Below are 71868 nucleotides of genomic sequence, written 5' to 3'. Positions count from 1 at the left end.
CTCTATGTTAGGCCTGGGTTGGTACATCCCTTCACGGGGGACACCTGCTGTGCTCTAGGCCAGGAGCCAGCAGCCCCGCCCGGCCCCTCTCCCTTCCCTCCCGGCAGGCAACTAGCATGAAAAGTTTTCTTTCAGGCACTGAACATTTCCCTTCTTGGGTCTCCGCCCAGCAGGGATGGGAAACTGGAGCCAGATGGATTCAGCAGGAGGCTTTCGTGTAAAGGGGAGAGAGATAGAAAAACCCTCTGGTAACACCAAGAAAATCCCTCTCTGGGGCTCCCTGGTCATTCTAAACCAGCCAGACACCACGCAGGCCTGCTTGGCGCTCTCTGCCTCCAAGTGTAGCCAGCTGTCTGTCTATGAGGAAGAGTCTGGGGGTGAGCTGAGACAGAGCTTCAAGAAACTAAACTGAAGAGAGAGAGTAGGAAAAGAGCACTGTACAGAGGGATTTCCTAGATTAGCAAAGACGATGTATGCAGGGTACTTTGCAAACTTTGAAGTAATGTGTAACAGGGAATTAGTATTAGTAGTGTAGGTTGTGAATTTTCAAGTTGGGGTTTTCTGTTTGTTTGGGGGTTGGTTTTTTTAACTGTGGATCCCTCTGGCAGTCTGGAGGAAAAGCCTATAGACCCTTCTCAGAGTAATGTTTTTAAGGGTGTAAAATAAAATATCCAATATTACAAAGGAAACCAATTATATTGAAATGCAGTCATCACAATTAAAAAGAGCAAAAACTCAAGTTCATGGAGTCTAGGTTAAGAAACACTGTTATAGAGACTGTAGAGCATCATGGGTAAATGGCCAGCCTTGAAGGCAGAAAGCCCAGAGTTGAAGTGCAACCTTTGACACATGCTGGCTGTGTGACCCTAGCACGTTAAGTCATTTAACTTCCTAGTATTCTAGACTACTTTCTGAAACCATATATTGCAGAGAAGGTAAATTGGTAGATGGAGTTTCTTCACTTGGGTGTTACCACCACCAATCAAATTATCAGTCCTGTCCCTATCCTTGTCATTATTACTACCACTACCACTACTACTACTTACTACTACTACTACTACTGCTACTACCACTACCACTACTACTACTACTACTCTTACCACTTTTACTACTACTACCACTACCACATCTACTTCTACTCATACTACTGCTACTACTACTACCATTACTACTACCACTTCTACTACCACTACTACCACTTCTTCTTCTACTAACTACCACTTCTACTTCTACTACTACTACTATTTGTGAAGGCCTAAGTGGGTCAGTATTATCTGTGTCTGTGCCACATCTCTTGCCACCCTTACTTTCCAAAATACATTTCCGGGATCTTGAGGGAAGAATCATCCCATCTCTCTCAGTGTTTCGTGCTACTACATCTGAATGGTCCTGGTAGAATAGAGGACTGTGCACACCTCTGGTCAACCTCTGCCCTCTGAAACTTCCTGGCCTCTCACCTGGGAAATCAGACCTTACATGAGCTGCTGAAACTGCATTTACACTGAAAGAGAGAGGAAAAGGGAAATCATTGTCTCTTTCTGCTGCCAGGACAGTCATTTTTGCTTAACCCAGATGTTCCCCTTTGACCCTGGCCAGAAAAAAAGCTATCACCAGCTCAATGTGAACTGGAGAAGGGGCCTGGGGACAGTTCTGAATGTTCCTTTTTTGATTGTAGGGGCCACTTTTAGAAGAAAATATGCTCTAGGACAACAGGCAGTGTCCTTTATCTTCCTTTAGCCACTGTTATCTTTTTTTTTTTTTAAATATTATTTATGTTTTCAGTTCAATGAGATTAAATGCTCAGAATAACATCAATATGCCATGAGGGCTTCAGACTAAACATGGAGCTCATGAAGTTAAAATGTTAACTGCTATTCCCTGTCTCTGTGCTGCAAAGGCAGCCTCCAGGCTGCCCTTTCTCTCCACCAAGGCTCTTATAGGTTTTGGGTCATGTCAAGGGTCCACAGCTCCATCTCCTTGGTCAGAGAGGAGCCTTGCCTTACCCCTACCCCCACCTTTCCACCCTGCTGATGCTGAGAGCTTTGGTTGGGCATTTGGAAGGCAGAGCCAGGGATAGCCAATCTACTCTCCCTCTCTGACCCTCAGCTCAGCCCTTGAGTGTGACTGATACCCAGATAAGCATTAATATAGTGGCTCTGCAGAGGCTGTCTAGGCCACGTGGATAGCTGTGTCCGGGGTATTTTCCATGGACTCTCCTCCTTTCCCAATGACCTCTGCTTGGACCAAGGTTTATTTTTCCTCAGGGATTACCCCAAGACCTGTGCCATCATCTGCTCAGTGAAATGGACTCTGGCCCCTTCCATTGTCTCAGAAAAGCAAGCAAGCAAAGGAGAGGTGTTGGCTGGGTGAGGGGGTAGGGGCAGAGAAAGGAGACTTCAGCAGGAGGTGAGGCATTGGGGACTCCCAGTTACCCAGATGCAGTCCTCTGTTCGCCAGCACCCCAGGGGGATGTCCAAAGTGGGTATGACCACCATTGGGTATGATGGGTCAAATAGATGTTTCCCTCCTTGCATTCCTAAGACTAGTCTGATCCTAGTTCATAGAATGTAACAGAATTTAGAGAGCTAGAAGGAACCTTCAAGGTTATCTAATCCAGGGGTGGAACCTTTGAGGTCATCTAATCCAGGGGTGGAACCTTAGAGGTCATCTAATCCAGGGGTGGAACCTTAGAGGTCATCTAATTCAGGGGTGGAACCTTAGAGGTCATCTAATCCAGGGGTTCTTGATCTTTTGTGTGTCAGGGATCCTTTGGCAATCCGGTGAAGCCTATGGACTCGTTCTCAGATTTGTATTTCATTGCCCACATTAATAATTTTATTTTGGAGGCAATATTAAGCTCAGGGTCACATAGCTAGTAAGTGTCTGAAGTTGGATTTGAACTCAGGTCCTCCTGACTCCAGGGCCGATGCTCTGTCCACTGCACCACCTAGCTGCCCCTGCCTATGTTAACAGTTGAAGGAAATGGTAAATTTCAGTTAGAGGTTAGTGGAAATAAAGATATACATATTTAGATATATATAATATATGCATATATAAAAACACATACATATTATACACACACACACACACACACACACACACACACACACACACACACATACAGATGTTTTTTTCCATCCAAGTTTAGAGACTCCCTGAAATCTATCCAAAGATCCCTTGGGGGCTTATGGACCCCAAATCTAGGTCAATCCCCTCATTTTAGAGGAGGAAATTCAGGTCTAGAGAGATCCGATGACTTGTCCATTTGGGTAATGGCAGAACTGAGCCTAGAAGTCAGACTTACTGACTCTCAAATGAGAGTGAGCTCATCTATACCATATTGATTTTCTGGTTGGGCCTAGGTTTGGTGGTGTTATAAATTATTTCAAAGGCATCTGGGTGTTCTGGGTCCCTGGAGATTGTCAATGGCTCTTCACTGAGGAACAGGCTAGCCTAGGGATCCCAAGGCTGATTATTCATTTTACAAACATGGGAGAGGATATAGAAGAAAGTATAAAACTTCATTCCAACCCCTAAAGAGATTACAAACTAGAGAACTTACAAGTATAGGACTGGAAGAGGGCTTAAATTCTTATCCAACCCCTTTGTTGTACTGATTGGGAAACTGAGGCTGAGATAGCTGAAATAAGAACTGGGTACTCAGTAAAAGACAAAATATGTACCTGTGTTGCTAGCACACATGGGGATCCTCTTCCATGTAAGGAGTCAGCATGATACAAGGGAAAAATACTGGCTCTGCAGTCTGAGGAGCTGTGTTCCAATTTTTCTGACACTTGCTACCTTTGTGACCTTGAGCAAGTCACATAACTTCCTCTGGCCTCAGGTTCCCTCATCTGTAAGATGAGAGGGTTGAGCTAGGTGGACTCTGAGGTCCCTTCTCGCTCCATATCTATCAGAGAATTATCATTTGGAGAATCAAGATTCTGGCCAAAGTACATCTTGCTTTGGGCCTGACTTATCTCCCCTCTTCCCTACCCAGGAAAAAGATATGACTTGCTGAGGGTCGCCCAGGTAGTAAGCAGAACTGACTTCAAATCCAGCAAACTTTAAACTGTACCAGCATGTCTATCCTAAAGGTGACATGTCCTGTCTTATAATGTTCACTATTATTTCATGCATATGAATGACGTATTCTCAATAGATGATAAGCATTTGCGGAGCTGAGAGAAGAGTATCCACTCCCAGAGAATTCACTGGGTTGAGAGTTCAAGAAAGGCTTAATGGAGGAAATGGAGGAAGCTGAACTGGATTTTGGAGGATGGTGAGATTTGGCATGATGAAGGAAACCACATAGAGAACAGGATAATGGTATAGATTATATAGAACATAGTGTGTTTGTGTGATGGCAAGAAGGATGACCTGGCTAGACCGCAGAGTTTATGTTGGCTACGGAGGACAGGACCAGAATCTGAAGAGCCTTGACAGACAGACAAAGAAATCCAGACTTCATTCATTAGGAAATAGCTGTTGAAGGTCTTTGAGCTGGGGAATGACATGATTCTGAGAAGTTATGTCACCAGCTCCCAGGGACACCTGAGACCTACTCTCTCAAGCTCTTCAGGACTAGGCTTTCCAACTAGGCTTCTCTCAGCTGAACCTTATAGCATTTATTCCAGACCAGATGGAGGCTAGAAAATCCGCAGAGTTCATTAGCCATTATTTTAAAAATAAATTTTACTGATGCTTTTTGTTTTTCCATCAGTCATTTTTTCTATACCCACACTCCCAGTAAATGAGCTCTCACTTGTAATAAAGAAAAACATTTAAACAAAATCAACCCAGACGGTGACCGCATTTGACAGTGAAAACTATACTCTTCGCTCATAGTCACCTACCTCTCTGCCAAAAGGAAGATGTTTACTTATCTCGTCTTCAGAGCCAGCATTAGTCACTGTCGCTACTCAGTGTTCCAATTCATTTTGGTGTTCTTATGGTTTCTGTTATTGTAGCTGTGATGTATCTTGTTCTAATTAGTTCTGCTTCCCTTGACTCTCATTACATTATTGGCTACACTGTATCCGGCGTGTTCTAGTGGCGATTCTCTTTCAGGTGTGGATCCATAGATTTAGAGCTGGAAGAGACTTCATTTTACAGATGAGGAAACTGAAGCTCAGATAGCTCTGTAAGTTTGAATCTAAGACTCTCAGACAACAGCATTTCATCCTTTACACCAGAGGGGTCAAGCTCACAGCCAAATGGGAACAGGAACCTCTTTAAGACGTAATTAGAAAACATTTACCAAAATAAATAAAAATACAAAGTGACATAGATAGTGCTAATTTGTGGTTTTCTAAGTCAATATAGGGCCCAGGGGCTCATTTCTATTTGAGTTTGACAAACTGCTTCACACACTACCTCTCCTGAGTTGGCTTGGATGTCCTCTGCCATCCTTTCCAACTCTGAACTCCTAAGATTCTGTGAAGTTTCCCCTTGTTTCTCAGTATTAGTCATTATCATCATTTCTCGCAGTGTAGCAATATTCCATTATATGCATACGCCGTAATTTCTGTAATTGCTTTCCAATCAACAGATACTCATTTTGTTTCTAGTTTTTTGCTATCACAAAAACATTGTTCAGCAGCCATTTGCCTTGCACTTTGGAGAGGTTGTGTAGGGAAACGAACTTGGGACCCTGAACATGAGATCAGAGTTTGAGTTCCATTTTGGCCACTTAACAATGTGACCTAGGCAACTCACAACTCCTTTAAGCCTCATCTTCCTTAGCTGTAAAATGGGGATAGTAAATTTGTACCTTACAGGATTATTGTGAGGATCAAAGGTGAAAATGTATGTAAATATATCAGTCTTGTGTTCACATGACATTTTAAGCTTTGATGGGTTCTAAGTAGTTGGGAAGGATACAGGCCTATGCATATGGCACAACATCTGAAATGAGAAAGGGTTAAAGGTGAAAGGCTTTCAACTTCACACCTGTCCTAGAGGAACCCAATGGAACTCAGGCTAGGAAAACAATTCAGCAACTCAGTTCAATACATTATCTTTACTGGGAATCAACCATGTGCCCAGCACTGTGCTAGATGCTGCTGATATTATGGAATGTGGTTCCTCCATTCTAAGATAATGTCTAAGGGCATTTAAATAGCATAGCAAAATAAATGACAAAAAAGAGTCTTTACAGACTCAGGGATTCTCTGCCCCATGGTTTATACTATACAACAGGGTAGTAAACATATGCAGGATACAACTGTGATGTGACCAGGGACCGCTATTGGAAAGGCACATGTATAGAAAACACTGACACTGTGGAACCTCCAGTGCTCTTTGCAGATATTATCAAGTTTGCTGTTTTCTCTATTGGGGACCACATCTTCTGTCTCTCAGTTCTCCTAGCCATGTTGCTTTCTGCTGGATATCTCCCTCTCTGTACTCTGATATCATCTGCTGGTCCTTGGCTACTGTATCGTCTCTTTCCCCAAAGGAGGAATAGTAGGCCAGGTCCTCGGCTTGATAGTTTCAGGGGCCATCTTTTGCTCTTTTGTGCTTCAAATCCTAACCAGCCAATGGGAGAAAGCTTTAGATATTTTTGTCTGCCTCTTGAAGTCCTATTCTTCTGGTACTGATGTTTGGGATGAATCAGTCTCAACCTTCTCTGAGTCAGGGTCTGAAATTCCTTTTAACTCCTATTATATCCCTTTGGCAGGAAATCGGGTACCCTCAAAATCATCTCCACTCAGCAAAATTGCCAATCAACTGGAAGGAGGAAATTCCTTTCAAGCTCCTTTAATGCCCTTGCTTACCATGCATGTTGAGCCAGGTGGAGCTGGTGATTTTTTTCCCTGCTTTCTACCAACAGCCAAAATTGCTATTCTCCCTCTGTTTATCTTGAAATCAGTGTGGATATAGTAGTCAGGGAAGATTTCAAGGATGAAATGTCAAGTGAATTGGGCCTCATAGGATTCAATAGATATTTAGACTCAACAAATACTTATTGAGCATCTGCTATATGCAAGGTACTGTACATGGACGGGTAGAGGAATAAATAGGAAGCAATATGTTGAAAGACTGTGAAGAAAACAGATAAGGCCTGAGTGTGTCTAACCTACCCTGACCTTGACTTTGGTGCTTATGAATTTCCTCTTCCTTTTTGTCTCCTTGTAGTGTTGCCCTTCCAGGAGGTGTGGGGTCGAAGTTTCTGCCGCTCGCTGGAGAAGCTGGTGGATGTTTCATCAGAGTACCCAGGGGAAGTAGAGCACATGTTTAGCCCGTCCTGTGTCTCACTGAGGCGTTGCACTGGCTGCTGTGGAGATGAGAACCTCCACTGTGTTGCTGTGGAGACAACCAATGTTACCATGCAGGTACTCCTGCTGCCCTACTTCTGGACCCTCTACCCGCTCCCTTAGACTGACACTGTTTCTGAGGCCAGGATGCTCTATTCCTGAGGTTCCTCTCTTTCCCTATCATCAGAACTTATCCAGTTTTTTGCACCGACTGCCTGCCCCATATCAGTCCTAGAAATTGAAATGTGCATTCATTCATTCATTCAATAGGCATTTTATTAAATATTTACTATTTTTTTAAAAAACCCAAGTTCGAGGGCTAGTGAATTGTACCTTATCATCCTTCCATCACCCACCCACCCCACATTTTATATAAGGTAGTAATTAGATGGAGACAGGTGGATGAACTCCGTCAGGCTGGTTCTGGTTTTCTCTGTAAATGGGATCAACTGAAAGAAATGTCTGGGACTGATGAGACAGTTTTCTTCCTTGGCCTAGCTCTGCCACTGTAGGTGGGGTTGCTGTCTGGCACCTGGTGAGCTGCTTGTCTGGCACTCAGCAGGGGTATATGGTGCAAAGGCTGGTAGGACTCAGGAGGCAGACTCTTGCTTTTTCCCAAGGAATGCTAAGGGGACAAGTTCTGTTTTGGGGAAGGAGAGACTAGGTTCTTCCAGACCAGGGGTCCTTGACCCCTCTTCCCATTTATTCTGTGCCATGGGTCCCTTTGGCAGTCTGATGAAGCCCATGGATCCCTTCTCAGAATGGTGTTTGTTGCCACCATAATTGAAGGAAAAGCAAAATTTCAGTTAGAAGTCAGTGGAAATAAAGTTATTATTTTTCTCCCTTTCCAAGTTCATATAATCCCCTGAAACCTATCCCCAGACTTGAGGTTAAAGATCCACTGCTCTAGAGGGGAAATAGAGGGAGAGTTGCTGCATTCCACCTTCCCCTTCAAATCTCATAACCAGCTTCTTTTTCACCTTTCCAGCTTCTGAAGATCAAGTCTGGGGAACAGCCATCCTACATGGAGTTAGCATTCACTGAGCATGTGCGGTGTGAGTGCAGGTATGGGATCCCTGCCTCTCACCACCCACATGGCACAGGCTGTGACCAGGGCCCTGGGCACTCTCGGGCCTGCCCTGGAGGGTACTAGCATTCCTACTTTCCTGACCACCCCATCAATCCGCCACCCCCACCCCCACCAGGGGATGGGAGATGGGATAGTAGAAAATCACAGAATCCAAATCCTGACTCTGTCCTTACTTACCGTTATGACCTTGGGCAAATCACTTAACCTTGCTGGGCCTCATTTTCCTCATCTGTAAAAAAAAAAAAAAGTAAGGGTGGGGTTGGTCTATAAGGTGCTTTTCAAGTCTGGCCCCTAAGATCCAATTAAAGGCTTGTGATTCTGGGAGATGTGGTATATTAGAAGCAGAGGGGACATCCACTATCCCAATGGGCCATTCATTATTCAGAGGGCATCACCCAGTCTACAACCCAGACTGCTAACTTCTCTGAGAGCTTGTCCTCAGGTTCCTGGATTCTCCTTTCTTGCTTAAAGCGTAATGCTCTTCATTTGTTCTTGATTAGCATATCAGTGGCTGAGACGGGGGTGGTCAGGTCTCCGCTGAAGCCTTCTGCATTTTGTTTCCTGGATTTTGGAGACAGGGAAATAATTAACTCACCAAGAGGCACTCTGGCTGCAGCTGCATTTAATTTCCTACTCCTTTATCCATCTCTTCCCCCATCCCCCACCCCCATCTTCCCCTTCTAGCCTTTGCCTGGAGAGCTAAAACCAACAGCTGGTTTACAGCTGTGTGGCAGAATGGGAAAAAGACTCTTGGGTCCCATCCAAAAAGCAGGAAAGAAGTTTGAATAACTGCTAATCATGCAGGGCTTTACAAGTGATGGGGTGCTCAACCCTGGGGTTGTTGGGAGGAAGCTGTAGGCTGGGAACCCTAGCAACCAAGCACAAACTACAGCCACTCACTGGGGACCTGAGGGAGCTTAAAAGTGTTGGAGGCTGATCATAGCTCTGGGGCAATTATGCTTGGAAAATTGCATAGACTCTTGACAGAATAAGAGGACAAGTCCATCTGAGTGTAGCCTGCCCTGGGAAGGGACTCTTTGTTAGGTCAAAGGGAAACACATGTGGTTTCTTTAAAGTTCCAGGCCATGGCCAAAACCTCCCCGTGAATCATAGGGCCCCTGGAACTCCTGCCCGAGCTCAAGAGGCATAGGAAGAATGGCTCATTGTCCTTTCGGCCCAGGGGGTAGACCAACAGACCTTATTGCTAGTACTAGGGGCCAGGAAGTTTTTCCATTCTTGGGAATCAGGAACTCCTGAGAGTCGGTAGGGATGCTATTCCTTTTATCCTTGGGGTCTGGGCTAGAGGTAACCAAATCCAATAGCTTAGGGTACCCCTAAATTGTCTAGCTATGGTTCCCATCCAATGCAGGGCCCCAACTAATGACAGGGCCTCTGTCTCCCCCTTCCCTTTTTTACACATATCATTACCATTGGTCTGTTCACCATCAGCTCAGCGATGCACAGGACTGGGCTTTGCCTCAGCCTTGACTGCAGTGAGTAGCAAATCCCTTCTCCCAACCTTGGGAGTATAGCCTCTGTATCTGGAGTCAAGAAGACCACAGTTCAAGTCGTGCCTTAGACACTTTCTGGTTGTGCATATGAAGGCAAATCATTTAACTTTTCTCAACTTCAGTTTCCACAGTTATAAAATAGGGGTGATGATAATAACACCTATCGTACAGAGTCACTGTGAGGAACAAATGAGAATGTATGTGATACACTTTGCCAATCTTAAAGCGCTATATGCTAACTACCATCGTGAGGTTAGCTGTTATTCTATCCTCTGGGGATCCATCTCATGATTTTGGGAAGGGGAACAGTCTAGACCAAAGCTTCATTCACTGATAGAGAGAACCCCCTGGTCAGGAAATTTCCTCTATCAATATAGATAAAGGAGTTCTTCTGTAACTTTTTCGAAGATTTCCTGGGGGTTCCATGAAGTTAAGTGGTTTGCTCAGGGTTATATAATGAGCAGGTATCAGAAGTAGAACTCGAACCTAGGTTACCCTGATTCTAAAGCCACCTCTTTAGCCACCATGCCATTATTTCTTTCAGCCACAAGATCTGGTCTTGGTCATTTTTTCTGATATCTATGTAGCGCTCCACCAATTTCAATGTGCTTCCAAATATATTGGCTTTTTTTATCTTCACTACAACCCTCTAAAGGGATGTGTGTGAATGTAGGGGTTTTGGGTGGGGGGGGGGGTGAGGAGTATAGATTATGATATGATAGCTATTCTAAAAATGAAACCAAAGAGTTAAGTGACCTGCCCAAGAATCTCAGATCTCAATGAAATGGGTATTCCCTCCAACAGCACAAATAGCAACCCATCCCTGCCTGAACATTCTGTGTGACCTTTGCTCATGTTTGCCACACAGTAACAAAATGCTTTCCTCAAGCCACCATGAGAGGTAGGTGGTGCAATTTTTGTTCCCATTTTACAGATGAGGAAATAGAGTTTTAGTGAGGCTAATCAATTTGCCAATCATCATAGAGCTAGTACTTGGAATGAGAGAGCTCCAGTTTTCTGACTCCTAGACCAGTTTCCTTTCCCCTCAATCGCACGATCCCCCGCTAACATATAAAGCTTCAATATCGTTTGCAATCCATGCATAACTTCTCTTTGGAGATCCACCTCTTAAGGATTTAGCACCAGGGCAGATTCACCTCCTGCAAGGCTTACCCTTGAAGCATCTACTCAAGCAGGACCCCAGAAGCATCTTCTGGAGCACGTAAGAAGACCCTCACTCTTCTCTACTCTCACCTACAAATCGAGTACCAGATTGATGTCATCACATCCCCCCGAACCTCACTGGCCTCTTCTCCTCCTCTTAACAAGAAGAGAAAATACAACAGGAGTACTTTGTTTTCCAGTTGGGCAGCCACAGCTGCTGTGGGGCAGAGTCACCACATGCCTGAGACATGAAGTTCTTTTGGTTACAGCTAACTCTATGCTCTTGATTCTCATATACTCCCTGACAATGGCTGGTGTTCTTACCTCCAGTATCTATATCGCTATAGATTGGGTTGGATATCCCCAGAAGGCTGTCCCAAAGAAATGGAGAGGTAGCTCTGGCCCCTAAGTGTGGCTCACATGCAAAGCCAGTTAATACTGATCACCTGCTGCAAACTAGCTGTTCTAAAGAGTCTCTGTTCTCCCTCTCCTTTTCCCAAGAAGGGAGCTGAGATCCAGATGCTTACCCATCCCATATCCCATATGCTTACCCATATCTTTTACGCATCCTTTTTATAAAAAGCAAAGGATTAGAAATAAAAAATTAGAAAGGTCTTAAAGGGAAGAGAGATTGAGGTGTGAAGCCATTGACTTTGAACCAACACAAATATTGGCACTACCAGAATTTAATTTTTAAAAATGTTTTCTATTGATTGATTTTTTTAATATGGCTGTCTGCGAACACCCCTTTCTCTAGTAGAACTTTCTACCTCCCCCTTTTTGTGTGTGGATCTATGATTTCATTGGTGAAGGTTGTGGAACATGGAAACTCTGGAGGCATTGAGAGGTAACTTATTCAGGGTCACGTGATGTGTGTGTGGGTGTGTGTGTATGGGTGTTTGTGTGTATTGGGGGAGGACTTGAATTCAGGCCTTCCTGAATGCCAACCCCCTTTTGATTGAATCATGCTGCTTCTAAGAGCCTTACCTTTCTTGTAAATAAAGACAATACGTAGTAAAATCAGCTGACCCATACCCTACTGCCAGACTCCTTGTTCCTAGTGCTTCAGGGGATAGGGAAGTGACTTGGATAGGGCAATCAGTTATTGACTGATTGCTGGTTTGGGGAGCATTCTGCACTTTGCTGGGGGGAGAGGAAGGGGAAGGGCAGCATTTCCCTCTGAACTCTCTATCTGGCGACCCTTGCTAAAAAGACTGTTGAACTTGGGAAGAGACTAAATTTGAATTCCAACTCTGCCACTCACTAGCTAGCCATGAGAGCCTGGTGGTCCCCTTCCCGGTGATGGGTTTCAGTTTCCTCATCTGTACAGTGAGAATAATGATACTTGTACAGCCTACCTCACAGGGTTGTTGTGAGGAAAGCGCTTTGTAAATGTAACGCACTGTATAAACGTGAGTTCTAATCACCAGGATTGTTATCATTATCTCTGTCCTCAATCCCAACCCCACTGGACCAGGTAGGGTAGAACTGATCATTCTCCTTCAGTCATCTGAATTCCAGATGTTTGGTGCAGGCTGCTTCTCTACCCCCTGACTCCAACTAAGCCCTGGGAATTAGGGTTTTTCTCAGGCCACCTCTGTCCAACGATCTCTGCCCCTCTCCCTAGAGGCCCCATTGCCAATTACTGGCCCTGAGAACATGATCTCTCCCAACTCACCTTCATCTCCTTCCCTTCTCTTCTCTATCCAGGCCTCGGAGAGAGAAGATGAAGCCAGAAAGGTGAGTTCCCTTGGTCTGGGATGCAAGTGAGCTGGGTTGCAGCTCAGGACAGCCCTTCCCTTTCTCTCCCACCCCTATCCAAAGCCAACGCATCCTGACCCTTTCGGTTTCTTACACAGGAGGAGACTCAAGGGTAGAGGGAAGAGGAAGAGAGAGAAGCAAAGACCCAAAGACTGTCATCAGTGAGTGTGGGATGGGGAGGGAAAGACAAGGAGGCTGGGGCCTCTCGGGCTGGAAGGGGTGGAATAGAGGAGCCAGAGGCCAGGGAGAATTCTTTGGTGAGGAGGAGAGGAGTATCTGGGCAGCAGGGACCCCACCTAGTTACCCTAGAGCCCATATATTGAAACAGTCTGCCAAATTGCTAAGGAAATTAGCTGACCTTGGTCTTTATATCCTGTAGCACTTCTCTCTCCCTTCTACTCTCTATAGACGGACCTCCTTCAGACTCAAAGAGTCTGGAGAAACCAGTGATACAGGGAAAGATTTCTTGACCCTTAATTCCTCATCCATTCAATCATGGTGAAGTAGAAAGAACCCAGGATTTGGAGTTAGGGGGTCTAAGGTTACAGCCCAGCTCTGCTGCTTACAACCTGTCAAATCACTTAACCTTCTTGGGCCTCAGTATCCTCATCTGTAAAATGAGTGTGTTGCCCTTCCAGCTTAAATTTATGATCCTCTATCTCATACCCACAATTTATTCTTAGGGACGTGGAAACACAGGGAGAACTACCCAGTCCAGGGTTACACAATCAATGACAGTCAGGGTCTGGACTTAGATCTGAAAGTCCTAGGTGGAAAGGGCCCCTTTGTTCTTTTTCATGACCTAAATAGGGCACTAAAATTCAGGAGCTCATCTTTGGCCACAAAGCATCTAGAAACCCAGGAATCCTGCCTTTTAGACGAGAATACCCCTAGATTTCACTCAGATTCTGCATTTTGTTTTGGGCAGGTGTGAAGATGCTGTTCCCCAAAGGTAACCCAGTGGACCCTGGAGAGAGCAGTCTCTGCCCAGCTTATATTTATTGCCCCTTTCACAATCTCAATTACCTCTCTGACCACAGCCCCTCTATTTATTAGCCAAATGTAACCCCTGCTGAATGTCTGCTTCTCCCTCGGCCGGGAGACTGACCCTCAGGACTTTTGTGCCTTAAGAAGAAAAAGAGGAAACTGCAGGAGGATCTAGAGTTGAGGTCTTGTACCCAAACACTGAACTCTTAACCATAACTCAGGAGCAGTGAAGGGAGGGAGGGTTCCCTTCCTCATCCCAGGAACTTCCATGGAACACAGAGGGAAGGAAGGAGTGGATGAATCCTCTCCCTCTCTCGTTTTTGCTTCTGAATGGAATAGGGAACTCTGGACCTTTGAGGGGAAAGTTGTCTGTCGCAAGTTGTCACTTGTCTGAGGTCTGGGCAACGTTCTTTTGACAGAAAGGAAACAGCTACTCATGCCCTATATGGAAAGGGTCAACTAAAGAGGTCTAGCCTAGCACACTTTTCACAATGGAAGAGGCTAGGTGAAAAGGAACCTGGGAAGTGGCACCCAAACTGGGTGAGTTCAGCTACCTTTGCTTAGTGGAAGAGGAGAAAAACCTGGTCCTCTAGGGTGTCAGGAGAAAATTTGCTGGAGCAATTAAGACTTTTCTTAGCAAGTGCCCTCTCACCCTGGAAGAATCTCAGAGAGCCAAGCCTGGAACGATTTTGAAGAACGTTGGATATGATGGTATATAGGGGACCTCCTCTAGTCTCCTATTTCTCCCAGGACCTTGCAGCGCTTTCCTACAAAATGACTGTAGTTTCCATGTTCCACAACCTTCGCCAATGAACTGCATCCCTGGCCTGGGATGTCACCCCAAAGAGCCCCCATATGCCACTCTGACCCACTGGAAGTATCAGTGGGTACAAATGCCAAAAGGATGCAGGCAGAGACAGCCCTTAGCCCTGGGCATTATGGTCAAGATGTAGGAAAATAACTGAGGACTCCAAGGAAGATCCTGCTCCCAGGCTCTCTGGACAGGGCATCCAGCCCACTGAGGCACACTGTCATATACCCAGGCTTTCTGTGAAATGGGTTGAGCAGGCTCCTTTCCAGGGCGAGTTAGGTGGGAGGAGGATGGGAACTTCCTAAATGTATCACACAAGTTCTTTCTGACCACCATGTTCATTGGGCACAGGGAGGCCAAAGAAAAGCCAAATTCTCTTAAATAAAGTATTTTAACCCAATTTTTTTTTGTCTGGGGAAATATGATTGCTTGCTATGAAAGGATGATCTATTCGGTTAAGGCTGGGCAAATTCCTATGAATCTGGATTAAAAGGGCGTGCAATACTATCCCCATTAGAAAACTGAGGAAACAAAAGCTCAGGATAAAGTGACATATATCCAAGGTCAGACAGCTGGGGCCAGAACTCAGATCTACTGACCCCTGATCCTTATTCTTTTTCTGCAACTAGACTGTCTCCTCATACATGTTACCCACTAAGGCAGATTTTCCAGTGGGGTTCCATTTCAGGGAATAAATTTCAGGGAGTCCAAGAATTGGACAGAAAAAAAAGTTAGATCTTTATTTTCACGAACCTCTAACTGAAATTTAGCATTTGCTTCAATTATGAATGTAGGCCCCTCCAAAAAATGTCTTTCCCTTTACCAGATTGCTATAAGGGTCCCTAACATAGTTAGTCTTATGTTCTATTATGGGGACATCTTGGGCTATCTTACCAGTTGATTCCTGCATAGTTCTGGATTCTGCCCCGGAATCAAGAAATGAAGGTGGAGTTTCCCCCATGACCTGTTCTTTCCAAGATGTCTTTGAGCCTTGGGCGGATAAGACTGCTCTAGTTAACCTTCACCCCAGTCACCTCTAAACTTGTTACACCACCAAATTCAGCAACACCCTCCTCTTCCCATTAAGTAATGGGTTTTGCCCCCCACCTCCAACTTCCATACTCTTACCCTCAGCCTGCCTGGTGATGGACTGACCAGCACTGCTCCTAAGAGTCAATACAGACCTTCATAGTCCAGCTGGGAACTCTGCCAGGTTAGAGAGGATCCCCCCTGTTTGGGGCCCCCCAGAGGATTTGGAAGAGATGTCTCCATCATGCTCTGGCTGGAATGTGAACGAACATCTGTTTGGAAGGGGACAAGGATAGTCAGGGAGCCTAACTGCTAGGCTCCTCCTTTCTTCCCTTCCCCCCAAAATCTTGCTTTATCATACTACCTCCTAGTTAATCCTATCTGCCTCTGGCGTCAGAAGAGACTCCCCACCTCTCTCAACTTCAGGGAGGCTCCCACTGGAATGTTACTGTAACTTCCTGCCCAACCTTTTAAAAAGAGGCAATGTAAGAAAACAAAAAAACCCCCAGAATTTGTAGTCAAAGGACCTGGGTTTGAATTCCAATCCCAATCCCTTAGGAAAATCACTTAACCTTCTGAGTTTCAGTCTTCTGACTTGTAAAATGCAGGGTGAGATGACCTCTGAGGTCCCTTCTGGATCCAATCCCTGTGATTCTTTTCTGTCCTCTGCTCTGATTTTTGTTTTTTCAATCTAGCCCATTTAAGGCAAGGACCTCACTGGGGCTGGGAAGATACACATCCGAAAGGTGGAAGAGGAATACGTGCCTGAGATGGTCTCTGCTTGAGGTGACCCAATTTGAGGGCCCAACTGGGAAGAAGTGGATAAGGGCAGGAAAAGGTCATTCTTAGGCCTGAGGGAATGAGTCATCTAGCATGGGTGTAGCAGTTACAGTGATTCAGGGGACCTGAAAGGGAACTTTAGGGCAAGAAGTTCTCCTGGCTTAATATCACAGAAGACGAATCTGCTCAGACCCCAAGCATAATCACTTCCAGAAACGGAATCAGTTCTTTTAATTGCTTGTACCCAAAGACCTGGATCTGCACAATTTGGTGTGGGGCTATCCTGAGGATGAAATGATTATCTGGCTTATTTAAAAGGTTGGGAGGAACTCATCCTCCTGGGTTAAACATCTACTTGGCCAGAACAACTGAACTATCCCTGGGAACACTACCCCAACCTTTTATAGCAGTGGTTCTCAAACTTACTGGCTTCAAGGCCCCCCCCCTTTTTTAAATTCAGTCATTTTTTCACTTGTGTCTAACTCCTCATGACCCCATTCAGGGTTTTCTTGACAAAGATACTCTTTCTCCAGCTCATTGTATAGAAAAAGAAGCTAAGGCAAACAGGGTTAAGTGACTTGCCTAGGGTCACACAGCTAGTAAATATCTGAGGCCAGATTTGAGCTCAGGCGGATGAGTACTGCTGACTCCAGCCAGCATTGGCACTCCATCCCCTGTACTACCTAGCTGCCCAAGGCTTGTTTACACTCTTAAAAACTTATGAAGTTAAGAAAAAAATGTATGGAATCCCTTTACCCCCCACCAAAGAGATTTTCTTTCTCTGGATTATATCATTATATCTATGGACATTTGCTATATTAGGAATGAAAACTTCTTAGTATTATTATAAAAATAGTTTTGATCTTGTAGACTCCCTGAATGAATCGCAGGGACCCCCAAAGGTCACAGGACCACACTTTGAGGACTGCTGTTCTAAAGCATCCCTGAGTCTCCCCACTTCACACAAATTTTTCCCATACATACCAGTGACCCCCTGGACAGAAAGAGGGAGAATATTAGAAGAGAATCTCCTAGGGACTGGAAAAGTAATATACTCTATGCAGACTGTGTCCAGACTACAACAAAACTGAGTGACCTGAAGTATCTTCTCTGGTTCATTTGTTTGGTGTAGAAAAGAAAAACGGATAATTCAAATTTTCAGCCTGGTTAATCAGACAGACTGGGTTGTCTTCCCTAATAACAGGATGTTAGCACTAAAATGAACCTTAGAATTACTTAGTCCAATTCTCTCATTATACAGATGAGAAAACTGAGTCCCAGGAGATGAAGTGATTTCCCCAAGGTCATATAAATTAAAGGTGAAGTAGATTAGAAGGCCTGGATTGGAGACAGGAGACCTTGGGTTCAAATTCTGGCTTCAGCTCCTAATTTGAGGTATGAGAACAAGTCACTTAATCTCTGAAAGTCAATCTCCTCTTTTGCAAAACAATCCTTGCACTACCTACCTCATAAGGTTATTGTAAGAAAAATGCTTTGTTGATTCACAGGATCTGCTTCAGATATCTTGGGAAGGCATTTTGACCAAGTGCCTTATTTCTTTTTGATCTCCATTAGTAGAGGGTGGTCCCAGAGAAGGACTGGGGACATATTCCTTCACAAAGTTAACCAATATTCCCCTTGGCCAGTACCCAGTAGCCAACCAGCTGGGAAAATGCCCTTGGAATACTATACCAATGGAGTAGCTGGATGGTACAGTGGATAGAGCACTGAGCCAGAAGTCAGGAAGACTCATCTTTGCAAGTTACAATCCTGCCTCACACTTACTAGCCATATGACCTTGGGCAGATCACTTCAGTCAGTTTGCCTTAGTTTCCTCATCTGTAAAATGAGCTGGAGAAGGAAGTGGCAAACTGCTCCAGTATCTCTGCCAAGAAAACCCCCAAAATGGGTCACGGAGAGTCAGGCACAACTAAAATAACTGAACATACTCCCCCAATGGGTAGGATGACTCAGGGTGGGTCAGTATCTGGAACACTGTCTCAAGTAGGTTGAAATTTGAGGCAAAGGCAAGATCCAAAACCCAACTATCCCCTTCCTTGTCCAACCCCCGCCTCAGCTTAGTTCCTTGTGATCTCACCCACCTCAACCCCTGCTGAGCACCCAATACCCTGTAGGTATTCTTATACTCTCTTGGGCTAGTCACAGAATCATTGATTGTAGAGTTAAAAGATACCATATCTGAAAGAAATCCCTTCTGTAACCCCTGATATGCTGTCATTCGGTCTCTACTCCAAGACCTCCAGTGAGGGGGATCCCCCCAACCCACCCACCCACTTCTACACCCACCTTCTCCACTTCTGAACAACTTTCATGGGCAGAACATTCTTCCTGAGTTCAAACCCAAATTCCCTCTTCAGTTTCTATCCATTGGTCCTGGTTCTTCTTCCTGGTGCCAAACAGAACAAATCTTATCATTCTTCTGTATAACAGCTTTTAAATACTTGAACCCAATCAGTCTTTCCCCTCCAAACCCACTCCCCCAACGGTCTTATCTTTTCCAGGTTAAACATTCTTAGTTTCTTTCACTGTCTCTTACATGACATGGACTCGAGACTCGTCACCATTCTCTCTGCCCTTCTTTGGGACATTTTTCAGTTTATCAGTGTCCTAAAATTGTGGTACCCAGAATGGATTGTAATACTCCAGAGGTCAACCATGACAGCGTACAAAGGGACTATTATCTCCTTCTTTTTGGAAGCTGGGCCTTCCTGAGCACAGCCCAAACTTGTATTGACTTTTGCATCTGCCAGATCCCACCCATGACTCACAATGAGTTTGAGGTCCACTGAAATCCCTAGATCCCTTCCCCCCCAGCCCAGACAAACTTGAATCTGACCATACCTCATTCATCCCATACTTGTAAAGTTGTTTGTTTGTTTAAACCAAGTGTAGGACTTTTACCTCTATTCATTATCATCGTATGAGCTCCAGTCTGATGTTCCAGCCTGTCAAGATCTCATGTATCCTCATTGACTTTCAAGGTGCTAGCTGTCCCGTCTTGCTTAGTGCCATCTGCAAATTTAATGAGTATGCCTTTATCCAGGTAATTGATAAAAATATTAAATGGCAGCAGCATAAGGAAGATCTCTGTTAACTCCACTGGATGCCTTCTGCCAAGCTGACAATGAATCATTCATGACCACTCTGAGTCTGGTCAATCTGCCAAGTCCAAATTCATTTAACTGTAACTAGTACTCCTCCTTGTTATCTCTTCCACAAGTTGAGTATGAGTTATATCCACAGCCATATCTACAGCATTTCTCTCATCTTTGCTGTTGCTCAGTCATTTTCATTTGCATCTGATTCTTTGTGACCTCATGCCATTTCCTTTCCCAACTCGTTTTACAGACAAGGAAACTGAGGCCAACAGGTACTTCAGTGGCCACTTATTCCAACTCATACCCGAAAGAATTCCCTGCTGTAATCTCTGATAAGTGATTTGTCCAGGGTCACCCAGCTAGTAAAGGTCAAAGGCAAGATTTGAACTCAGGTCTTCCTGACTTCAGGCCCAGTACTCTATCCACTAAACCTCCTAGCTGCCAGTTTTCTCTCATCCACCGGTTTAGTAACCCTATCCAAAACAAAAAAAAAGAAATAAAGTTAATCTGGCATGACTTGTTCTGGATGAAGCTATGCTGGCTCTTTAGTATTGCCCCTTCCTTTGCTAGATGTCTGCTAAACATCTCTTTAATAATCCTTTCTAGAATTTTCCTAGGAATGACAATCAAGTTCACTGGCTCAAAGACTCTGTTCTCTTCCTTAACTCCACTAAAAGGAAAATAGAAGCCTAAGAGAAGGAAAGTCCAGAGTGGGTAGAGGAACGAAGTGTGTATGGAAGGGATATGGCAGGTAGAGGGTGGGTATAGAAACAGAGCTCTAACTAGGGTGGAGTAAGTGAGACTTTGCCCCAGAGTGCTGAAACTAAGATGGTACTGATAGTGTTTGTGGTCCTTCAGCTGTTAAGAAACAATTGTGTTTACCATTAAGGCAGCAAAAAATAACAAGAATAAATAGTTAAAATACAAGCCACCAGATGGCATCTCTGGTTACACCCTATGGAAGCTCTCTCCTAGGATTCTTCCCCCCACACCCCCATAGCCATCAATAACAGGAACAATTAAATCTCCTTGCCCCAGACACATTTCGTGCCATTAGACCCTGGGGCTCTACTTGGAGGCAGGATGGCTCATAACATCAATCCCAAACATCCACAGCTATCCCCTGGGTTCTAGAATGAGTAGTCTTAGAAATATTCCTAGACGTCATCAAAGTACTCCTGAACCTCTTTACCCAGTTGAAGTACTAGGGTAAGTGTATCTCTGAATCCCTGAGGTTATAGAGGTGGGGAGTTCCAGTCACTCCATTCAGTAGCATTGCACTTAGACTCGGGCTCTTTTCTGTCATTAATTGTCTGCACTAAAGGATTGAGGAAGTTGGGAACAAGTAATCCCACAGCCAGTGAATAATCACACATATTTGGTTTGGGAAATGTATCATGCAGTGTTTTTGCAACATTTACCTTCCCAAGTATGTTTTGTTTTCAATCTTTATTTTACTTTATAATAAAATTATTTTCCATTCCTTAGATACCTAGGTACTTGCTGGTACCAAGGGCAGCTAGGTGGCACAATGAGTGGAGGGTCAGAAGTTCAAATCCAACCTCAGACCCTTACTAGCTGTGTGATCCTGGACAAGTCATTTAGCCCTGTTTGCCTCTGTTTCCTCCTCTGTAAAATGAGCTGGAAAAAGAAATGGCAGACCACTCCAGTATCTTTGCCAAAAAAAATCCCAGACATACCCAAATGAGGTCCCAAAGAATCAGACGCGACTGAAATGACGCAGCACCAACCACACTGGATGGTTGAAGAGAGAGTTGAGAAAGGCAACCTAGGCAATGGGAAACAAATAAGCTACAAATCATACTTGAGAACTAATTTTGTCCCCAATCCTGGAGGTGATTCCAAGAGTTCATGAGGCCCCTCTCTTGAGACAAGAGCACAGCTCCCAAGCTGGAATTTAGGCTCTCTTAGGTCTATGGGTAAAAGGCTTATTGTCCCTCCAGGGCCTTCTACATCATCATGGACCTTCACGCTTCGTGGATCGTCTAACATACACTATCTAATTTGATCCACATGGTCTCCCTGCAAGGAAGTAGGCATTATTACATTTCCCATTTTATAGATGAGGAAACTGAGACACAGAGCGGTTGTGCCCAAGGTCACCAGAACACAGCCTCTTACCATCATAGATACTTAGTAGTGAAGACAGAATTGGAACCCAGGTTTTCTGACTCCCAACCCACTGCTTTTGCCACTAGGTCATGGTCTCTTTACTCTTGTTTCTCCCTGAATGGGAAAGGATCTGATGAGATTTTATCCACTAGAGGGGCTGTCTGTCTAACGTTTTGTCCATTAGAAAAGAGAGAAAAAGAAGGAAGAGGAGAGGAGAGGGGAGGGGAGGAGAGGAGAGAGTGACTGTTCAGGACTCTAGAGAGGCTCCAGAGAAAAAGATGTTAGAGAAGGTCGAAAGGATGAACTCCAGGCACTCTTAGGGAAGCCAAAGACTGAGACAGGATGGGACAAGTATCTCAATGTGAGTAGTGAGTCTGCACATCTTAGGAGAAAGGACACTTCCCCAGACATATGTCTCAGGCAAATAGACCAGATCTTCTGATCAGGCCTCTGCCACTTCCAAGAGAATGATGTGTTCTTGGTCTATAGAAGCAGTTGTTACCATGGAAACAAGCAGGGAGAAGATGCAACATCTCCATTCAATGTTCCTGTCAGAGACTGTTGATGTTGTACTGGAAGAGAGCCTTAACCCTAAGAATAACAACAAACTAACATTTCTAAAGCACTGACTACGTGCCAGACACTATGCTGAACACTTCACAGTTATTATCTTATTTGATCCTCCTACCTGGAAGGTAGGTGCTATTATTATCCCCATTTTAGAGATAAGGAAACTGAGGCAAACACATTAATTGACTTGCCCAGGGTCACACAACTAGCAAGTATCTGAGGTCAAATTCAGACTCAGGTCTTCAGATCTTCCTCCTCTAAGCAAGTGCTCTCTTCACCGGGCTACCTAGTTGCCCCAAACCCTATACCAGTTTCCCTATTCAGCACGACCCTACCAGTGGCAAGGATGGAGGGTTCCTTCTTCACTGACTCAGTCCGGGACAAAGTCTTCCTCAAGTCAGCAGTCAAGCTCAAGGGAAGGTGGAGTTCTCTGTCACTTTCTTTACTTTATCGTCTCCCTCCTCCTTTTCACTTTCCTCCTCTCTCTTTCCCTTTTCCTTTCCTTTCCCTCCTTTCTTCACCTTCCATCTCCCCTTCCCATTTCCCACTCCCCCCCCCCATGGCGAACTCATCCCTTTCCTCTTCCTTTTCCCTCCCTCTTTCTCCACGTTCCCTCTCCCTCCCCCTTCTCACCCTCCTCCCCACACTCTCTCCTTCCCTCTTCCTTTCCTTTCCCTCCCTCTTTCTCTCCCTTTCCTCTCCTTCCTCCTCCCCTCTCTCCCACACACACACCATCTGCTCAGACCACCCATGTGCCTGTGTGAAGGCATCACAGTAACATGATCTGTTACACTGACAGCTTTGGGCAGACTTTCAGCGATGGCTGGAGCTAGTCATTGTGCACCCACCGTCTCCTCCAGACAGGTCCTACTTCCTCCAAGTAATAATAATAATGCCTTTGCCTCAGACAGTACTTTAGACTTTTCCAAGTGCTTTCACACAGATGATCACATTTGATCCTCACAACAACCTTACACAGAAAACAGAGGTCTAATTCCCATTTAACAGATGAGGAAACCCAAGAACCAGAAGGAAAAGTGATTTGTAATAACAATAAAGTGTTTCAAGTTTGTATTAAACATATATTATCTTATTGGATCATCCCAACAACCCTGTGTAATCAGTACTATCATTATCATTATTCCCATTTTACAAAAAAGGAAACTGAGACTCAGAGAGATGAATTGCCCTAGGGATCTGAGCTACTTAACCTTTTTGTCAGTGACTTGAATAAAGACACAGATGTGCCATTTATCATAGTTGCAGATGGCCCACAGCTGGAAGGGATAGCCAACACATCAGATGATAACCAAGATTTCAAAAATCTTGACACGTTAGAATGTTAGACCAAATCTAAAAAAATAAAATTCGATGGTGATAAAAAACAAAATTTTACATTTGCAAAATGATTTGAAATCTCAACCTCATAAATATGTCATTAATAAAAATTAATTAATAATTAATCATAATAAGAATAGCTAGCTAGCACTTGTATAGCACTTTAAGGTTTGATAAGGGCTGTACATATACTACCTCATTTGATCCTCACAAATGTTTTGAGGAGGAGTGCTATTATTATTATCATGTTTTCATTATTATTTATTATCATTATTCCATAAGACTATTAAGTGTCTGAGGCAGGATTCCAATTCAGGTCTTCCTGATTCCAAGCTCAGAACTCTTAACCACTGCAACCAGATAGTATGATTAAATAGGTATATATATGAAAAAAAAACATGGGAGTTTCAGTGATTGTAAGTTTAAAAAGAGTCACATTTATGATCTGGTAATATCATATGAAAATAGCTAACGAGCTCTTAGCTAAGTAATACATGTATAGACTATTGGACTTTGTGGAAGTGTGGAAGACCTGAGTTGGAATCCTGCCTCAGATACCTGCTACCTTACTTAACTGATCTATGCCTCAACTTCCTCACTTGTGAAAATGGGAATAATGATAGCACTTACCTTCCAAGGGCAACTAGGTAGGTACTGTGCCTGGAGTCAGGAAGACTCCTCTTTCTGAGTTAAAATTCAGCCTTAGATACTTACTAGCTGTTTGACCCTGGGCAAATCACTTAACTCTGTTTATCTCAGTTTCCTTATCTGTAAAATGACCTGAAGAGGGAAATGGAAAACCACTCCAGTTTCTTTACCAAGAAAACCCCAAATGCGGTCATGACTGAATAGCAACAATCTTCCAGGTTTCTGTGAAGATCAAATGAGATAACATATATGTAAGGTGCTATATAAATGCTATTAATATGATTAATAAAGAGAAGCACAATATTCAGGAATAAAGCAGTTGTTGTCTAGACCAGACCAGACTTCCAGAGTATTATGTTCAGTACTAAGTACCACAGCTTAAGAAGGACAATGATGTAGCACTTGGGGGCATCTCCAGCAACTCACAGGGCAGGTCCCCCAGTGAAAAACCACCCCAGGATCAAGGTGCCCTTGGGTATGGATGCTCCAACACCATTGTAGTACTCAGACAGAGGACATAATTAGTTCAAAACAAAGGGGGAAGAAAAAAAAATTCATTAAGTATCCCCTATATATCAGGATGTTTGCAAATTTAACTTGTAATTTAATCCTCACAACAACCCAAGAAGGTAGGTGCTATTATTATTCCCAATTTTACAGATGAGGAAACTGAGGCAGACAGGAGATAAATGACTTGGGCCACTGTAGCACCAATGCAATATTCACAGCACCTACGGTGGCCATGAATAATATCCTGGCACAATTCTGAATCGCAAAATATAACAGACTCTCCATATGGAAGACAGCACCAAAACATTTATTCAAACACCAGAAAACCAAATCCATCATGGTAACAAGGAAATCCATCATAGTAACCAAGAAACCTATACACATTACCAGGCCTTCCCACAAAGAAACACTCACACCTAGCTGCCTGCTTCCTCTGTCCTTCCCAGCTCTGACTAGATTGACCAGCTTCCTCTCAGCTCTACTCTAACTCCCCCTCTTTCTGCTCCACCCTTCCTACACTGCCTCTTCAGCAAGCTCCTCCTTCCATATGTGACTTAGGCTTCCATATGATTTAAGCAGGTCACGTGGGTCTATTAATGGATGGGAAAGATCTTCCCACTCCATTAAAAATACATTAATTTCATTAAAAATACATTAACAATACTGTCACATAGCTATTGTCTGAGGTAGGATTTGAACTCTTTTTCCTGATACCAAGCCTAGTGCTCTGTCCACTACACTACCTGTCTATAAAACCATTTAATGAATTGTCTTAATGAGAAAAGTTTCAACAACTTATAATTTGCAAAACAGCTGTTTTTGCCCAAAATCTGAGACACACTCTCCAACAACTACATACAATAGACGATATCAGTGGAAATAGTGGAAAGATATAGGTAACATATATGGAGAAGCAGACATGTAGGAAATATGTATGGGCAGGGTATGTGCATTGGGAGGGCAGCTAATGCCTTGGATACTGTTCTGGGGCCTACTGATGTGTCTTCTAGTCACATCTAGAGCTGTCACTCCTCTCACTGGGTCTGCTCACCTCCGGTCTGGGAGTCCCTGCCTGAAGCACCTTTACTGGAGGCATGGTGTCCACCAAAGTCCACTCATGAGAGCTATAATTTCCACTGAATGATGCCCTCTTGGATGCCTAGTCTCCACCCAATGCTTCTCTATAGATTGCTCCACTCCCTCTAGCTTCTGGCTTAGCTGAAATCCTTATGTCTTCTTCAAGATAAAAATGGGTATTGCCATTCTCTTTTAGGAAAAAAATCTCTCTTCAAGTTCTTCAGTCTTGGTCCCTCAAAGTCTTCACTACTGAAGCTGCGTATCTCCCAGTTGGACATTCCCAGCCCCAGATGACAACTGTTGTTCAGTTATGTCTGGCTCTTCATGACCCCATTTGGAGTTTCTTGGCTAAGATACTGGAGTAGTTTGCATTTCCTTCTCCAACTCATTTTACAGATGAGGAAACTGAGACAAACAGGGTTAAGCGACTTGCCCAAGGTCACATAGCTAGTGTCTAAAGCCTAATTTGAACTCATGAAAATGAGTCTTCCTGATTTCAAGCCCAATTCTCTATCCACTGCACCACCCAGCTGCCTTGGTGCCAAGTTCTTTAGAATAAAGATCAGAGGCTTCCCAGATTACTGTTTTTGGGGGACACTCTTCCTGTTCCAGGGGCCCTGGGTCAGAGATTTCACTCCAAATTAGGGTGGGAATTTAATATACATCCCAATTCTAATCTCTGAAGTCTATACAATTAACAAGGTAATGGTTATTTTTCCCAATGACTACCCAGTAGCTCTAGGGTTCTGAGTTCCCCAGTTTCTAAACCTCAGGCCTCCTCAGTTCTCCCACCTAGATGAGTAGATATCGAAGAGGCATGGAGATGACTTCAACCCAAGGGACAAGGTGATTGTCTCTCCTACCAGCCTAATCACACACATTCCTAGCCTATTCATGTAAAGTGAGAGGGAAGTGGGTGGGCTACTTTCAGCTTAATGGAACAACCTTACATAGATACCAGGAGAACATCCTGAGGGCACTAGACGGTTAAAGGGTTTTGCAGTCATGCTTTATGAGAATCAGTTAAAGGAAATGGGGTTGTTTAGCCTGGAGAAGAGATTTATGGGAGTCATGGTAGATGTCTGCAAGTATTTGAATGGCTGCCATATAGATGAAGAATTAGTCGTGTTTTTCTTGGTCTCAGATGACAGAATTAGGAGCACCAAGTGGGAATTATAAAATGGTGAATTTGGGTCACCTACTAAGGTAGTGTGTTCCTCCTCCCTGGAGGTCTTCAACAAAGGCTGGATGACCACTTGTTGGGTATGTTCTAGACTAGCTTCCTGTTTAGGTAGTTTGGAGTAAATAGGCATCAAGATTACTTCCAGCTCTGAGATTCTTTAATTCCATGACATTCTCATTTAAAGTGAGGAAAATTGCAACAAAGCATAACTTGCAAAATAGCTGTTTACTCATAAAAACCGGAGCATACTCTCCAACAAATACATATAACAGGCAACATCAACAGAAAGACTGGACAGATATAGGGAATATACCACTGGCAAATGATAGTGGAAGGATTCAAACCCAGGCTGCTTCAAGTCCAGTGTTTCCTTATCCCTTGATTTGTACCAGGTCACACAGGTAGAGAAGGGGACGGAACTAGAACCTGAGCCTCTGACTCCTAATCTAATTTGGTTTCCTCTGAACTAACACAGACAGGTGACATTGTGCTGGACCCAGTGATGTGAGGGCACTCAGGTTCAGAGAATGGTTGCCAAGAGATCTTAACCCTCTCACTGTTCACAAACTTACTATGGTTACAAAGTCTTGTATGCTGTTGGACATTCCTAGCTTCCTAGTGCACTTAGATGGTACCATGGACAGTGCATAGTTCAGGAAGACCTGAATTCAAATCCTACCTCACATTAGTTAAATGATCCCCTGGGTAAGTCATTTACTCTGTATGCCTCAGTTTCCTCATAAAATGAGGAAATTTCTCTTTAAAATGGTAATAAAAATAGCATATATGTCCAGGGGTTGTTGGGAGAATCAAATGAGATAATTCATGCAAAGTGTTTTGCAAGCCTTAAAACTCTAAATGCTAGCTACCATTACTATTATTCCTCCTACCTGCCCCTGAGTTATCTTGGTGCCTCCAGCTCCAGTCTTTTGGAGGCAACTGGGATTAAGTGACTTGCCCAGGGTCACACAGCTAGTAAGGATCTAAGGCCAGATTTGAAGTCAGGTCCTCCTGAGTCCAGGGCTGGTGTTGTGTCTTCTGTGCCACCAAGCTGCTTCTTCCAGATTTAGTTTTAATTCACACTCACATCACTTTGGGATGCAATTCTCATTTACCCACTTGGTTCTCAGAATGAATGAAAGAATGAATGAACAAATGAATGAATGAATGAAGACTTGTGTGCCGGGCACTGAGCTCTCCTCACATAGGAAACCCTCCCACTCTTCTCTCTCTGTTGTTTCTTTCTGTAACAGCCCATCTACCACCACAGGACAGCACCCAAGACTGAGTCAACTCCTGCCTTCTAGCTCCCTCCCACACACTTTTCCCCAGCCAGTTAACAAGTATTTATTGAGGGTCAGTGAGACGCCAGGCACTATGCTAGGTACTAAGGATAATGAGGCAGATAGGAAACGGTCCTTGACCTCTAGGTGCGTGTATTATGTTCGAGGAATTAACAAACGCCTGCAAAATAAATATTAGATATCTATTTGGTATTAATTTGAAGGGTGGGGAGGACTACAGTCAAAGTGAACAGGAAAGCTATATTTCTTTTTTTTTTTAATGATTAATTTGTTTGTTTTCAGTTTTCAACAATCACTTCCATAAGTGAAAGCTCTATTTCCATCACGGTACTGCTTCGGGGGCCACCTGCCCAGACTTCCTTAGTCACGTGACGAGTGATAGTCTCCTGATTGTTTTCCTGGGTCTCCAAGGCTGATAGCTGGGTGGGGCTGCCTGGATGCAGATGTGGAGCCTGTTTGTGTTGTAGAACTCCAGAGACTACTTCCATTCAAGTTGCTGCCTCAGAAGCAAGCCTAGCTGGGGTTCACTTCAATAGATTTCAGGTCGTTAATGGAATGGAGGCCTGGAGGATACCCCACCCCTCTCCTCTGCCCCTTGACACTAAATCACTAGATCTGACAACTTCAGGGGGCCATGGTCAAGTCCAGGAGATCCTCTGCTTGAGGATTTGATCTAAATATAGAACTGTGAGCACTGTGGGGTCCCACCCCTTGAGAAGCAAGCTCCAGACAGAAGGCAAGAGAAGGGTGTGGATGTCTCTTCACAAACCCCTTCCAGTGTTCAAACCCATAGAAGTTCGGGGTGATTTGGATCATTCTTTAGGAGCTAGTCCTGACCTAATGTCCATGCTGGTCAGCTCCAACGTAACAGGCACTGAATAGGTTATTTCACTGAAAGTATTCTTGAAATGTGACACTGTCATCTCAGGCTAATGAAGCAATTCTCCTACACGCTCTCTCCTGCTTCCCTCTCCCCTCATTCCCTGACCCTTCCTCTCTCCTATTCTTTCTTTCTCTCTCATTCCCCACCCCCACCCCCACTCCTCTTTCCCCATTTGGCACTTTTCCCTTCATTGACCCCATTCTCCTCCCCTTCCCTCTCTCCCCATCCCCTGTCCCATGCGTCTCTCTCCCCACTTTGCCCCGTTCTTTCACCTCTCTCCCTTCTCTTCCTCCCTCTCCTCCACACCTTCCTCCTTCCCTCATTCTCTGCTCCCTCCCTCTTCCCCACATCTTCCTGTTTCCCTCCACTCTCTGCCCCCCTCCCTCTCCCTGCTCCATTTCCTTCCTTCTTCCCTCCCCTTCCCTCTTTCCACCCCTGATCTCCCTGGGGTACCCCATCCCCCTCCAGACTCTCACTCCCTTTCCATTCCTGGCCAGACCCCCAAGCATTCCGGTACCCACTGACACTGCATCTTTAAGAGGCCAGCTGAAAGTCAGCTTCCTGATCATTGGCTGCTTTATTCTAACTAAAAGAGGATGAGATCATCCGCAGCCAATCATGCAGTCGTTGCACCCCAGCTAGAGGCTTACACCTGCCTGGAGAGTCAAGATTGAGATGCTCCATTGGGATTCGGGTCAGGCTGCTTGGAGGGGAAGCGGGAGCAGAGATGGCTTCAGTCTGCACGAGAGAAATTAAGCTTATGGTTTGAACAGGTAGGGTGCTAGCCTCATGTTTTCTTCCTTCTGCATGGGGGGGTGGGACTGGGGGGTGCTCTCCACTTTGACTTGGCCACCTTCATCCCTAAGGCTCCTTGTTTTCACCCTGTGCACCACTACTCATCCCACCTCCTAGGAAGTGGGGGACTTTAGGAGAGGCACTGTCCCCTGGAAGGTTTGGCTAGCTGGGTGGGTCCTGCTGGCTTAGTCTCCTCCTAGGCCATGCTTTTCACCGTCTTCCATCTAAAGTCCGAGCCTGGCTTTTCCACAGGAACAGAACAGGGTTGTGCAGGGAGTTTGCAGGCCATTGGATGCTGGCTGAAATGTCAGTGCGTTCATCATCAGGCCTAATTACATGCTACAGACAGATTCCCCAGAGAGGGCTTGCCTCTCTCTTTACCTGTAACCATCTCCCTTTATCCTTTCCCATAATCACTTGGTCCATTAGAGCTCTTGTGACATCCAGAGCATTGGAACTTGGAAGCCTGCTAAGGTTACCTGAGCCCATGCTTGAAGCAGCTGACTCAGAGACCTAGAACTGGGGTTCCCCAGCAAGGCTGCATCATAGCCCAGTGCATCAAAATGCAGCCAGGGTTTCTTTCCCAGAAAACAACTAAAGCTGGGCTTAACAGCCAAAAGTAATTGCATTTCCCTCTCAGACAGGGCTTTGGGGTAAAGGATGTGCCCTCCCTTCCTCCAGGCTTTAAGGTCATTGGGGTCCCTCTACCCCAAGTGCTAAGGGTTCAACTCACAGCTGCCTGGATCTGTGGGTGATTTCCACTTCCTCACCCTTGCCTGGCTCCACTCCATCTTGCTCACTTCCTCTTGGCTAGGAGACCGGGGAAAAGCAGAAGTTGCTTAAAGGTTTGATGGTGGCTTCCCAGAATCTGAGAAGACTCAGAGTTGGGAGGGATATTGGAGGCTGTGTTAATAACAACAATAAGGGTTTACATTTATATGGTGCTTCAAGGTTTACACGGTACTTTTTCCATAGCTTGTGTCATTTGCATCTTACAACACTGTCACGTTGACATCATCATTGTTCCCATTTTACAGGAAACAGAGGCTGAGAAAGGTTATGTGACTTGCCCAGGATCATACAGCTGGTTAGTATCTGAGGCAGCATTCCAACTTAGACCTTCCTGAATTCGTATCCAGTACCACACCCACTGTGCCACCTTGTCCAACCTGAAGCTCCCATCTCTCGACCTCCAACCAGTGCCAGCCTTCTGAAAAATTTTAAATTCAATTTATTCAACAAATATTTATTGGAAATAGAGTATTTAGTATCATTTAATGAAACCCCTCAATTAATAGGCGATGAGACTGAGACCCAGAAATGCTGAGACATAAGTGACTATCATCCAGATAATAAGTGTCAGAGTTGCAATTTGAGCCCCAAATCCTCTGACCCAAAATCTACTGAGCGCTTTCCATTATATGCCTCAAGGGATCATTATATTTTATTCTGGTGGAATTTGTCTAAGGCAGCTCCAGTCTTTCACTTTCGTTTCTCCAACTCCTCCTCCTGAACCTTCAGGATTTCAGTAGTCTCTGTTCTTACCCTCTATCAAAACCACCAGGAAAGGATGTAATAGTCATTCATAACTTAGTGTGAATTAAAATCCACTTGTTCTTTCAGAGGCATCCATATTGTGTCTTCTTTCTAGCTGTGGAACAAAAGACTATCTACCATTAAAAGCATTTCAGGAATCCCCTACAAGGCAAGGAGATCTTTTAGGAAGGCTCAGAAATTATACAGTATGGATGGCTGAGCTTTCTTTAAGTACTGGTCAGTACATTGTCCCCATCAGGCACCAGTTCAGCCAGGGACCTTATATCTGGAACTATGCCTGACCCCCTCCTTCATCCCATTCCCCTGAAGCTTTCCCACCACCCCTTTGTATACAAAAGCCACAGCAAGATTATTTAATACTCAATAAACCATGGGGGGCACGCTGATCAGGGCCTTTTGTGAAAGACCCTTTGGTGAATGACAATTCTGAATTTAAAGAGGAATTGAAATAGGAGAGGGGGCAGGTGGTTGGGAGGGAGAGCCCTTGGCAGGAAGATAGAGGAAAACAGGCCTGGAAGGCTCTAAATGCCTGTCTGTACCCATTCTAGGCTGCCATGGAAGTTAAGAGCACTCTATGTATGGGGGAACCATGAGTCAAGTGTCCCTGCAGTCCACCTCTGGCCTGGAAACCGAGTCCTGCTCGCGAGCACTGTCCCAGGCCCAAGTATATCTGGAGCAGATTCAGAACCACATGTCTCCTGAGAGCCCTGATGTTCATGGGATGGGCAAGCGTGATTACCTGGTGGATGCTGCCAAACAGATCCACCTGGCACTTGAGCGGGACGTGAGTGAGGACTACGAGGCAGCTTTCAACCACTATAAAAATGGAGTGGATGTGCTACTCAATGGAGTACAAGGTACTGGGGCTGGGTGTGAGGAGTCAGAGAACATGGGAGGGAGCACTGGGCAATTTGAGAAGGAGAAGAACGGGGTTCTGGGAACTGTCTGGTGAGAGAGAAGCAGTAAATAGTTTACATGTATTATAGTACAAATATATATGAAAATGTTTCATGGTTATGAATTACTTTCACATAAAAAGAGAGTATCTTTTAAAAAATCCTTTAGTTTACTTTTAAAACTTAATAAGTATCTAATTTCTCCATCTTCTTCCTTCTCCTTCAACTAAAACAAAAAAGAAAATACATTCCTTGTACCAAATATGCACAGTCAAGCAAAACACACTCCAGCATTGGTCTTCTCCAGAAACGCACGTCTCAGTCTGCATGTCTTGTTCTTCACGTCTCCATCTGGAAGTGGGTAGCCTGCTTCTTCATTTTTTCCTGGAATTGTCATTGGTCATTGCTCTGGGCGTAGTTCTTAAGTCTTTCAAAGTTGTTTGTCTTTACAATGATTTTGTTTATATAGACATACATATACACACACACATACATATATGTACATATATACACACACATGTATGTGTATATTTGTGTTTATATGTGTGTTATGTACATATATATACACATACATAGATATATATGCATAGATATATAATACAGATATTTCTCTCAGTTCTGCTCATTTCACTCTGTATCACTTCTTACAAACTTTCCCAGGTTTCTCTGAAACCATCCCTTTCATCATCTCCTATGGCACAATAGCATCCCATTTCATGAATACATACAAAAATTGGTTCAGCCGTTCCCCAATGGATAGGCACCTCCTTTGTTTCTCTTTCTTTGCCACTACGAAAAGAACTGCCACGGATATTTTTGTACCCATGAATCCTTTTCTCTTAATTCTACTAGTAGCATCACTAGGTCAAAGATGGAAGGCACTTTAGTGATTTAGGAGGCATAGTTCCAAACTGCTCTCCAGAATGGCTCTACCTATTCACAGCTCAACCACTAGCATATTAATATGCAAAGCAGGTATTATTATCTCCTTTTTGTAGATGAGAAAACTGAGACTTAGAGAAGACAAGACTTGCCCAAGTCACTCATCTAGTGAATGGTAGAACCAGGAAAGACTTCAACCAAAGTTTTCCGACTTGTAGTTTCCTCATTGCACTACAGAACGGTGTTTATAAGGCTGAAGGTAAACTGAACAAATTCGTTTCTGGGAGAAAGCTATCTTCTGACCACCCTCAATGGGAAACTGGTCATGGAGGCAAATTTTCCCTCTTACCCCTTTGCAAAAGAGCTGTTTCAAAACAGGAGCTTAGAAATACTTTGGGTTAATTTTCTTACCTTACCCAGCATTCCAAGCTCTGGGCCTTTATATAGACTGGATTTAATCCTGGAGTTGGCCTCCTAAGTCAAAATTTTCTGATTCATTTTGCTCTCTCTCTCAGACTTGCCTCCGGAAAATCTGTGAAAAGTGCCTGTATAGCTTATGCCTAAGTCTTCTTAGATTTGGGTAAAAGAATTCCTAGTCCAAAGCAAGCACTCAAAGTAACAATGCATATGTTGAGTACAAGTCACTCCTCCAGACAAACAGTTTGAATTCCCCTAAGAAAGGGAATGAAGTTAGGTTTCCCCAAGGAAAATCCCATTAACTTTTCATGGAGTTCCACTATCACTCCAGTTCCATATAAGTAATCAGCTTTAAGATCCTACCCTGAGGGCTTGTACTTCTCTTGGAAGGGAAATGTACCTAGGCTCCCCAGACAGGTAACCCCCAACACTTGAATGATTCTTGCTTTTACCCCAAAAGATCCATAGAAATATCCACCCTTGGGATACCACCTTAAAAACTAGTGTTCCCCCAAAAAAGAACACAAACTTGGTTTTGCTAGAGAAGATAAGCCACTTGCCCAGGTCCCTTATCTAGTGAAGGGCAGAACGAGGAAAGACTTCACCCCAAGTTTTCTGACTCCTGATTTCCTCATTCCACTACAGAATGGTGCTTGAAGGGAATGAGGTTCCCTTCCCATTAGACCTTTATTGTCAAATAACTCACGATAGCAAGGGAAGGTAAAGTCCAGATTTTTTTGCTTCCTCATATTGGCTTTAGTCCTTGAGCATTTGTTCAGCTATGGGAATGGTGTTCATCTGCACAATCTTCTCCCCGCAAAGGGCAGACTCCAGTGCCCTTCTTCCCCTAAAAATCTCAGTCCTAGAGCTCTTTGTACTTAGGGTTGCTAGACAGGTATCCCAAGGTTGCCCAAGAACTCTGCTTTCTCTAGAAAGGGGAAGTTTAGGAACCCCTCTCCATCTTGGTTGTATGGTTCTTCTCTCCTGGGGCTGCAACATTTAAAGCTTGTATGATTGCCATATTTCCTCATTAGGGTTTGATCCAGCTACTCAGAATCCAAGGTCTCAAGGCTTAGGAACTCTTGCTAGTCCCCTAGTACCCAGGCTAATGTTCTTTGAAGCTAAGCTAGAGATGGCTCCTTGGCCCTTTGAGTGGAGGGTAAAGGATAGGGATTAGGTAAAGGTACACTGGTAAATATTTTAACAACTGACTCTCCAAAACAAAAAGTATGGATGATATATTTTAAAGTTCTCCATTACTTTCTAGACAAGTCTAGACAATCATCAAAACCTATACCAAGCCCTGATTTGTAGCATTTCGCTGATTTCCAAGGTATAAATGCTCACACTGAACATTTAGCAATCTGTTCTAGTGAAAGCCAGTTCAAGCTGACTCTAGCACATCCCTTTGGTTAGGCTAACATCCAAGTGCCCTAAAGGGACCACTCTGGTCTCAAAAAAAGGAGCAATTCTGTCATGACGACTATCTGTTTCAGGCCTAGAGCAGAGGAGTTACTCTGTTCACTAAATCATCCCCTATAGATGAAATATAATCAAAATCCCAAACAAAGGGACACTTCACTGGTTAATCAAGGGATTGCACTAATCAGTTTGGAGGCTCCTCCAAATAAACACATATTTGTGTACTCCTCTCTGCTCTCCAATATGTGCTATCTGTTGTATTTTTTCTTTTCTTGCTGGTGGGTGTCCCTAACCCTTCCCAGCTCTTTAGATGATGAGGGGTTCCAACAGCAGATAACGTGGAGAGCCCTAAGGATGACCATCAGAAACCAACACGTAAAATACAATTTCTCCCCATCTGCAGTATAAATCTTCCAGACCCTAGATGTAAAATATGGAGGGTAGCAACAACACCAAGGGTTAAGACATCTTCAAATGTTCCACAGTGGCCTCCCCTCCCACAGTGGCCTCACTCATGCTCTAGCAGGCCTAGAGGATTCTATCCTTTGAGGGTTAAGAAATCAAGGAGTGATCCATGTCTCTCTATCAGTTGATCCCAACAAAGAGCGGCGAGAGGCGGTAAAGAGGAAGATCACCAAGTATCTGAGGAGGGCAGAAGAGATCTTCAACTGTCACCTGCAGAGGACACTGGGGAATGGGACCAGCCCTGGTACGGTAAGGAGATGCCCTGTCTCTGGGATTCCTTGTGTCACAATGTGAGAAGAAATGGCAATGATCGCTTTGGGGTTTGCAAAGTGCTTTACGTATGTTATCTCATTTGATCCTTGTCACAACCTTATGAAACATATGCTAGTGTTGTTCTCATTTTACAGACAAGGAAACTGAGGTGTAGAGAGGTTAAGTGACTTACCTTCACATAGCTACTAAGTAAGATACAACAAGATTAGAACTCAGCTCTTCTAGACTAAATCCAGCTCTCTATTTAGTATGCTACCCATCTGCCTAATTAGTCTTCTAATAAAACCTTACATGGTCTCCCAATATAACCCGTGTCAGAATCATGACATTAAAGCCACCTGTCTGCTTTTGGGGGGGGGGGTTTCTCATTTCTCTTGGCTCAAAGCTCACATCCCTGGAACCCAGGAAAATGTGTGTATGGTGGCTCCCAGTAAACAAAGACAGAATTCTCACAGTTGTTTAGAAGAATATTTTATTTAAAAAGAGGGGGGGAAATCAAACCAGAGACCCTCAAATAGGCAAACTGCCATTGTGGTACAGTGCATAGAATGTCTAGCCTCAGACACTTCCTAGCTGTGTGACCCTAAGTCACTTAAACCCTGTTTGCCTCAGTTTCATCATTTGTAAAATGAGCTGGAGAAGGAAATGACAAACCACTCCAGTATCTCTGCCAAGGGGTCACAAATGGTCAAAAAGAACTGAAAGAACTGCACAACACTATTAATCCTAAAGATATATGTAAATCCCCAAGGGCACTTGTAGATCTAAACTTGTCATAAGGACTTCTTTGATAGAAGTTGAAAGTGTCTTGGATTTGGAGTCATCCAAATTTGGATCCCATCTCTCCCACATATTTGACCTTGGAAGTCACTTAGCTGCTCTGGGCTTGTTTTCTCATTTGTAAAATGTAGAGGTCGAATTTAAGGTCCCAACCTGTGCTCCCAAAGCCCTGTCTTTACCCACTCTTCTCTGCTAGTTGACAGAGTGAAGGTTGAGGTGGGTTTTGTTCTCCCATCCTCAGCTTTCTTTTCCTTCCTCAATGAATTAGGAGCCAGAGGGAACCTCAAAGGTCATCTAATCCAAGCCCCTATTTATACACGTCAAAAAACTGCAGCTCAGCTGCATCCTCCATAGTTCTTTCAGGCAAAGTAAAAACAAACCTCAACCGTTGGCCAATATTTTAGTATCATTTCCCCTGATGAATAATGAAGGTAAATCTCCGAGAGGCTTCCTCCTCCCTTGGGATTCCCACAACTTTGCTCTTGTCTGCTTGGATTTTTTTTTTCAGTCTCCAACTCAACTCATCTCATGCGTTCCCCCTAGAGTTTACCATTCATTCTCTACTGTGTCTCCCTGGGACACAGCAGGGAAAGAGACACAGACAAACCATCAACAGACCCACAATCTAAGGGCCTGGCTAGCTTTAAAAAACATTAGGATCCTGAAGTTAGCACAGAGACCAGAGGGTGTTGGGAGTCAAGCCCCTTTCTTCTCTTTCCATCCCAGCAAAGTGAAAGGCTCAGAGAACTAAGAGAGACAGAAGTATGGACATGAAGGCAGACACGCAAACTCTGCCCTGCTGGCTTTCTTTAAGTCTCCGCTAAACCCTTCCTTGCCCTTGCCTGCAAGAAGCCTGGCCAGATTCTTCTTAATCTAATGCCTTCCCTCTGAAATTCCCCCATGTAATGCTTGTATGTACACATAGCTGTTTGCATGGTGTCTCCCCCATTAGACTGGGAACTCCTTGAGGGGCTATTTTTGCCTTTCTTTGTATCTCCCCTACTCCACAGGACCAAATGATAAATACATGCTTGACAATAAGAATTGACTGGCTGACACTCTTCGAGGGGTAACTGCATTGCATACATCAGTATCCCAGGAAGCTCTCAGCTCAGTAACATGGGAGACTTGCCTTGATGCCTGGCCTCTAAGTGTCATCTCAGAGAAGGAAACTCCAGGGAAGGAGGCTCTAAAGAAGAGGCTTTTGTAGGTATCCTATATAGAGGGCAGTATAAAGAGGGGATAGTGCTAGAGGCACATCTCAGCCATCATCCAAGGCAGCCCCCATAACAGCCCCCATAGCTCTCAAGCTAAAAGGGGTCTCCAAAGCCATCTGTTCCATTTATAGTTGAGAAAAGTAAATCCTAGAGAAGTTAAATTACTTGCCCAAGGTCACATATGGAGTGAACATTGGAGGCAGGATTTGAACCCAGGTCCACCTGATTCCAGAGCCAGTATTCTTTCCATTGTACCACTCAGCCTCCAAGACCAGCCCTCCAGGCCACCAAACAAATGTCCTATGCTTTCATCCATGACCTATTTATTGAGTTCCTACTATGCACAAGGCATTGTGTTGGGTTCTGAAACAACCTCCAGAGTAAGTGGGTATAGATGGGGAGCCGTGCTTCAATGGCAATGCCTGAAGTCTGGCCCCAACGTCAATTCAACTAAAGCATTTATTAAATGCCTACTATGTGCAAAGCACTGTGCTGGACACTGGTATACAAAGAACTTATTATGTCTTCCTGGGAGGATAGCACATACACACAGAAGTAAATACAAAGGAATTTGGAGGTGGGTGGGTGGAAAGCTCTGACAAATGGGGAGATAGGGCAGGTCCTCATGTAGGAGGCGGAATCTGAGTTCATTCTGGAAGGGAAGAGAGAATTCCAGAAAGCAGAAGTGAGGATGAAGGGCATTCCAGACATGGGGGACAGCCTGCACAAAGGCCCAGAGATGGGAGATGGATTGTCACAAAGAGGCAACAGCAAAAAAGCCAAATGTACAATTTGTGGGGGACGGTCACATAGAGTCTGGAAAGATAGACTGGAGCCAGATTGTGGAGGGCTCTAAATACCAAACAGAACAATTTTTCTTTTGTCTTAGAGGTAATAGAAAGCCACCAAAGCTTCTTGAGCCAAGGAGTGACCTAGTCAGACCTATGCTTTAGAGAAGGTAGAGAAGGATTACCACATAGAGCTGAGATCACAGTAAGTTCTAGTCTAGGAAAGCTTCTTGCAGACACAGCAGAGAGGCCATAGCTCTCTCATTCAGGGTCAAGGTCTCATGTCTCCCCATTTCTTATTTCCCCTTGTAGGGCTTCAGCAGCCTGAGGCTCCGGCCTATCCGTACCTTGAGTTCAGCAGTGGAGAACCTGAGAACCTGCAAGGTAGTGGGGGTCATTGAAAAGGTAAATGGGTTGTTCCTCTTTTAAGAAACTGCTTCTTGAAAGTGGGGGAGGGGGCCATTGGGAAGAAGGCAGTTCTCTGGTTAAAAGCAGTTTCTCATTCCCAGGAGAAGACCAGAGTAGGGTCACCCTAAGGAGAGAGACTAGATGGAGGCCATACTTCCCTCCAGGCCTTCTGGGGGGTCTTAGCCCAAAGAGACATTTTTTTCAGGCTCCCTCCCATACACTTCAAAGAGTACTAGAGTAGGCAACAGTCAGACAATAGCTCCTCCACAGCCCTTAGTTCCAAACACACAGATCAACATGCTCCCACCAAGAAGTCAAGCAGAAACTAGAGAAGATGCTGTTTGTACCTAGGAAATCCTGCCAATTTTCACTTCAATAATCTGCAGGCTGGCTTCCTCCCACTTCCCACAGCCACCCGTCACCTCCCCCAGGGCCTTGGCCATGGTTTCCTAGCCAAGAAGAAGGCAGGAGGCTTTATGGTGCTAGGATTCTCTCCCCTCTGGACAGCATGCGACTGGTTCCCCACTACCTAACTTGTGGATTATCCGGGCCCTTGGCTGCTCTCTACCTCTCCTTTCCCACTGCCCACCTTTTGACCATTTTCTCTCCAGGGAGTGGGCAGGGAGAGAACAGGAGATGAAATTCCAAACACTCCCTTTGGCTACTTGTTAGAATTGGATGGGGAGGAGGAGGAAGAATACGACAAAACTATCAGTTTAAAGGAAAATTTTGGATCATCCATTAATTAAATTCCTCCATGTCTTTTCCCATACCCTGATGCCATGGATAATACTTAGCTATCCTATCAAGAGTCCAAAGTACAGCGTAGGCCACCAAGCAGTGGAACAAAGCGTGCTAGCCTTTCCATGCAAGCAGGGGAACACAGTGTACTGTCCTTTACATTCAAAGATGATGTCCTAGGGAAAACAACTAGGTGTAGTGGAAAGAAGCCTGAATGGTGGGGAGGAGGGGAAGGGGGAGGTCAGGAAACCTGGGTTAGAACCCTGGCTCTGCCATTAACAAACTTGGTGAGCTTGTAGAAATCCTCTCACTCCTCTGGGTCTTAGTTTTAGCAGACTGTAGGCTCAACATGAGTCAGCAGTATAGGGTGATAGCCAAAAAGATCAAATGAGAACTTGGGATTCATTGAAAGGATTCCAAGGATCAGGAGGTGACGATCCTGTTGTGCTCTGCCCTAGTTGTGGCACATCTTGAATACTGTGTTTTGTTGTCGGCATCATAGTTTATGAAGGATATTGATGGAGCTGGAGAACATCCAGAGAAAGACAACCAGGATGGTGAAAGGCCTTGAGTTCATGCCAAATGAGGATTAGTTAAAGCAATGGGGCATGTTTCAACTAGAAAAGACAAGGCCCAGGGAACACGATAGCTATGTTTAAGTATTTGAAGGACTGTCATGAGGAAGAGGGATTAAACTTGTTCCATTTGGCTCTGCAGGGCAGAACCAGGAGAAATGGGTGGAAATTGAGGATGGATTTAGACTTGACTTAAGGAAAAACTTGCTAGAAATGACAGTTGTCTCAGTGTGGAAAAGTTACCTCCAGAGGGGGTGGGTTCCCTCTTCTTGAAAATCTCCAGGCAAAAGCTACATGACTGCCTATGAACTATGTTACAGTGGGGATTTCTTTCAGTTTGAATTACTGAGATCTTTTTTACAACTAAAATCTATGATTCTGTGACTCAGTTCTTTCATCGGTTTAATAAAGGGATTGGCTTAGGGGAACTCTGAGGTTTCTTCCAGTCTGCAATTCTCTACTAACTCACCATCAGTAGAATGTTTTTTGACAGGGTTGCTAGATTAGGAGACTTCCTATAGACATGATATGCCAGGATTTGGTATTTGACCTCATGTAAGATACTTATTGACAAGATGGAAACATTTGGGCTAGATGATGGTTCATTTAGGTGGATTTAGAATTGATGGAATGACCAGGTGCAAAAAGTCATGTTTAATGAACTGATGTCAACCAGGATGGAGGTCTTCAGCGCAGTGCTTTTGAGATCTGACCCAGGCCTTGGGTCATTCAACATTTCAGCATTGGTTCATTCAACATGTGTGAAGGCCTATGCTTGTCATATTTGCAGAAGATAATCAAGGGATTGATGCAAAGACAATGTGCCCCACTCCCACAACGTTGAAAAATTGTTTGCTTGGTGGAGCCCAGAGAGGCTGGGGGCACCTCAAGGTTACTGCTGGTCAAGGCAGGTGGTATGGGTTGCCCTCTCATGTAAATCCTCATGTAATTTTGAGGAAGATGACAATTGTTAGCTCTTCATGTACCATAACTGTCCAGCATGCTTCCTTTTGTATTTCCAATGTTAACCACGGTGCCTATACCATAGTAAGAACTTAATAAATGCTCTACCTCTCTATCCATCCATCCACCTACTTATCTACCTATATACCTATTAATACGTCTTTTTTATCTGCCTATCTTTCTAACTTTCTATTGTCTATAGTAATGAAAAGGGACAGGAAGCCATCACCAGGGATATTTTAGAAAGGGGTAGGGAGTGGGTATCTCAAATAAACACCAGTGAAAAATCCAAAAAAGATAAACATAGTAATATCCCTCCCTATCCCAGGTTCAGGGTGGTTTGCAAATGTATACTATTATATCTTTGAGCTTTTGATTTATTTTGAATTACTAATCTTTCTATTTAAAACTATTTCCGCTTCTCAACTACAGCTTGCTTGAGATTACTGTCATAAGATACTTTAAAGTATTTACGATTTCCATAAAGGGTTGATGTTTATGAAAGTGCCATCTTTCCATGGTAAAAGAGGAATCGCCACTTCTGCCATCTCCCCAAACCTCACGCTCAGGTGAGATGAGCTGCTGCTGTACTCACACTTTCCCCCAAAGCTCACACAATAGAAAATGATTGTGTGTTAACCTTCATTTTATGGTTAATATGTAAAGAAGGGAATAAAGAATAGAAATAAAAACAGAGAATATAAATGAAGGGGCAAAGTCTATGAATCCATGTGGCTTTCAACGAGTACTGCTAATTATAGCAGAAATTACCTTTTATTGATTGAGGCTCATTCCCCTCATGAGGAAGAAGGCAAGACAAAAGCTTTAGGGAATTGATCAGTTAATGGAAATTGCTTTTTTTCCTGACTTGGAGTCATAGGAGAAAAACATTATCTCTGAGGGGTCACTTAGATCATCTCATCAACCATGGTCTACATCAGTGCAGTGATTTATTTGTTGGCTACAGCAGCAGTCAAAGCAACAATGGCCACTACTTTTAGTCTTCCTCCAGAGAGGAAGAGAAGGACAGCACATATCTGGGAATCCAGCTCAGAACTTGACCCTGGAATTTCCACATGGTCCAAAGATGGAGAACAAACTCCTGAATTGTCACTCTTAACTCAGCTCAACTTCTTCCACCATCTTTCCTCAAGAAATTTTCAAATAGCCCTTTCTAGAAATCCCAATTTCAGACAATCAATGAACATTTATTAAGTACTTACTACATACCAGGCACTGTGCTATGTGCTATGTAAGTTGCTTTACAAAGAAAAGCAAAAACATATTCAGTACCTTTGAGGAGCCCACATTCTAATTGGGAGACTTGTAAATAACCAGGTACATATAGGATATATTTTTATGTATCTTCTTTTTTAGAAGATGGAAAATTATTATCTCAATAGTGAGAGAGACTGAGAAAAGTCTCCTGCAGAAACTGGGATTTAAGCTGAGTCTTGAAGGAAGGGAAGCTGTGAGGTAAAAGGTGGAAAGGGAGAACATTCTAGGCTTGGGACAGCCAGTTCAAAAGCATGGAATGTCATCATCCAAGAGGAACAACAATAAGAATGCCTATGTAGCTGAATGAGTACATGGGGATGGGCACAGAGTAAGAAGTTGAGAAATGTAGGAAGAGGTCAGGCTGTGCAAGACTTTAAAAGCCACAGGGAAGATTTTATATTTGATTCTGGAGATAATAGGAGTCATTGGATTTTATTGAGTAAGAGAGTTAGATCTGCACTCTAGGAAGAGCACTTCATTAGCTGAGTGAAAGATAGATTTGAATAAGGAGAGACATGAGGCAAGGTGAACAACTAGAAGGCTATTGACTTCTGTCTAGATGGGAGGTGATGAAGGCCTGCACCAGGATAGTTGTTGTATGACTGGAGAGAAGGTGTTATCTATATAGATTAAGTTGTTGTTATTGGTGGTGGTAGTAGTGGTGGTACTGGAGTGGTGGTGGTGTCATTGTGAAGATACAGCCAAAAAGACTTGACAACAGATTGGATATATATTGTTTGTTGTTTGACTTTCTTTCTGGAAGAGGATCAAGATATCAGGAAGGTGATGCCGTGACTTGCAAGTGAATTGGATTTAAGTGAGGCAGGGCTATGTGAAGTCACCAGCCTCACTTTCTCCTCTGGAGCTATCTGAGTCCAGTGGCCAGATATAGATCAGGATGACTGGAGTTGACCTCTGATTGGATAGATGGGATGAGTGTAAGTGAGGAGTGTAGGATGACAGAGATCATGAGCCTGGATGATTAGGAGAATGGTGGTATCCTCAACAAGAATAGGAAAGTTTATAGGATGAGGTGGAGAAGATAATGAGTTCTCTTTTAGATTTGTGAAAATATCTGTGGGATATTCAGTTAGAGCTATCCAAAAGGCAATTGTTGATGAAAAAACTAAAGCTCAAGAGAGAGGTTAGGACTGGGTATATAGATTGGGGAATCATCTCTGTAGAGATGATATTTGAACCCTTTGGAGCTGATGAGATCATCAATTGAGACAAGATTAAAGGAGAAGAGAAGAGGACCCAGGCAGGGCCTTGGGACACATTCATGATTGGCAAGTGTGACTTGGATGAAGATCCAGCACAGAAGATTTCAGAAGGAGCAGTTATGGAGGGAGAAGAACTAGGAAAAGGGCGTATCATGAAAACCTAGACAGAAGAGTGTATCCAGTTGAAGAAAGTGATTGAGACAGTGTCAAAGGCTGCAGAGAGATCCAGGGGAACCTGGATTGAGAAAAGACCACTAGATCTGACAATGAAGAGATCGCTGGTAAATTTGGAGAAAGCAGTTTGTTGAATGATAAGGTTGGAAGCCAGATTGTAGAGGGTATTGAAGAGAGTGAGCGGAGAGGAAATGGAAGCACTAATTGCAGATAATTTTCTCAAGGACTTAAGAAGGGCAGGAGAGGTATTAGATCGCAGCTAACAGGGATAATTGGATGAAATGAGAGTTTTTTAAGAATGGGAAAAACAGTGGCATATTTGTAGGAATTTGTAGGAAACAACCTGTAGATAGAGAGAGATTGAAGAGGAGATAGTGATAATAGTAAGAGAAATTTGCTAGGGAAGATGGGATAGGATGGAATCAAGGTGCTTGCTGAGGAGATGGCTTTGGCAAGAAGAGGTCACTCTTCATATGAGATGGGGTGAAAGAGTCTAAGTAATATGAGACAAGAAAGAGCTAGATCTTGGGGAATTGCCTCCATTTTTTTTCCATTCCATTATGAGGCAAGGTTCTCAGCTAAGAGCATAGGAACAGGAGTAGCATGGGAGGTTTGAAGAGGGAGGGGTAAAACATTTGTGAGAGCTGCTCTGGTGAATGAGGAAGCAAATTGATTAGGAGGTATAAAAAGATTGCCTTGCTGCGGTGAGAACCCAATTGAGAATATATAACATAACTTGTAGCAGATTCAGTTTAGTATGGTTTCATGATTTTTCTACAACAGGATGGACCAAAGGCAGTAGTTGTTGGGAATAACCCAAGGCTGGGATTTGCCAAGGCAAGAATTAATGTATATAGGATATATGGTTCACCAAGAGATCAAGACAGGAAAGATAGTAGCGCGTAACCAGGGCAGGGATGATAGCTTGAAAAAGAACATAGGCATACAGGGATTAGAGGTCATGGTGAGGATGAAGAACAGGGTTAGTGGTCATAAAACAGAAGGAAATAGGTAATTATAAGAGATTATGATGAGCTGAAGAAATTTCTAAATTCATGATCATGGAAGTGGAACACACAGGTGATGAGAAGATCCAGGGTATTTTATATATTTATATTATACGTGTGTGTGGTTTCGGTAGGGTGGAGGAGTAGGTGGTGGGAACTGAGTTGACTGAGGAACTGGGAAGTTAAGAGGTGTTTCAGGAAGTACTGATATGTGTGTTAAACTCCCCTAGTATGAGGTCAGGATATGATGGGGAGAGAGACCGTGAGTCAGATACAGAACTCACTGAAGAAAGAAGTAAGGATAGAGGAACAGGTACATATAAAAATATGTACATCACAAATATTAGGCTAACATGTATAAATACCTACAAAGAATTTAAATTCAAGATAGTTGAGTTCAGAAGACACTAGCAACTGCAGGAGGTGGAATCAGAAAAGTTAACTGGAACCTATTTCCAGCCTCTTATCCCAATGCCACCATATAACATGGTGCCATGAGATGTTCAGGTTTAAGACTTCTTTGTTTTTGCTCAGTTGTTTCAGTAGTGCCTAAGTCTCCATGACCCCATCTTAGAGTTTTCTTGGCAAAGATACTAGAATGGTTTGCCATTTCCTTCTCCAGCTCATTTTGTAGCTGAGGAAACTGAGGCAAACTGGGTTAAGTGACTTACCCAGGGTCATACAGCTAGTAAGTATCCAAGGCTAGATTTGAAATCAGGAAGATGAGTCATCCTGACTCCAGGCCTGGTGCTCTATCTCTTGTGCCACCTAGATACTCAGCTCATTTTACAAATCAGGACACCGGGGCAAACAGGGTAAAGTGACTTATTCAGGGTCACACAGCTAGTGTCTGAGGCCAGACTTGAACTCATGAATATAAGTCTTTCTTATTTCAAGCCCAGTGCTCTAACCACTACATCACCTGACTGTGCCTCTAGAGCAGGGCATCTCATTTTTTTTCGAAGAGTGTGATGGTTTAGGAATAGTACCTTACAAGAGGACAGAATCTTTTCAAACAACTTATCAACAAGCATTATTTTTTAAAAAATAAGTTTCTATTGATAGCTTTTGTTTTTTACATTACCAAAATTTTCCCCTCCCCATCCTTCTCTCAGACAGCCATCCCATACAACAAATGGGATTTTTAAGAAAAAGGAATAAAACAAGGAAAAATCTTCACAACTGATCAATATATTGAAATAGTCTGAAAATATGTGTACTATACCAGACCCATGGACATGCCACCTCTGCACAGGGATGGGGTGGGAGGATCTTATGTCACTTTTTTTGAGTCACATTTTCAACAAGCATTTATTAAACACCTATCATGTGCCAGGCACTCTGTTGGGTGCTGGGAATAGAAATACAAAGAATGAAATAATATACACATGTATGTATGTGCACATATATACATGCTATATATACATACATATATCATATAAGTAATATATGATAAACATATGTATGCTGTATATACAGAACAAATAGAAAGGGAAGAACTACAAATAAATATGAGTTATGGAGAGGTCACTAGAAGTTGGGAGAATGGACAAAGGCTCTTCCATAAAGCATTAGTGCGCTAGGCAGCCATCTTTACTCTTCTCCCACCACAGGAAGGCAGGAAAGATGCAGGCAAACCATTTGCTCCTCCAGGCTGTCTCCCATTTGTCATTTATTTTTTTTCTCCTTCCAAAGAATTCTCTGTTCTATCTCTTCCCCCACACTTTCATTCCCTTCATTCCTAAACCAGGAGCACCAACAAGTTTTTTCCCAAATTAGGAAAGGTACTGAGGGCCATTGTTCTCTTGAGCAGCAGGTTGAGAATCGTTGATTGGGAGCCAAGAGGCCTGCCCTCCTCACCATCCAGGTCACTCACATGGCACTGCTATGTGGAAACCCAAGGAGAACAAAGTCAACCAGGAGACCTTGCCTCCTGGGCAGTGGTGACCTCCCACTTATGAAGACTGCAGGCTTTACTCTTGTCTGCCACAGAGACATCTAAAAGCAGGTCTTTTGAAGGTGTTGTAACCTCAAGACAGCTTTCTTACAAAGGTCCTTATTCTGACCTTTGGAATGGGGACAAGGACAGTTATAGATATATGTATGTATGGGTGTGTGTGTGTGTGTGTGTGTGTGTGTGTGTGTGTGTGTATATATATATATATATAGAGAGAGAGAGAGAGAGAGAATGTATATATGTGCACTTACATACATATACACACATACAGAAATATATGTAGATATAGATAAGTAGATACATATACACATATGCATAGATATATGAAGATATAGATATATACACATGCAGATATAGATATATAGGCATATATCTATACTGCATAATATTTGAAAGGTCAAAGTCTTTTCAAGATTTTTTTTTTGAGATCCTTTTTGAAAATATAGAAAATTTCTCAAAAGATGTAAAGAAAGTATTAATCTGCATTGATAAGGTGATTTTCCTCATCAGGGAGCTTCCCATACCAATCAGATCTCATAGCAACAATAGTAATAGCTAGCATTTATGTAACGCTTACTATGTGCCAGGGGGGCAGCTAGGTATCACCATAGTGCCCAGAGCACTGGGCCTGAAGTCAGGAAGACCTGACTTCTCCGACACTTATGAGCTGTGTGACCTTGGTCAGATCACTGAACCTTGTTTGCCTCAGTTTCCTCATCTATAAAATGAGCTGCAGTAGGAAATGACAAAGCACTCCAGCATCTTTACCAAAAAAACCCCAAATGGGGTCCCAAAGAGTCAGACACGACTGAAATGAGTGAACCACAAAATCTGTCAGGCATTGTGCTAAGCACTTTACCAATACCGTTAAATTTGATAGGTGCTATTATCATCCCCATTTTATAGTTGAGGAAACTGAGGCAAACGGAGGTTAAGTGACTTGCCCTGAGTCACAAAGTTCTAAAGTCACATTTGAACACAGATACTCCTGACTGCAGACCCAGCTCTCTGTTCACTTCACCACCTAGCTCCCCTACACACATATGTGTATAAAACTTTTCAGAAACTTTCTTTCCAAGAGACATCCCCTTCCCCCAGGCCAGGGGAGGGGAACCTGCAGCCTTGAGGCCATGGTCGTTAGTTGCAGTCTTTTGACTGAGTCCAAGTTTTACTGAACAGTTTCTTTTATTAAGGTGATTTGGTCTATGAACTTTAGATTCAGTCAAAGGGCCACACTTGAGGACCTAGAGGTCCAGATCTAGCCAATCTGTCTGTAGCTTATAATTTTAGAGAGTTGTCTGGGGGACACCAAAAGGTGTGGTTTGCTCGGGGTCTTATGGCCATTAATGAGAGAGGAAGAACCCAAATCCTGGTCATGGCTTTCTCCCCACCAAGTGGGGCTGCCTCTCAGGTGTTGTGGTGAACCCTGGTAAGGAAAGAGGCCAGCCAGAAGGTATCAGAATTTGCCTAGCATTTCATGGAGGCTTTCTGACTAGGGCTTACAGAAGGAATGGAACCTTAGGAGTTAGTGGATAGAGTTCCATATATGCCAGGGGAGTAAGCAAATGGCGGGGAAGGGTGGAGGAGGGAGGAGAGCATAGCAACAAGAAATGTGGACAAATTAAGGAAGAAGCAGCAGAATCACAAAGGAGGCAGCTTACTGTAAGAAGAGAAGGTATGGGGAAGATGAGGCAGGTCAAGTGTCTAACACAGTATCAGAGACCCTTCTAGGGGTCTTGGAACATTTCTGGCTTACTCGGTTTGTTTCCCCAGGTGTTGGCATTTGGTTTGGTTTAGATTTTTGGAGATACTTGAGGTTAAGTGACTTCTCCAGGGTCACACAGCTAGCAAGTGTCAGAGACTGGATTTGAACTCAGGTCCTGGAGCTCTGCCCACTGCACCACCTAGCTGTTAGTATTTGGGTCTTCTCCAGAGAAAGATGTTACTGTCAATAGCAATCAAAGAAGCATTTAGGAAGGAAAAAAGCACACATTTATTAAGCTCCTACTATATACCACACACTATGCTAAGTACTTTATAAGTATTTTCTCATTTGAGCCTTTCCACAAACCTGAAAGGTAGGTACTATTTTTATCCTCACTTTAAAGTTGAGGAAAAGTAGGCAGACAGAGGTTAAGTGACTTGCCCAGGGTCACACAGCTAGTAAATATCAGAGGTCAGTTATGAATTCAGATTCCCTTGACTCCAGGATTAGTCCTCTATCCACTGTGCCACCCAGCTGCTTTTATTGAGTACCTACTATGTGCCAGGCACTGTGGTAAGTTGGGGATACAAAGAAAGGCAAAACAGTCCCCAAGGAGTGGATATTCTTAATTCATCATAGCATCACAGATTTAGAATTGTAACAGACCTCCAAGGCCATCTAGCCTAAACTCTTCCTTTTACCAATAAGAAATCAGAGGCCCCAAGAGGTTAAGTCATAAGAATCAAAGGCAGAATTTGAACCCAGGACCTCCAACTCTTGACCCAGTCCTCTGTCCACTATATCCTACTTCTGTGTGTTTACCTTCAATTGCTTGTCCTTGTTACCCCAAATCTTTTTTGGGACCGACTTCTGGTCTGAGAAGACTATTTGATACTTGAGAAAGACAGACAAATGGGAAGACTTATCCAATCAGAACATCTCAAATTGTTTTGCCTCTGTCCTACCTGTGTTAGCTGGTTAGAGGCAGTGAGATGATACAGGAGAAAGAGATGGGTTGGGAGCCAGGATGTCTGGTCTCTGTTATCAAGCTCCAAGGCAACCTCTGGGTTGCTTCATCAGTAATCTTTTGTAATGTGTAATATGCATGATTTCATTTGATCTGAAAAATGAGCAAGGTGGTGCAGTGGATAGAGCCCTGGACCTCTAGGCAGGAAGACCTGAATTCAAATCCAACCTCAGATACTTATTGGCTGTGTGACCCTGGGCAAATAACTTCATCTCTATTTGCCTCTGTTTCCTCCATTGTATAAGGGGGGTCATACTAGTGCCTACCTCCCAGGGTTGTTGTGAGAATCAAACGAGATAATAATTGTAAAAAGCCCCTAGCACAGCACCTGGCATATAGTAGGTGCTATATAAATGCCAATTCTCTTTCTTCCCTTCCGTTGCTTCATGGAACTAGGATGCTCTCTAAGGTTCTTTCCAGCCCCAAGTCTACATTTTAGGTTTTGCGTAAAGGGAAAAGGGAAGGAGGTTGTGTCTTCATATTTTGGGGTAGAGTTTCCAGTTCATTATTTATTCGACTTTGCAAATCAGAACCACTTCTCTTGGGCCAAGGTGGTGGGGAATCCCATTTGGCAATGGATGGAGGGGAATTATCTTAGATTTCAGTATTTTTGAGAAACTTTCTTCCCAAGAGACCATCAGGGCCTTTTTTTAAAATTTATTTAAACATGGTACAGATGTGTGCAGGCCTGATTGGTCAATGGGCCTGGTTAGAGGGATTTCTATTGCAATTACAAGATAGACACCTAATGGTCAAAGAAGAGTCAACAGCCTCTGTGGTCAAAGAACAGAATGGCTCAGGAAATAGAATCATGGATCCCAGAGGTGAGGAGGGCCATAAGATTTTGAGTTGAAAGGGATCTTAGAGATCATTTGATCCAGGAGATTTTTAACCCTTTAATTCAGGAAGTCTTTAAAAAAAATTTCAATAAGTTTATTTCAGTATAACTGGATTCTCTTAATCCTGTTTCATTTTATGCATTTTTTTTTTATTTGAAGAAGGATCTATTGGCTGAAAAAAAAGATTCCATGTTACACAAAAACCAAAAGGTTAAGAAACCAGGATCTAAATCTGTCTCTTTCTATAGATGAGAAAACTGAGGCCCATGGAAGAGAAATGACTTGTTCAAAACCACTGAGGAAACAGAATCAGGATTCTAAGTCCTCTGGTTCTTTGATTCCAAACCCAGGACACCTCAAATGTCGTAGGATCATAGATCTGGAACTGAAAGAGACCCTGGCGACCATGAAGTTATACTTCTTCATTTTATAGATGAGAAAACTGTGGAACAGAAGAGGGTGCCTGACTGTCCAGGGTCACACAGCTGGTCAATGTCTGAGGTCGGAAATCCAGTGGATAGAGGGATCCACTGTCACCCAGACTATCTCTGGACCAACCCATACCTTAAAGACTTAATCCCATCTACACTTATCCCTGACAAGTAGCTATTCAACCATTGCTTGATGACCTTGAGCAAGAAGCAGCTTACTCACTGAGTAAGTACCTGCTGAGGCACCCATTCCATTTTCAATAGTTACAAATAGTTAAAAAGTTTTCTTTATGTTGAACTAAAAGTTGACTCTTTTTAAAATATTCTACAGGTCCTAACGTTGACTTCCGGGACAAAGCCAAAAAGGTCTTAGCCCTCTTCCATGCACTCATCCTTCATACACACAGGATCATAGCATTTAGGACCAGAAAGAAACTTAGGGTCCAATGCCCAAAGTTGTATAGATCAAGAAAAATAATTTTCACGTATTCAATAAACATTTATTAAGTGTCTACTATATGCCAGGCACCATACTAAGCACTGGGGATATAAAAAGAGGCAAAAGACATTCCCTGCCCTCAAGGAGCTCACAATCTCATGGGGAAGACAACAAAGAAATACAAAGCAAGTATAAATATATGTATTTATGTATAAGATAAATAGGAAGTAATTAGCAGAGGGAAGGCACTAGTTAGTGGTGATAGCGGTGCAAAGTTTCAAAATACTCTTCTGACTCCAAAGTTAATCAAGTTTTTTCTATTCCCCACTCTGACCCACATACATCTTCTCTCCTTCAGGTTTTCATAACAAGAATAGCATTTCCAGGTTCTGAGTGGGACTGACTTATCCAGAAGGTAGAAAGGCATTTGCTTGGTAGCATAAGTGGAGATTCTCTTACATTATTTGCACATATGCAAATATGCTGGCCTGAATCCCTGTGGAAGCCTTGCCCTGCATCCTGACATGGTGGGGATTTCCCCAGCACTTCACAGAGGCCTTTTCTTTCTCAATATAATCAACCATGAAGTGACTTGAAGTAGGAAAGGGACTTTAGGGTTAAGAGGCGTTAGTTCCATATACAGGCCCAGCTTGTCTAATGTCTCGAAGTAGCTTCTGTGAAAAAGTGGTAGTAGCTGAAAAAAAATGTTATGGGGTAGTTAGTTCGATTGATTTATTAATTATTAGGAAGTTCCTTAAAGCATGATATGACAACAGGGCTTCTCATGGTGTATTCTCAGGATATATTAAAGTTGTTCCCAGATGACACTGGTCAAGGAAAGCCAACATGACATACAGCATGCAAGCTCTTGGGCTGTCTGGCTTCCCCAAGGCACGCTTCTGTGGGTGGAGATGGAATGCTGAGTTTGAGTTTTCTCTTCCCACCCTCCCTAACCACTCACTGAGGCTTACTACATTCTCTCTTCCCAGAAGTTGCCCCTTTGTGTCAGTCCACTGATACCCCCTGGAGGTTGCCTGAGAGCCAGGGATGCCATGCCCTGCCACTGTGGGTCACACGTATGCCAACAAATAGCCAAACAGGATGATGAGTCAGTCACTTGCCTGGGCAAGTCACCTCACTTCCTAAACCTCAGTTTCCTCATCTATAAATGGGAGGATTGGACGAGGTGGCTTCTGAGGGCCTCTGTAGCTCTTTATCTATGTTTCCATAATCACCTTTCCCCACCGCACTATCAAAACAGCATTTTAACTTTCTTTTTGCTTACAGAACAAATTAACGTTTTTTTCTATTTTTTTTTTAAAAAGGCCATTGGGTTTGGTGGCACACAGCGGTTATCCCTCCTTTCTTAGCAGCTGGGTGGTGCCATGGTACACAGAGTTCTGGGTCTGATGTCAGGATGACGCCTTGATCTCAAATCCAGCCTCAAACACTGACTTAGTCACTGTGTGATTCTGGGAAAAATCACTTGACCAATGACTGCCTCAGAATTCTCATCTGTAAAAAGGGACTAGTGACAGCATCTACTTTTCAGGAAGATCAAATGAGATAACTTCTGCAAAGGGCTTAGCACAGTTCCTGGAAATTCATATGTATAGTAGGTGCTTACTAAATGCTTATTTCCTTCCTTCTTTCCTACTCATGGATGCTGAGGTTAGTGGGTTGCTTGGGCCTGGAAGTTCTGAGCTTTTGTAGATTGAGTGTCCACACTTAGTCCAGAGCCATGTGTGAACCTTTGGAAATAGAGTGTCTCAAGGCTGCCTAAGGAGAAGTGAAGACACTCAGGTTGGTAACAGAGCTGATCAGTAATGGAACCGGACCCATGAGTGGCTGCTGTACTTCATGAAATTCTATGATTCCAAGGTCTCTCTTGACTTCTCCATGAACCATGGAAGACAGAACCTCCCACAATGCTATCACACTGAACAACTCTGAATGTAAACTCAAATCCATTTCTTTACTGAGAGAAAAAAAATTGGCCAGGCCAGGGATGTACTAGAGGTGCCTTTAAGAAGCTGTTTAAGTGTGAATAAGATGAAAAACTCCCAAAGAGAAATCTCCTGATGTGAATGTTTCCCTGTTGTTCAAAATACCCTGCCTCCAACTTCATCAATTATTAAACACTGAGTGGGTCTGATGTTGTGGAGGATACATCAGAGAATATAGGGTATAGTAAGGCATGCAAATGAAAGACACAAAAAAATTACAAAACAGAACAAGGCATGTACTACTAAATCAATCTGAATATGGGCCAATGCTTTTTCTCCAGATCTGGCTTGTATAAAAGCCGCTAATAGCCTAAAATCAATGTTATTTTCCACTCTACTGCCATTTTTTTTCAAGGAGATTCCATTTGGGAGGAGTTATGTGTGGCTTATATTTGGGTCAATACAAATAATGACCCAATTGTATGAAATTGGGGCAACCAGATAGCAAAGTGGATAAAGTACCAGGCCCGGAGTCAGGAAGATTCACCATCTTGAGTTCAAATGTGACCTGACACTTAGTACGTGTGTGACCCTTGGCAAGTCACTTAACTCTTTCTGTCCCAAGTTTCCTCATCTGTAAAAGAGATGGAGAAGGAAATGGCAAACCACTCCAGTATCTCTGCAAAGAAAACCCCAAAAGGGGTCATGAGTTGGAGACAACTGAAACTACTGAACAACAGTAAGTCTGATGTTAGAGTGGGGAGTGGGTGTGTATATATGGAAAAAAAAAGGATTCAGGTTTGAGTCCCACATTGGAAAAAAGGAAAGAAATGAGCATTTGATAACCACATGACACTATGTGCCACACTGTGCTAAGTGCTTTCCAGGTATTATCTCATGGGGGGGGGGGGGGAGCCAAGATGGCGGAGTAGAAAGACACACATATGCTAGCTCCGAACCCACAGCCTATAAAATACCTGTAAAGAAGAACTCCCAACAAATTCTGGAGCAGCAGAAGCCACAGAACAACGGAGCAGAGATTTCTGTTCCAGAGAGACCTGAAAAACCTACACCAAAGATCCGTCGCGCACCTGACCAGAGCAGAGCCCAGCCCTGTCTTGGCCGCCGGGCACCGAGAGGAGCAGATCCCAGCAGGCTTCAGGGACCAGGCTTCAGGGATGGAATCTCCAGCAGCCATGCAGGTCCCTCCACCCATGGGTGCTAAAGGTCAGTGAGAGAGTCTTTTTGGCTCGCCAAGAGGGGAGCGGGGTGTCCCCATAACTCAGGCCCCCTCTGGAGGCAGCAGCAGAGGCAGCAGCAGACAGGGGCCCCCAAAGCAGGCAGGAGCTCAGATCCATTGTTGAAGGTCTCTGCATAAACCCCCTGAGGGAACTGAGTCCCGTGAGGCCGCCCTGCCCCCACCTGAGCACCTGAACTTAATCTCACACTGAATAGCAGCCCCGCCCCCCACCAAAAGCCCTGAGGCTGGGAAGCAGCATTTGAATCTCAGACCCCAAGTGCTGGCTGGGTGGATTTGGAGGCGAGGTGGGTGTGGAGAGAAAACTCAGAAGTCAAGTCACTGGCTGGGAAAATGCCCAGAAAAGTGAAAAAAAATAAGACCATAGAAGGTTACTTTCTTGGTGAACAGATATCTCCTCCCATCTTTTCAGATGAGGAAGAACAAGGCTTACCATCAGGGAAAGACACAGAAGTCAAGGCTTCTATATCCCAAACATCCAGAATAAATATTCAATGGGCTCAGGCCATGGAACAGCTCAAAAAGGATTTTGAAAATCAAGTTAGAGAGGTGGAGGAAAAACTGGGAAGAGAAATGAGAGAGATGAAAGAAAAGCATGAAAAGCAGGTCAATACCTTGTTAAAGGAGACCCAAAAAAATGCTGAAGAAAATAACACCTTGAAAAATAGGCTAACTCAACTGGCAAAAGAGGTTCAAAAAGCCAATGAGGAGAAGAATGCTTTAAAAAGCAGAATTAGCCAAATGGAAAAGGAGGTTCAAAAGCTCACTGAAGAAAATAGTTCTTTCAAAATTAGAATGGAACAGATGGAGGCTAATGACTTTATGAGAAACCAAGAAATCACAAAACAAAACCAAAAGAATGAAAAAAATGGAAGATAATGTGAAATGTCTCACTGGAAAAACAACTGACCAGGTATTATCTCATGATCCTCACAATAACCCTGGCAGGGAGCTGATATTATCCCATTTGACAGTTAAAGGAACTGAAGCAGACAGAGGCTAAATGACCTGCCCAAGGTTACCAGGCTAGTAAGTTCCAAGGCTGGATTTGAACTTCCTGATTTTAGGTCCATTGTTCTATCCACTACTCTGAGCCTCAGTTTCCTCATTTATAAAATGTCCAGATGACTTTTAAGGTTCCTTCTAGCTCTAAGTCTATGGTCTTGATTTTATGATCATCAGACCCTGGTATCCCCCACTACAACCATGGTGTGGCACAGCAAGCAGAAAGTCCTGGACTTGGAATCATAGCTTGTGGCTACTCATTCTCATCTTCGTGAACCCATATGAGGTATTCTTGGCAGAGATACTGGCATGGTTCGCCATTTCTTTCTTCAGCTCATTTTATAGGTAAGGAAACTGAGGCAAAGAAGGCTAAGTGACTTGCTCAGGGTCGCACAGCTAGTAAGTATCTGAGTCCAGGGAAGTTGAGTCTTCCTGACTCTGGGTCTGGTGTCCTATTCAGAGTTACATGGCCTGGGTTCAAACCCCAGCTCTGCCATGTACTAGCTGTGTGACCTTAGTGTCACAGTCTCTCCAGGTTTTAGTTTCCTTATCTGGAAAATAAGTTGTTTGGACTTGATAGATGGCAGCTGAGATCTTTTTTTGGTTCTAGATCTAGGATTCTATGGTTTATAGTGCTGACCAATCAGGGAGATTGCATGTTGGGTTGGCCCACCAAAAAAAAAATCATATATCCCATGACCTAGGTCCTGGATAATTTGCTCTTTGGATATTTTCTGTCAGGCAGGGAGAAGTGACCTTTCACCTCTGGAAGGCTGGCCTGATCACCTTGGAAGCATGGGTTCTTACCTGGCTTGCTTTTTTTTTTTTTTGGTGGGTGAAGAGTGACTAATGCTGGTTATGGGTTAATATAGACCAGTTCTTTGATCCAAAGGGAAAGAACAGCTCACTGGCCAGCTGAACTGGGACAGACAACATATGGAGAACAGAAATCCTATTGGAAAAGATAGACTGCAGCAGGCTGTAAAAGCCAGGCATTTCGTTCACACTAAATAGAAAGCTGATCTTACTGTCAGGAAGGTCTAGATTCAGATCCTGCTTCTGGCACATAGGCTCTCACATCAGGCTCTTTGGTTTGTGAGATACTCGCCGCCTTCCTAAAACTTACAGAAAGACAGTGCAATCCACTGCATTAGTATCAGACAGGGAAGTTTAATTAGTTGGGTGTAGTATACAGATTGTTCACCAGATGGCACTCTGCTCAAGCCATCACTCCAGGCCTTGTGAGATGCTCTGAGCTATGGTGACCACCCAAGGGCACTCAGGCTGCAGCCTAAGCTGCTTTTATTAACCCCTTTCCTTGCTGTCCTGGTCTCCATCTTATCTCTGGGATAAAATAAAATATTGTTCCAAATTAATATGAAATCAGCAGTCTGTCTCTAAATTCAGAGCCTGCGCCCTGTGAAATATTTCATTCTCAAAAGTCACATCCTCACGCTTTCATAGATTCAGACATTTTGACCATACTGTGTTCACATGAGTTTTTAATAATGTGGGAAAAAATGAAAAAGAAAAGAAATACATAAACTCACTTTGTTCCACCCTCCTCCTCCTAGTTGCTCTGCATGGATGAAAAACCTTACCAATTCATGCAATTCGAGACTCCTTTCCTCATCTACCAAGAATGAGAGGAAAAGATGAGTACCAAGGTCTGTGAACTCAGAGCAAAGGGACAGTTGGGAGCCTGTTCCCCAAAGTCCTTTGACCGGGACCCCTGTTGTGCTCTCCTCTTCTGCCACACACACCCCACTAGAACAAATCTGCCACCTTATGGAACTGTGTTGTCATTTTTTAAAAAGTGAATGTATTAATGCAGGAACTGTACCTCCAAAAATTCAATCATTTGAAATCCTCCTGAGAGGGTCCTGTCCCAGTCTGGGAAGCCCTGACCTCAGATGGCTTCTGCTCCCATGTCTTCTTGCCCTAGTTGTAAGCAAGTCTTACTGAGACTCAAATGAAGGAGACAGGGTAATCATTTTTTCTTTCATCTCAAGATCATCACCAGTTTCTTTCTCTGCGAATCAGCTCCTTCAGCCCAGGAGAATTCCATTCAAAGAATAAACAAGCAGAAGCACAGATGTGTAAGCATCGGCAAGTTACTTAACTTGAGTCAATCTGCATTACTGGAGGGGGTTTCCATACCCAAAGTTCCCTACTCTGATAAAATCACAGAAGCAGACCTACAACACTCCCTCCTAAAAAGAAAAGATGGTAGAAGGAAGGAAACTTTTATTAAGCACCTACCATGTGCCAGGAACTGTGTTAAGCACTTTACAAACATCTGATTCGAGTCTCACAACAACTCTGGGAGATCAGTGCTATTATTAACCCCATTTCATAGCTGAGAAAACTGAGACAGAGGTCAAAATAACTTACCCAACTGTAAACTATTACTAGTGTTGACCTGAAAACTTGGTTAAAGAAAAGGCAACAGGCTAAAGGCACACATTTTATGATGTAATTAAACAATTCTCAATTAAAGAAAACAGTAATATAATGCATTATGTAGTCAGAAAATTATCTGACTACCTGGTACAGAAAGCTTCTAGCTTATATACATTTTACCATGACAAAGGAACTCTCTTAGTTGAACAAATTGTAAATTTAGTAAGACAATTAACAAAGTAGTGTCAACTGGTTTTATAATCCCAAGCTGTGTGAATTTCTTTTCTGTAGCATATGTCTCTGTGACATAAGATAAGGAGAAAATCCCAGCACTCTGATGGCAGGCCTCCTACTGGAGGAAAGTGCACCTTTAACAAAGTTTCCATTGAAATTACAACCTAGGACATCTGTGTTTTCCTTATCACCAAAATGCCAGGAAAGTCCTTGCTTCTCTGACAAAAGGCATTCTCTGAGACCCTTCTTAATTCAACCTTTGGCCCTTACTAAAGTCCAAAATTTGTATTAAATATTATCACTAGCTTACACTTACATGCCTGGGGCTGGATTTGAACTCAGGTCTTCTGACTCCAGACCCAGAGTTCTATCTAGCTGCCAAAAGACCCTTCCATCCCACTTAGGGAGGTATTATGGAAAGAATGACACGGAACTTGAAGTCAGATTTTGTGTTGAGAATTGGCTGACTAAGGATTGCATGGCCATGGTCAAACTGCTTAGCTTTAGCATTTCCTCACTGGTAAAACACAGGTAATAATACCTGTAATACCTACTCTAGAAGATATTTGTGAGGAAAGAGCTCTATGAATCATAAAACGTTATATGCACCTGAATTATTGCTAGTCCCATTTTTGCCGCTAATTTGATATGTGACTTTGAGCAGGTTATTTTTACTACTTCTGGGTCTCAATTCTCTCTTCTGAAAATAAAGGGTCCCAATGACTAGATGCGCTCTGAAGGTTTCTTTTTGCCCTGACATTCTTTGATTCTAGTGGAGAGAACATGGGAGGGCTTGGCATTTCACAACTGGAAGGCCAGGTCCTGGGTTATCTAAGAGCCTGGTTAGCCCAGCTGACTTTCTTTTCCCCCATTATTTATAGGTTCAACTGGTCCAGGACCCCGCCACTGGGGGGACCTTTGTAGTTAAGGTAAGTGTAGCTCAGTAGCCTACCTCTCCTTCTTGTAAACCTCCCCCCTTCCTGTTTTTTAGCATTGGACTTCATCACATGGAGTATTCAACTATCTTAGAACCCACTGAGCCCAGCCAAGTCCCCCCTGGGCTGATTGGACTTCCTATTCATTCCTAGGACTCCCTCCCCTTCCCTTGAAGGCAAAAAGACAAAAAGTCAGACAGTTAATAAGCCTTTATTAAACAGTCACCATATACTAGGTACTAAGTTAAGCTCTGGGGATGCAAAGAAGGACTAAGCACTGACCAATGGAGTGTTCTACTCCAGGGACTCCATATTCTGGAGACCACACAAATAGGACACACCTTTCTGGGACCAAACTGTTGTGCAGAACAGAGCATGGGTGAAGGCACCTTAATTTGCAAACAGCACATGGAATCCACCATGGGCAGTCAGTTCCTCAAGCTTCCACTTATAAAATTATTCCTGCTTGCTATGTCTGGCTGCAGACTCTTACAGGGAGGCCAACCAAGAAGAAGAGGCCCCAGCTGCATTACCTTTGATTCTAATCTTATTCAATTACATACTTACATATTTGTGTTTTCTTGGGCCCAGCCAACTCTACCATTGCCACACTTCTGGGGTGGATATTGCTGAGGCTGGGGTGACCGCAGTGGGCACAGAGCCCCCTGCCTTTCTGGTGGAGTAATATTCCTTGAGCCCTGTCTCTTCTTGTTTTGAGCTGGCTTCCTGTCTCCCCAGAGCCTTCCCAAATGCCATGTAGAGACCTGGGACCGTCCAACCATCATCCCCAATGGTGTCCCCTACATGGCCAAGCTTCTTCGCTACTCTATGAGTGAGGACTCCATCTTCTTGCACTTGGAGCACATACAGGGTAAGTGGAAGCCCTGGATCCAGGTCCATATACCAGGGCTGCCTCCACCAACCCAGAATCCTTCTCAGTGGCCTTTGAATTGCCCTCCCATCTCCCTCCTCTTTATTCCTACTCTCTCCCCTTTCCCTTTAGGTATACCTAAAGCAGCAGTTCTCAAACTTTTCAGTTTTAGGATCCTTTTATACTCTTAAAAATTAAGGAGCTCCTTATTTGGGTAACATCTATTGATATTTACCATATTAGAAATTCATACATCTTAGTACGATTATGAAAAGAATTTTGACCTAATGGATAACATGAAATGGTCTCAAGAACCCTCAGGGATCCCTTGACCACACTTGGAGAACTGCCTACCTAAAGGATACTGGCCCACCAAAAATACCTCCTCCAGGAGATCTATCAATTCATTCCTTTGGGCTAAGGCATCTGCTTCAAGCTTACATACTGAAGAGGCCTCAATACCTTAATGTGGAGGAGAGAGGGGAGGGTGAAAGGAGATTTTTATAAGTGAAAGGAAGGGAACAGGGTGCATGGAAGGAAGGAAAGAAGGGAGGGAAGGAGGAAGGAAGGTAGGGAAGAAGGGAAGGAAGGGAAGAAGGAAGGAAGAAAGGAAGGCTTATTAAGAACTCATCATATTCCAAGTATAGGACCAAATAGGATAAAATAATATATGCAAAGGTCTGCTTTGCAAACCTCATCCAGTTCATTTAGCTGTCCCAAAGGGCTATATAAATGCTAGCTATTTTCATTGTTCTAAGTGTTGGAGATACAAATACCAATAAACGAGAAAGTGGCTGTCCTCAAAGATCTATTCTAACAATATTCTTAGGCCTTGAGTTGGATGTTTCCTTTTTCATCCCTACTCTCTGTACATACCCCCTTTGAAGCTACTGAAGATTCTAGGGGTATGGTAACCCCTCCTCCTACAAAGATGGAATAAAGGGACCAGGATCCAAGTTCCAGCGCCAGTCTTTTCAGGCCTCCACAACAAGATCTAGAATTAGGTCACTAGGGAGGCGTGAACCCCAAACTTTAAGATGGAGCCCACGTGGCCAGATGATGGTTTTATCCCATATCTCTGGTGACTGGCAATTTCTATCTCTTTTCAGCACACCAGAACCGGAGTAGAACATTTCCAGTAGCAGGGAAGCTTTTTTTGAGGGTGAAGAATATTTTGTATTTCGTTTTTGTAACCCCAGCTCCTAGCATGGTACCTGGCACATTCATAATAAATATTTAATTGACGCTTGTTGGATTGGATGAACTTGAATGTCAAAAAGCAGTAAGGTGCCAATCTGTCTGTGGGAAAAAGTCCTACACAATCTTTTCTAGAAGGGCTAGAGCACTAAGAATGGCTTGCTGCTATCTAGAACTCCTAGCAACAAAAAAGCTTGGGAGTTTGCTTGCCTATTCAATGGGAGTTGTCTTGTGGGGACCAAATTTGCTTTTATTCCTACAGAGGTAGGCACCTTATGGACATGCTCTGTCTCCACTAGGAGCCAATGGGATCAGGGCTATCTGACTTTGTCTACTCATCCTGGGTTTTGCTGACTCTTTTAAGCAATCAGCCAATGTCTAGCGAGCATTTGCTGTAGGCAAGGTATTTTAATATGTATTGCCAGCTAACAAAAACTCTCCAGGTCAGCTGAGAAAACAAGACAAAACACACATGAAGAGCTGGAACCTGTACACTAAAATGCTAAACAAATGAATTACTGAAAAAAATTATTAAGGACTTACTATGTGCTGGGCACTGTTCTAAATGATGGAGAGACAAAGATTAGAAAAGAGATGTCCCTTGTCCTGGGGAGGCTTACATTCTAATAGGACGAGGGTTCTTAAACTGGAAGTCCATAGGGATGAGTGAATAGATTTCAAGAAGTTCATGACCTTGGGTGAGGAGAATGACAATATTTATACTAACTTCTAAATGAAAATTAGTATTTCCTTAAATTCTGAACATAGGCAATAAAACACCCTTGAGAAAGGATCATAGGCTTTACCACCATATGGCACAGCATAAAGGTGAGGCACCTCTGAAACAGAAGACAAAACACAGAGATGGGATGAGGGGGGGAAGCATATGTGAAAAGAGTTGGGGACAGGTAGACATATCAAGAGACAGCCAGTATGGATGACCGGAAGGGAACATGGTCAAGGGACAGCCAGTAGATACAATGTGCTAAGTGAGTGTTATTGAGAAAATGGAGATCCATATAGTATGGATGAGCATGAGGAGGCTTCCTGAAGGAGGTGGAACTTAAGCTAGATCTTGAAAGCTGGATAAGATTTAGAGAGGTTGAGAAAAGTGGAGAAGGTGTTCTAAGTATGGATGTGGTGGTGAGCAAAAGTGAGGAGGTGGAAAAGTTTCTGACACATATAGGGCCCAGTGAGCAGACTAGTGTGGTGGTACAAAGGGTTTGAAGGGGAGTGGAAGAAGTTAAAGCTAGAGAGTATCCCAAAAGATTTACACTGTTGATGGAGGGCTCTGGGAGGGAGAGGGGCTGGGGGGCCAATGGGGAATATCTGGGACTTTACTCTCCTCTATTCCACCTCTCCCACCACTCTCTCTTTGTTCCCTCTGCTTGGTTCAGGAGGAACCCTCTGGTCCCATCTCCTCTCTCAGTCTAGACCCCAGGGGTTGGAGGTCTCCAGCAACTTAACCCAGCAGAAGCCCAGCTCTACTCAGGGTGATCACCGAGAGAAGGGGAAAGCTGGCCCTGGTCCCCCTGATAATGGTCTCGGTCTCCCGATCCCAGTTCTACTTCCCCAGAATCACACCCAACAGCTCAGCGTTGCACTTGAGCCATCACCCCAGCTCTCTGACATTTCCAGAGTTCCTGACCATCAGAAAGGGTTAAAGGATCTGAAGGATCCTGACCTGAACCCTGGAAGCAAAGTATCCAGTCCATCCAAGGAAATCCAGGTGTTCGGGTCACATGGAGTATCACCCTGTGAAGATGCTTTCAGAAGACACAAATTCAGGACAGATGTTCCTTCCTCTGAACAGGACCCTCTGGCTTCAGAAGATATTTCCTCACCTTCTGGCCTAGTTCCAAAGGCCCTAAGAAGGAATGAGGCAATGACCTGCAGCCTAGGTCCAGGCAGAGGTCGGTCCCATCACCAAACCAGGCGGAGTACTAGGTGGAGTACCAACAGGGGGCCCCTGGGAGGTCTCTCCTGGATCCGGGAGGGGGCAGGCCGGGTACTAGAGGGCTATGGTCATGGGAGTGACCAGCGAAAAGAGCTCCCAGGTCAGGACTGTCCACATGCTAACCGGGCCTGTCCAGGCCACAGGGGCGGAGCCTGGTGTGTGAAGGAAGAACAGGTCAAGCAGTGGGCAGCGGAGACCCTGGTGGCCCTTGAGGGTCTACATCAACAGGGTGTGCTATGCCGGGACCTCAACCCCAGGAACTTGCTGCTGGATACCACTGGTAGGCACTCCTTTGTCTGGGAGGGAGAAAGGTTAGGGGGTAAAATTACCCTGTTAAGTGGCTGAACCCCACTACCACCATCCTAGATGTACTCAGATGGGAGGGCAGTTATCCTTCAACTCAAAATCCTATGACAAGGAAGCAGTGGCTCCCAGGGTGAAGGCCACCTCAAGAGATCAGCCAGGCCACCCCTCCCCTATCCAAGCAAGTACTTCCCTTCATCCATCTTAGACTTCTGAACTGGTAGGAGCTCAATTAACCAAAGACAGTTTTGAAGAATTTTTTTTCCTCTGTAATGATCTGATCCTCCTTTGGGATCTCAAAGACCCTTTCAAGGGGTGGTAAAAATGATTCATAATCCTAAGTTTTCATTTCTAATATGGTAGATATCAATAGCTATAACCAATATGAACAAAAGCTCTTTGTGGGGAGGTGGGGAAATCCTCCCATTTTTGTGAGTGTACAGGCCAAAAAGTTTGTGAATCGCTGTTCTGGGACAATTAAGTAACATTTTTGTCCCTGGGAATAGCAAAGGAATTTTGAGCTCCTGCCCTTCATGGGGTGGGAATAAGTAATGATGACGATAACATTTATATGGCACTTACAGGCTAGCACATTGTTATTTCACATGATCTTTACAACTCTGGGAGGCAGGTGCTATTATTATCCTCATTCTACAGATGAGGAAACTGAGTCTGTGACTTGCCTAGGGTCATACAGCTAGTAAATATGAGGTAAGATTTGAACTCAACTCTTCTCTACTAACACTCTATCAACTGCCCACTCAGGGATGATTAAGAGGTCATTGGCTCATAAATTTAGAGCTAGAAGAAAGCTCCCATCTCCTCACATGAAGATGAGGAAACTAAGGCCTAGAGAGGTTAAATGACCGAGATTTGAACCCAGGGCTTCTGACGTTTTGATCCTTTTTGTATCACATTACCCATCTGACCCACTGGTTTCCCTTTAAAAACAAAAAGGAAGATGAGGTATCCTTGGACTCAGCTGGAAATGTGTCCATTCATGGTAACTCACATTTTTATAGTACTTCACGATTCACAAAATGTTTTCTGCCTTCCCCTTCTCAAGAACCTTGAAAAGGAGGTAGTATATTAGGGGTGCCTCTCCCCATTTTATAGATACAGAAATGAAAGTGCAGAGAGATTAAGTTATTTGTCCATTCTCACAGGCAGCTAAGAAATGGTGGGGGTGGGATGCAAATTCAGGTCTCCTCACTCCAAATCCAGTGATTTTTCCCATTACATCATGCTGCAGTTCCTAATGATCTTAACTGGTCTCTCTCCTGCTCCTTTCCTCCCTTCATTCCTTCTTTCCTTTCCTCCCTCCCTTCCTTGTCTTCCCTCCCTTCATTCCTTTTTTCCTCCCTCCCTCCCTTTCTTCCTTCCTTACTCCCTCTGAACCCCATCTTTCTTTTCTCCTCTCCTCCCCACTCAATTACCAACCCTCTCACCTTCCATTTTGCTCCAATGCTGGGGATAAAGGTCACATCCGTCTGACCTACTTTGGCCAGTGGACTGAAGTAGAGCCTCGGTACTGCACTGAAGCTTTGGAAAACCTATACAGTGCCCCAGGCAAGTAGATAGACAGGCCACCTTCACCAGGCCCCTCTGAATTACACTGGGGAGTTTGGGAAAGGGGATCTAGAATCTCCACAAGATTCTGCCGATCACCCTACCATGATACCTCTAAGAGCCTCTCTAAAAGCTCCATGGGAACCATGATTCCTCCACTAAGGCATCACCTTCACGTGTCTGTCTGTCTCCCCACCCCCCACTTGGGCAAAGATGGAGAGACTGGGTACCTAGGAGAGACCAGAGGGATGGGAAAGAGGGTAGGATGGGGTGGGCATGGCAGAGGTGATGAGTGCTAATAGGTGAGGTCAGTGAGCATAAACCTTGGAAGCCCAGGTGTAAAAGTGTTCTCTTGCCCCTGCAGAAGTGGGCGGGATTTCTGAGCTGACAGAAGCCTGTGATTGGTGGAGTTTTGGGTCTCTGCTGTATGAACTTCTAACTGGAATGGTAAGTTCAGCCTTGTATGATAAGAGTGTTGGGAACATGATGAGAAGAGATGGGATTGGGGGCTGGGATTGAGCTAGGGCACAATAAGCCACAGCATGAATTTCATTGCTTTGTGGAGACCATGGCCTTTGAGGCCTCAGAATGCTAATAGGACCATATATTTAAAACTGGAAGAGACCTTTGAAATAATTTGCTCGAACCTGTAACCTCACTTCTTTTTTTTTCAGATATTACTAGATTGATGGATCAAGGGAATGCTATAGATAAGAGTTGAATTTGATTTTAGCAAAACACTTGACAAAAGTGTCTCATGCTATCCTTGTGGAAAAGATGAAAAGAAGTGAGCTAGACAACAGCACAGTCTGATTCCACACAAATTCATACCCATCTGAAGAGAGATCCCAAAAGTAGCCACTGATGGTACAACGTCAATGGGTCAGCTATATGGTACAGTGAATACAGTGGTACAGGATTTGGAATCAACTAGACCCAAGTTTTAATCATGCCTTAGATACTTTCCAGCTGTGTGATCCTAGGCAAGTACTTACCTCTCTCTTAGTTTCCTCATCTGAAAAATGGGGATAATAATAGCACCTGACTCCCAGGGTTATGAAGATCAAATGAATTACCATATGTAAAGTGTTTTGCAAACTTTAAAGAGTTATTTAAGTGGTGTTGTTATTATTACAGTTACCAGAAAAGACAACAAGCATTTATGTAGTGACTACTATGTGCCAGGCACTATGCTAAGAAGGACCCTTTGAGATCCCTTCTAATGCTTAATATTCTGTGAGTCTAGGCACTGTATTATTATTAGTGACCTACTTTTGTTTTGAAGGCAGTTGGCATTAAATGACTTGTCCAGAAGCCACACAGTTAGTGTCTGAGGTCATATTTGAACTCAGGTCCTCCTGTCCCCATCCCAGGTTCTCCACTCACTGCACCACCCAGCCTGTTTTTTTAACAGTTCCAACTTGGATCTCCACCAAAACAGCTGCGTTAACATTTTTCCCTTCATTCCTTGGGATTGGCTGAAATGTGGCCCTTGGTTCCAGGGTGAAGCTACTCTTTGTGCAGCCATCTAACCTCTGACTTGATGATTCTCTAATCTACCTGAATTCTGAACTGAATCTACCCGAACTTCTTTGTCAGACTTTAACATCTCTATTACCTTGACAAATTCTTTTCTAGAGAGAATAATAAAATAGCTAGCATTTCTATAGTGCTTTAAGGTTTGCAAAATGCTTTACAAATATCTTGTTTGACCCTCACAATGACCCTGGTAAGTAGGTACTATTAATATCCCCATTTTACAGTTAAGGAAACCAAGGCAGACAGAGGGTAAGTGACTTCCCCAAGACCACAAAGCTAGTGATTGTCTGAGGATTTAAACTCAGGTCCTCCTGACTCCAATGACCAGCACTCCAAACACTGTACCACCTAGCTGCCCCTTTTCAGTTATTCCCCGTTTTCATGCCTTTTCTGCATTACTGTTCTCTTCAGCCCTGCAATTTCTAATTCTAAGCATGGTGCAAAGGAACCAAAGCTGAGCCAAATGCTTCAAAATCACAGAACCTTTTCTTATTTTTTTTAAGGCAACTGAAGTTACCCAGAGTCACACAGCTACTATCAGAGCTCACATTTGAACTCAGGTCTTCATGACTCTAAAGCCAGTGTTCTATGTACTGTGCCACCTAGAACCTAAGTTCTAATTCTGGCTCTGTTATTTATGACTTGTGACACCTTAGGCAAGTCATTTAGCTTCCAAAGCAAATGAGTTTATTCATTTGTAAAGAGAGAGTAATGGTGGCCTCTAAGGTCTGTCCTAGCAGTAGAGCTAGAATCATGTCCCAACACACCCAATCAGACTTCACATCTCTGCTCTTTTGGTAAAGGCTCTCTCTCTCTCATGCCTTTCTAGTTTCTAGATCCTAGTCAATCAATTATGACATTAACGTTTCTAAGGTCAACTTTAAAAAATATTAAAGATAATTCTGTTCGTAGTGAAATCCTTATAGTCCACAAGAAACTGAACGGAAGAGGAAAGGGGTAGAAGCCATTCAGTGATGACACCATGAGACGTTTTTCTTTCTTTGCTGAACTGACATTAGTCCAACCCTGCCCACGATAGAAGAAGATCTGCCTCTACAATTTTGAGGAAAATAATCCTCGAGACAAAAACCTTAGTCCCACAAGGACTTTAGGAATTTACTTCTATCCACCTTCTTTCTTGGGGTTTTCTTTTTTAAAGCCCCTATCCACCTGCTCTCTCCCTAGTCGCTGTCCCAGAACCACCCGTCAGGAATCCATGTGCACACCAGGCTCCATCTGCCTGAGTGGCTCAGCCGACCAGCAACATCCTTGCTCACTGAGGTATGGGCTGTCCTAGTTGGGGAGGACTTGTAGGAATGGACACAGGAAGATGGGGTGGACACAGGGACAGAAGGGAAGAAACTTTTCTCTACACAAGCCAAGCCTTGAGGTTTGTTTTCCTCAACTGGACAGCGAGGTGGCATAGTGTCTAAAGTACGGGACTTGGAGTGAGTCTGGATCTGTCTCAGACATTTATTTTCTAGGTGACCCTGGGGAAATCACTCAAGCTCTCCCAATCGGTTTCCTTATCCATAAACTTAGGATAATAATAGTATCAACCTCACAGTACTGTTGTGAGAATCAAATGAGATAATATAGGTAAAGCACCATGCCAACTTGTGCTATATAAATGTTATTACTACTTCTACCACTAGTACCATTACCACTACTACCACCACCACCACTAGTACTACTACAATCACCACCACTACACTATTACTACCACCACCACTACCATTACTACTGCTACCACTACTACTATTACTACTACTACTACTACCACCACCACCCCTATCATTACTACTACTACCACTACCACTACCACCACCACCACTACCATTACTACTACTACTACCCACTACCACTACTACTGCTGTTACTAGGTGGTAGGGTGTGAAAGAGGTATAGATCTGGGATTTCTTAGGGAGATTCCAGATGTTCTTAGAATCCAGATGACAGGAAAGATTTGTGATTTTATTGGCCAAATAGCCTTGTAACTGGAATGGGGCCAATGCAGTAGAAAAAGGCTGCTGCCTCAGCAAGATATTAGTTTTCTGGGAGATATTTACTAGGTCAAAGATAGTGAGAAAAAGAAGAAAAGCAGGCAAAGTACCCAGCAGCCCTGCACATCTGAGAGAGGGGGAAAGGGACCTTCTATTCCTTGTCCCCAGATGCTACAGAGGGCCTGGAGTTTCCATGGGTTCTCAATGGATACATGTGGAGCCCCAGTACCCATGAAATGAGGGGAAGTTTGAGCAGACAGATGAAGAGATGACAAAGATGGGCTTCAGGGCACTAGAGAGGGTGGGCCCTGGGGCTCTGCTCATCTGACTGATTCCTGCCTTTTCCTCTTCAGCTGTTACAGTTTGATCCCTGCCGGCGCCTTGGTGCTGGAGGAGAAGGTGTCAGCAAGCTCAAATCCCACCCATTTTTTAGCACCATTCAGTGGAACAAGCTGGTGGGATAGGGTCAAAAGAGGGGAGACAAACAGAGACTCCTGGGAAGACCCAGCTTGACTTTCTGAGCTAGCACAGTCCACGGGAGAACTGTAGTCCAATGAGTCTAAGGCCCCAGCCTGAAACCCTGGGATTCCTCATGCCACCAAGTAGTCCAACCACTTGGTGGAGATGAATCCTGAATTGTGCATCCCTGAGGAGCACATACTTACATCTGTCTTCTATGCCTCCGACTCCCCTCTCCTCTGTGAGTTTGTTTCACTTAAGGCCTTAGAAGTGTATTCTGTGGCTGCTCATTTCCCATTTCTCACTCCTACCCCTAAATGAACCCAGGCATGGTAAGAGAGACCCACAGGGAACCTTGAAGTTGGAAAATATTGAAACTAATCTAACCTCTGCCACTTACTAGGTATGACACTGGGCAACTCACCACACTTCTCGAGCCTCAGTTTCCTCATCTCTAAAACAATAATAATTGTCTTGCCTACCTCATAGGGTTATCATGAGGGTCAAAGGAGATTTGTGGTAAAGGGTTTTGTAACTGTACATCATGATATAAATGTAAGAGATTATGATAACGCACAAGGGGATTGTATTTCCAATTAGCCAAAGCAGAGGGGGAGGGGCAGGGGGGATGTTCCCATCCTAAGGGTTCCTCTAATTCAGATTTCCTTGCTCAAACCTCACAGACCTAGAGGGTGCCTTTCTCTGAGATTAGTTAGCTTTGTGCCCTAGAGTTCTGAGCTGTTGATAAACTGTTAAAGTAGTGCAGAACTAGTGACAGACCAGGTTGCCACCTTCAGCTGAGGTGTAGTAGTTCATCAAATGACCCACCATATTTCACAGAAGGTCTAAAGGAAAGCTTAGATTGTCCATCCTAGCCCAGGAATTTCTTGGGAAACCCCCGAGATGCTTACCCACTGGCACAGGTTATTCTAAGACAGGACCACCTTAGCCAAACTGAAATCTCTGATCATGTTAGCCATAAGCTAAGTAGAACTCAGCTGGTCAGGGTTTTCCCCAAGTAGGCAGTGAAAGCACTCTGGAAAAAAGAGTCTAGAAGGGCTTGATGAATGAAAAAAATTCCTGGAATGATGCTTTTCCTTCCACTCCAGCCTCCCAATGCTGGCCCCCACTGTCCTAATTCAGGTTTTTCAGTCTGGGAACAAATAGGAGAGGGGATGAGAAGAGAGGTTAGGAGGAAGGGTTGGGGAGATACACCAGAAGGCCCTGTGCTACTGTGAAAACGTGAAACAAAAGGTGCTGAAAGCCTGGGCCAGTAGCCTCCCTTAACCCTCTCCCTCCCCAGGCATTGGGTCTCCACAGGCAGAGGAAGAGGAGGGGAGAGGAGAAAGAAGAGGTCCCTGGTAAAGTGCCCTCTGCAAGTGCAAGAGGAACTGTTTCTTTGGGGGGGACACAAGTTTGGTTTCCTGATTCATATCAGTATCTCAAATGTTAGACACTACCCAGAGCAGACAGCCTAGTTTGGGAGCAGGTAGTTGCTGGACTTGGGTTCAAATCTTGGCCCTGCCATTAGACTCTTGGGTTCTTCCTGTAGAGAAACAAGAGGGCTCTTAATCTGTGAGCTGGTTATTTGTCCTTCCCATGTGATTCTGCATCTTGGTCTTGAGGTCCAAATTGATTTAAACCTGTTGTTTCAGCCAAGGTGAGGAGAGGATGGGAGTTGGGGTCACTGATGTCCAGGGATGGAAGGAGAGGACCTCAAACACATCTGTTCTACCCTGAGGATACTTCACCCAGATACCTCTAGACAATAGCTCTGTACTTAATTCCTGGTGTGGTATAAACAGCCAGCATCTGTCCATATGTAACACTCAGATAACAGTTATCTAAGACAGGGCACAGGACATAGGATAGCTTGACCTACGCATGATTGTGGCCCATACCTCTCCCTCCCCCAACATGATTGCCACCCTCTCCCTCCAAATGTACAACATACTAAATAAAATTTGTAGTTCTGCAAGTGTCTAATTTATATTAATTAGATATATATTATATATATTATTATATAATAATTGGATAATACAATGATTATCCTAGACTGAGGGAGGATCCCCAGCATCAAACTCCATGGGGAAGGGAAGTTTCTACATAATGAGGGAAATGTTCTGAGCTCCCTGGGGATGACAGAAGGTAGTAATTCACAAGAACTAGGATGTGCAGAAACAACTTTCCTACTTGCCTTATGTGCTGCAGCATAAGGACGGTCTGGGTTATTTCACTCTGGAGTTAAGCCCCAAACAGAGGAGGCATGGTGTAAGTACCAAGGGTCTTGGATTTGGAGTCACAGACCCTGGGTTCAAATCCTGTTTCTGCTCATTATGTGTGATCTCTGGGTCTTTCTTCTCACTTCATAGCTGATGAGATGATCTCTGGGTTCCCTCTGGCACTAGCTCCCTGAGATCCCATCAGACTCATGGAGAAGTGAAATTGGGTGAAGAAGCCTGGAAACTGCAGCCTTGGGGGACATTTTTATTCTTCCAAATCAATGGCCCTAGAGGTAGCTAACCATAGCCAGGTAATCCAGGTGAGTTGAGTATGTGTGGAACATCTGGTGTTTTCCCTTTTGAGGACAAAGGTATTAACTTGAGGGTTGTCCTGAGTGACAGCTGGGGAGGCCCACTTAGCTGAAACAAATATGGCTGAATGATACTTTATGTGGAACCACCAGGTATTAATTAACAAACGTAGTCTTAACACCAGCCACCTGATCAATAAGGATTAACAAGCAACCCCTTCCACATCTGCATCTAAAGGT

The 71868-nt window shown here is 43.8% G+C and overlaps 2 protein-coding genes and 1 long non-coding RNA gene across 3 annotated transcripts in view; 2 read left to right on the top strand and 1 right to left on the bottom strand.

Moving 5' to 3' along the window:
• PGF (placental growth factor) overlaps positions 1-14983 on the top strand; it is an 18319-nt gene extending 3336 nt beyond the window's left edge. The window contains exons 3-7 of the mRNA XM_072624431.1: positions 7141-7337; positions 8248-8324; positions 12735-12764; positions 12884-12946; positions 13714-14983. Coding sequence (XP_072480532.1) covers positions 7141-7337; positions 8248-8324; positions 12735-12764; positions 12884-12946; positions 13714-13741 — 395 coding nt within the window. The 3' untranslated portion in view covers positions 13742-14983. The remainder of the gene's footprint in view (positions 1-7140; positions 7338-8247; positions 8325-12734; positions 12765-12883; positions 12947-13713) is intronic.
• Positions 7221-13714, bottom strand: LOC140514272 (uncharacterized). Its single transcript, XR_011970521.1, has 3 exons — positions 8770-13714; positions 8527-8578; positions 7221-7308 (listed from the first exon to the last, which is right to left on the bottom strand). It is a non-coding gene; the product is annotated as an uncharacterized lncRNA (long non-coding RNA).
• A 14846-nt stretch (positions 14984-29829) lies between the features above and the next one.
• Positions 29830-69187, top strand: RPS6KL1 (ribosomal protein S6 kinase like 1). Its single transcript, XM_072623528.1, has 12 exons — positions 29830-29930; positions 30990-31039; positions 32058-32366; positions 35716-35840; positions 38962-39054; positions 59144-59191; positions 59936-60068; positions 62663-63502; positions 65005-65094; positions 65459-65541; positions 67819-67914; positions 68990-69187. The coding sequence occupies exons 3-12, from the start codon at positions 32084-32086 to the stop codon at positions 69098-69100; spliced, it is 1902 nt and encodes a 633-aa protein (XP_072479629.1). The 5' UTR covers positions 29830-29930; positions 30990-31039; positions 32058-32083; the 3' UTR covers positions 69101-69187.
• Positions 69188-71868: the final 2681 nt, after the last annotated feature.

This window comes from Notamacropus eugenii, chromosome 7 (genome assembly GCF_028372415.1).
Source record: "Notamacropus eugenii isolate mMacEug1 chromosome 7, mMacEug1.pri_v2, whole genome shotgun sequence".
Taxonomy (NCBI): Eukaryota; Metazoa; Chordata; class Mammalia; order Diprotodontia; family Macropodidae; genus Notamacropus; species Notamacropus eugenii.
Note: the sequence above shows the minus strand (reverse complement) of the source record. Positions and strands in the feature narration are given on the sequence as shown.

Coding starts and splice junctions, on each gene's coding strand:
- RPS6KL1 (XM_072623528.1), top strand. CDS start 32,084: ATGTATGGGGGAACCATGAGTCAAGTGTCCCTGCAGTCCACCTCTGGC. Junction 59,192..59,935: donor GGGGGACCTTTGTAGTTAAG/GTAAGTGTAGCT, acceptor CTGTCTCCCCAG/AGCCTTCCCAAATGCCATGT. Junction 65,542..67,818: donor ATGAACTTCTAACTGGAATG/GTAAGTTCAGCC, acceptor CTCTCTCCCTAG/TCGCTGTCCCAGAACCACCC.